Consider the following 72,089-nt stretch of genomic DNA (forward strand, 5'->3'; position numbering starts at 1 on the left):
CAAATGAATTTACCTTAACATCCTCCTTCACCCTCGTGCTAAGCTTCCAATCCTCCACTATAATCTTACTATCCAATGGCTGGTCAAAAACAATAGGGAAGGTTAGAAAAGGAATTCCACAAAAGACACCTTCTTTGTTGAATAATTCTACCCACATGTGACCAAAACCCAACAATAGCATTATGATACAACACTGTCAATTGGTCACACCATGGCACCACTAGTCCCATTTATTTTCCCATAAATTTGGTCCAACCTTGAAGGCTTGAAGCCTCACCACGTCCAAACCAAAGGAAATCTAACACCATTACTTTCACTCATTCCAAATCCAATCTCTTCAATTTGAGCACCTGAAACCGAAAAAGCACTCCCTTGTGAGATTTAAAGTACAGAACCATTCGGTTGGAAATCTAGCCACGCCAAGTGTGTGTGTGGCTATTATAATTGTCCTTGTTTATGTCTTAATGGCTGAAATAAGGTATGGTAGGGCCACTAGTGTAAACTGACAGTGGGAATTCTGCTTTTAGAGCATCAATGGTCTGAGGCTCGAGCCCGTAAATGAAAGTGAACAAAAGGTACTGTACTGTGTGGACCCATTTGACACCTTTCAAGGACAATTCCATTGTTTGGTTGCATCTATGGCTGCCATCGTTTAAAGGAAAATCAGCATGCCATGTGAAGGAAATCCCAGGGATGTAGTCCTTACGTTTGTCACCCTCTTCTGAACTTGCATCTCAATAATATTGCTCTTAATTTTCGTGGAGTTTGTCTTATTTGATTGTTATTCATCGAGTGTATTGATAGATTGCACTACCATGAAGTTGGTCGTTGCTAAAAGTTTATTAAGTCTGATCTCTGGTCAAACAACAAAATTTGGGAGACCCGCATTTGTCTTCATTATGACTCATAATCTCACGTGCAATTGTCTTTACGTGAAATTTTGTTGAAAATTGTTAAATGATTATTTAGTTAAACTTATCAAATCATTTAATAGTTTTTTAACTCTCAACTTCACCTAAAGATAAAAGATAAATGCATGTGAGTTTTTATTTTTCACCTATACCAAATATATTCCGCTTGCCAAGAAGAAGTGAAAGGCAGCACCTATGCTAATTCAACAAGCAGTTCAATGTTGGTTCATATTCGTAACTGTCTAATATAAGCAGTTTTCGTTCTTGATTTAGTTTCTTGCAATTGCTATGGGTGCTACATGTGAGATGTTACCCTGAATGGTTTACAAGTTCATATTGATGTGCAGATACAACTTCTCATTGTCAAATGGAGAGGCCATAAGCACTCCAGAATCGTTTATTGTAAAAATATATACCTATTGATTTATTATAGAAGAGAATTATTTTTGGGTATGTTTTAGTTGAGAAGTCAGAACTTTATGCTAAAATAATTTATTAGGATCTTGGATTTATAAGCTAAATGTATATTTTGATATCCATTCGGTTGACTCTATTTAGTTAAACAGGTTTTTAATTTAAATCAATAAAAAGTAAATATTTCCACACATGCGTAAAAGAAAAAGTTGTTAATTAGGCAGCTAATGTTATTTTGCAATACCTTGATGCGTAAACACAATACAAAGTATTTCGTTATAGATATAGCTCCTGCGAAATGAACCTATTTTTGTGAAACATTGTCTCATTTCACAAGAGGTTGCAAAATGAGTAGAATGTTTGTGTGTCTCAAACTGTAATGAAGGATTGCAAATTAGGGGAGTCTTTGTGTGTGACGCCAAGTGGAGGGTGCGAAATAAGTGGGAATTTTATTATCCACTGGCCTGATTAAGTGATTATACATGAAACAATTCGCAAAGGACTAAGCAAGTTTCATTTTTATCACATTTAGAAGAGTTGAAAAGACTCGAGTGAGAAAGTCCTCAGTAAAAGGGGAGAAAAGAGCAAGAAACAGAAAATAGCATCAAAATTAAGGCAAAAACTAGGCTAAGCAAACCCAATTGGGTAGATGTAGTATCGCATATTTCTGTATTTTTTCATTTCAAAGTTAGAGTAGAAGTTTTACTTTTTAACTAAATAACTTGTACATTTGATATGGTATGATTACTACTTCAAACTTAATCAGGATATGTAGGTACAAGTGCTACTTCACATCAGTATATGCATAAAGTCTAGATATTAGCCTCATTGACACACAGAAATCATAATGCTGTACTATATCTGCAAACTTCAAACTGCTAATGCAGAATGACAAATACAGCTAACAGAATATCCAAGTTCACTTGTGTGGCATTTTACAATGTCAAATACATCCAAATTTGCAATTGGTATAAGAATAGAGTCTCCAATTCAGACCTTAGTTTAACACCATTGCTTTATGTGACTACGGAGGCAGAGATGCATTTTCATTTTTCAATCCACTAATGGCCTTGAAATGTCTCTTAGAAATGCATCTAGGTTCCCATCAGATGATCCACCATTCGCAACTGCTCTGTGACACATACCCTTAAGTTCTCTTGCCCTCTCTCTGATTTTAATTCCCTCTCTGCTCTCAAGATCCATAAACCTCTTAACCAGTTCCTCTATCTTTTCCTTTGCCAACAGCTTATCACTCCCCAAATTTGATGTCTCTACCTTCCACCCATTCTTCCACTCATCTACAATTTGGCTGCTGTTGGGAACTTGATCCAAGAAAAGAGGGAATGTAAGCATCGGCACGCCGGCATACAGGGCTTCTAGTGTGGAATTCCATCCACAATGGCTCCAGAATCCACCTATGGAAGGATGAGTCAACACCTTCAATTGGTCACACCATGGCACCACCATACCCTTTTCTCCACACTTGTCTTTCATCCGAGAAGCTTCTGCCCGAGCCACCCAGAGGTAGCGAATTCCACTGCTGTTTAGCGCTTCGGCGATTTCATCCATTTGGGTACTAGACAATAAGAGGAAACTGCCCAGAGAAATGTATAACACTGATTGAGGTGGTTGAGAATCTAGCCAATTTGCATAGTCAGGGCTATGATCACCAATGTTATAATCTTCTCTTAGCTCCAAATAAGGTATGGCAGGGCCAATAGGATAGACTGGAAAAGAGTATATAGCTTTCAGAGAATCAATTATTTCTGGTTCTAACTCTTGGACTGTGGTGAGTAGAAGGTAATTTGCTATTGGAACCTTTGAGATACACTCCATTGCAAGCTGCATGACTTGGTCATCATTCTGATGTAACACCGTTTCAATGTCTGCCAAATGAGCTGAAGAAATTCCTGGGATGTTCTCAGCTTCTGCATCTTCATGAATCATGAATTGAAACCACACAGATTAGACATACAGCAATCATAAATAGGTGCATGAATATCACATTCCACTTGCACAGTCTTTGAACTATATGTAAGGAGAAAATCTCACGTTGATATAGATCTCCCATTCTTTCTATAATTGGTAATAGATTAGATTGTTGCTAGTAGTCTCCAATAAAATACAGAAGTTTTGCATGATCTAATTTATTAAGGTGTTCTGAGAACGTGTCTAACATCTGTACAGCAAAATATAGGAAGGCAACTTACAATTCATCTAATTTTACCTCGCTCAATATTTCTTGTTTATTTTTTTTCTCAAGGAAAACATTAGCGTTATTCTTTCCATTGGAAAAAAATGAAAGGAGAAAACAAAAATTTCAAAATTGAGAAAATTTTTAAAATACAGTCATTGTACTTCAAAGAAAAAAATACTAAATAACCAGAATTTTTGCTGAAAATTTGATGCTAGAATAAAGTGACAACATCACAAAAACTTGATAAAAAGCGAGCTTCACGATTTCGTCGCTTCTTATCAATTTAATCATCACCATAATTTCTAACGAAAATTCTTATAATCTTTTGATTATATAGCACTACTCAAAATTGCAAGTTTTCTCAATGTTCTAAAAATTATATTCAAGTTCAACCATTAATCATCTAATTTGAATATTCTATAGTTCAGTTGCGATTTAATCCCGATTCAACAGAAAAATCTCACTAGTAAAACAATCAAATCATGAATAAAAATAGCGGCAGTTTAATTTCTGATTCAATATTCCACTTTGTAAAAATATACTAGTCTATTGCGATCATTAATATACCTAGCCCAAAAATTATTAATATAACTAGCGCAAAAAAAAAAAAAATTTAAATTAAGAACGTCTGTAAACCATTCTCATTACCTAGAGAAGTAGCCACCAAATTCTGCTGTCGTGCAAACACATCAAGGTGATGCAGCATCGAGTAAAACGACGCTGACATAGTCCAAAACGCAGCCACCGGAATATTCCTTCGCTTCGCAACGGCTACGGGCCACCGCAGCTCCACACACCCGACGATTGCGCTCACCGGCGGCTCAAGCCGGTCCAGAAGCTCCTCAAATGGCGCTTCCATCTTGGTCATCGTGGCTTCATAGAACGCCGGAAAATCAACGGCTTTCAGGCGCTCCGGCGGCACCACGTTGGGTATGGTGGCGAAGCGAACCGAGTCGGGCTTGGGCTCGCTGGCGATGTATCCGAGCCACTCTTCAGTGACGACGAAGGTGATGAGGATGCTTTTCGGTTGTCGTGATGCTAGGGTTTTGCAGAGGTTCATCATGGGATTGATGTGGCCCCTTCCCGGAAACGGCATCGCCACCACGTGGCACGTGTTCGTTCGGCCATCACCACCGGCTCCGGAGGTGTGCATCGCCGGTTAACCAGAGAAGTAGGTAAGTGAGCGTGTTATTTGTGTAGCCAGTAAAGAGTGCAGCATAGTTTGGTTCAAAGATGGTTTAATGAATGATTGATCTGTTTGGTTTATATTTTAATCTGAGTTGGGAGATTACTTTACTTCCATTTAGAAGAAACAATTATGGTCCGGCTATACATCGAACTGATTTTGTCAAAACCAAGTCCAAGTTGACCGAACTCAAACAACAATATTCATGTTCGTGTGAATCATACATTTTTCTTTTTCGCTTTTTATTTCAGTATTTCACGCACTTTTTTTTTTCTTCCCGTTCTTCTTCAGCATTGTTCTTTTATTGATGTTGTGCTGCTGTATTTTTTTATTTTTTTTCGAGTAATTATTGCAGTAATTTTTATTTTTTTTGGTTTGATTTTTTATTTTATTTTTATTAAAAAAATAAAATAAAAAAATTAATAAAAAACTTAATTTTGATGCATTATTAATGTAAAATCCTTTTATATGTAATAATTATTTTATATTAATTACATGAATGATCATTAAAAAAACAGTTATAATTATATAATTGTATAAAATATTTTATATTATCGTTGTATCGATAAAAATGCAAAACAAAAAAAAGATAAAAAGGAGGAGGAGGGAAATTCTCGTATCATTTTTAATTGTTGTGATAAGGATTATGATGTGAATGTTTAGGGGTGTCTGCGGTGCAGTTTGGTTCGATTTTTCAGAGAAAAGTCATCCAATTCGATCATCTAATTAAATTACGGTTCGGTTTGGTTCGGTTTTTTATCAAGGCTATTCGAATCAAACCAAACCAATTAAAATCGATTTGGTTTGATTCGGTTTGTTCGGTTTTTTCAATCAATTAAAAAAAAATACTACCATACTATTTCACAAAGTCATAACATTGAAATCGACAAACACAAATACACAATAGCTAACAAAGTCTTGATCTAATGAAATTTATCGACAAAAGAAATTCAAATATGACAATTAAAGAAGTTTAATAGTTCAACAGTCAACACAACTGAAAATAAAAAATAAATTGTCATTAAAAGATGGCAAAGTTATGGTGTCTTCTCCAACAAAACAGCTTAACTTCTTAATGCAAACCAACTTGAAATAAAAAAGCAGTTACTTAATAGTTAACAACAACAACAACAACAACAACAACAACAACAACAACAACAATAATAATATAAAGAGAACAATTCATACCATAACAAGATATACTCAATCAGACTCAACACCAGAATCTTTTTCATTAGGATCAGGAGTGGGTGCAACTTCTACAAAATATATAAAACAAGAAACAATCATAACAAATAATATATATTAATAAAACTAGATTAAAATAAAGAAAATTATAAGTCGAAACTTAACCATACCTAATTCCAACTTCTCTAATTCCTCGATGAATTCATCAAGGACAAGTTTTGGAGAATTTCGGAGCCAATTTTGTGTACAAATTAACGCTTCAGTTGTCATCGGAGTTAGAGAACTCCTATAATTATTCAACACCCTCCCTCCAGTACTAAATGCCGATTCTGAAGCAACTGTGGAAACTGGCATGGCTAAGACGTCTCTTGCAATCTACCCAAGAATTGGATATTTAGTGGAATTCACTTTCCACCAATTTAGAATGTCAAATTGCACGCCACTTTTCTCTAATGCCTCCATAAAATATAACTCCACCTCATTCTTGTTAACACTCTCATTGAATTCCATTTCCTTCTCAAATTCCATAGCAAAAGAAGTTTCATGTGCCTCAAGCTCTTGTGTGCCAATTTCAGGAGGATATTGCCGACTAGATCTTTGATAGTTACCACCAAACAGCCTATAGCTATCAAACATCTTGAAAAGCGCATTTTCTCAACCATGCCTGAAAGCACCGTATCTAAGCTTCCCATCCAATGCTTAAGTGTAGACAATATTTTACAAAAGTCATTAAAGTGTTGAAAAGATGTCACAAACGTTGAACCAGAAACTTTATTGCTTACATCATAAAATATTTTTAAAAACTTGACAAAATGTCTTGCATTTTCCCAATCCTCAAACTTAAGGATCCCACCAGCCATCATAGCATATTCAGAATCTCTCTCCCTCAATCGTTTAAACGATTTTTGAAACTTCAAGCACTTTCAAGCATTAAAAAGGTATAGTTTCACTTGGTAGGAACATCTAAATGGATAGTGCCTTTTTCTAGAATTCTAACTTCCTTAATCATAGTTTTAAACCTCTCAGTACGACTTGGTGATGCACGGACATGCCAAACTGCATTTCTAATCTTTAAAATTGACTCATGCATTTCTCTTAACCCATCATTCACAACGAGATTTAAAATATGAGCACAACATCTAACATGTAAAAACTCTCCCCTTCATGGATGTGAGTTCCAATCCTCCATTCTATTTTTCAAGTAAGAAAGTGCAATATCATTTGAACTAGCATTATCAACAGTGATAGAAAAAACCCGAAATATCTCCCAGCTCAACAAATATCTTTCAATCTTCCTACCAATTGTTTCCCCATGTGATTCTTGATAGCACAAAAATTCAAGACTCTTTTTTTGCAGTTTTCAATTAGCATCAATGTAATGAGCAGTAAGGCAAAGATAGTTCAAGTTTTGCACAGATGACCAACAATCAGTTGTCAAACAAACATTTTGATTTGGTTGAGAGAAAACAGACTTAAACTTAATTTTTTCATTCAAATAAAGCTTCCAACAATCCCTAGCAACTGTGAGCCTTCCAGGAATTGGAAACTTGGGTTGCAAACAACTCGTATAATAACGAAAACCCTTCCGTCAACATGCGAAAAAGGCAATTCATCAACAATAATCATTCTAGCAAGCGCTTGTCTACAACGATCAACATCAAATGACACGGCAGAAAGTGAACTACCTATCCCTTTCCTATCATCTTTTATCACATCTTGAAAACAAAGAATCTTTTGGGTAGGATCTAATGCCTCCTTCGGAAATTTTTTGCATTGCGACAACAAGTGATTTTTCATGTTACTAGTGCCATTTTTATGTGTATCAGAAGCATAACTAGCCCCACATCAATTACATTCATCTCTAGGGTACTGTGGATTACTAGTTTCATCTTTAGTAAAGTGATCCCATGTCCAAGACTTGGGTCTACAAGGTTTTCTCTTACCTTCATCGGTCTCAGTTTCAACGGAGTCATCAACGGGAGCTTCTTCAACAGGCCGCCTTTTCCCTCGGCCTCTACTAGCAAGCTTCCTTGTGTTTCTATGAGGAGCTGGCACAGCAGGCAATGCACTCGGAGATCTGATGCTTGTTGATTCATTCAGAAGATGAACTGGCGGCAATCCGGTGTTGCCCATATTCTCACTTGAACTGACGTCAAACTACATAAACAAATACAATAAATCAAGAACAGAAATACAACAACAAATAAATTAAAACCCAGCAATAAACTGAACAATAAATCAATAACCAGCAATACCAAATTACCAACAATAAACTGAACAATAAACTGATCTCAATAAACTGAACAATAAATCAATAACCAGCAATACCAAATTACCAACAATAAACTGAATAATAATATGAAAAATAAACTGAACAATAAACTGATTTCAATAAACTGAACAATAAATCAATAACCAGCAACAATAAAATAATTCAACAATACCAAGTTACCAACATTACCTGACAAACAGCAAGTAGCAACAATGCATCAATAAATAGCAATTGGTAAACATTACCTGAATCGGTGGCTCGGGTTCCATATTGACTTGAATCGGTGGCTGGGTGGGAGACTGGGAGGTGCTGTGTTGAACTGTTGATCGTGGCCAGAACCCAGAAACGTTGCTGGGTGGTGGCGTCTCACTGGCGTGGTGCTGTGCTGGCCTGTTGGGTCAGTGGGTGGTGGCGTGGTGCTGGCCTGATGGGTCAGTGGGTGCTGCGCACCTGTTGTGCGAGCTGGTTGTGGCTACCTGGCTAGGGCTTCGTGTTCGTGGTGCACCGGCGATGGGGATCTCTGCTCTATCTGTGAAGAGGAAGGCTTCGGTGTTGGGACTTGGGAGGAAGACTTCGAGGTTGTGGGAGGAATGTGGGTGCCGCCGGCCTCGAAACTCAAGGACGTGGGTGGATGGGTGCGCATAGGGTGAGATTGTGAGAAGAGAGAGCTAGGTTAGGTTTTGATTAAGGGTTAGGGACGCGTAGTAGTAGCATTCGTTTGGGGATCGGGGGGGGGGGTGGGGGCCTGGGGGGTGGTTGGTATTTTTTAGGGTTTTTTTTCAAATTGGTTTGGTTCGATTCGGTTAGGGTTTTCATGGTCAGAACTGAAAACCGAACCGAACCGTAAAGAAACAACAAAACAAGTTTTTTTTTTTTCGATTTTTTCAGTTTTCGATTTATTCGATTTTTGGTTATTTTGGTTCGGTTCGTCGGTTTAGTTCGGTCCAGATCGATTTTGAATATCCCTATGAATGTCCATTTATTATGGGCGGCTCACACATTCTCAAAAATGAATTATATTAAAGAGATTTAAAAATGTAAACATTTCACTTATATAAATAGTGAAGCATAATTGTACATTAGTACACTACAATAACAAATAAAAATTCTCTCTTTCTATATCTCTCTGAGTCTTAAGTTGAAATATATATATATATATATATATATATATATATATATATATATATATATAATTACTTCTAGTAAATATATTAATTACTTCTATTATTATAGTGAGATAATTATATTAGTAAATATTAATACTAGAGTCTTCTATTTACACTTTTTATATTTATTATATCTTATTTATTTATTTATTTTACAATACGTTATCAGCACGAGACTCTGATCAAATTTTAGGAAGACTCAGGTAATAAATTTTCATTATATCGAAGCTTTCTCATCTTGAATTTAATGTTCTTGATATATCTGGAAACAACTATTTATCATGGATATTAAATGCTAAAATCCATCTTGATTCAATGGATCTTAGAAATATCATTAAAGCTGAAAATAATAGATCCCAGAAGGATAAAGCCAAAGCCATGATCTTTCTTCGTCGTCATCTTGACTTTTGAATTGTCAACACTGTTATATCTGCAATTACGGCCACTGCAAGAGTTTAAATTTTTTATTTATGATTTTGAATGTGTTTTAGAAATATTTTGTGTATCACTTCATAATTTTAAATGTGTTACAATTATTTTTTAATGATTAAATTTAAAGTTTAGATTTATAATTTTAGATGTGTTTCAAAAACATTTTCTGTATAAGTTAATAATTTTAGATGTGTTACAATTGAAAAAGAAATTATGGTCACTCTAAAAAAAAAGCGGAGGACGAGATAGAAGAATAGAAGAAAGAAGAAAATCGTGTTAGAGAGAGAAAAAGAACGTAAAAAAAGGAAACAATAACTAACTATGAAGTGGGTAGAAAATTAGAAAAATTTTAATTTTTAAAATTTAAATTAATCTTAATTATAAATATATATCTAAAAATTAAAAATATATTTTAATTAAAAAATAATTAAATAATATTAAAAGCTGACGAAAAACTGAACAAGTAATATTTTCCTAAACATAAGATATCAGCAAAACCAAACTGTTCTATTATTATACATTTATAGTGTAAGCTTTTCTAGTTTTCTTGTTGGGTTTTGTATTTACAGTATTCATGCTTATTAAATTAACTCAGAAAATATCAAGCCCACCCCGCCCCCCTCTTTTTTTTCTTGTCGATTTCGAAATTAAATATATGCTTTTCATGTAAAATAGGGGGGGGGGGGGGGTGGGGGGAATAAAAATCGGAGGTCAATTCGATTTTCTACATAAGAGCCATGCAATGTGCCCATTTAGCGAACCTTTTGATGTAAAGTCCATCACTAAGTGACAATTTCAGGCCATGCTTTAAAAAATGCACAAAAGGGTAAAGAGACACCAAAAGGAACACAAAATGGAAGTTAATGACGAAACTGGTGGACCTCACCAATACAAAGTCCACCAAACATTAAAATTTCCCCAAACTAAATAATTTTCATTAGTTGAAAAAGGACAACAAAGTATTTGGACCAGAAATTAGGAGCATATATATTTTATATTTTTCTTTTTCCAAATTAATATGAATTGCAAAGAAGATGATAATAATTAGAATGGATAAATACAAGAATATTTCATTTAGAACCAATTAAAATAATTGTACGACTTGTCATCTTAGATATTTATGAAAGATACTTTTGGAGTTGCCAAAGTGGGATCTTCTATGTCAATGTCTCTTCACAAAGCGACCCTACAAACCAAAAATATCAAGAAAAAAAAGAAAAAAAAAAAAACCTGTTCCTCATCAGAAAACAAAAAAGTGCCCAAATTGCAAATTTATAACCAATAGAAGAGAAGCAAATAAATAACATGGGAAAAAAAAATTGAAATTCAAAAAGTGACCTTGATTCTTGGTCTTTTATCTGCGTTTAGTTTCCGAACTTGGTATCTTATCTTCTTGGAGAACAATCTGTTCTGGCGCTTCTCTTTGTACCTTAGAACACTTGCTTCCCTTCTTGTTCTTTCTTCTTCTAATACTGGCACTTCTCCCATCTAAGCACAATATTCATGAGGCTAATACTATCTAATTAACAAAATAATAAGAGTATAATAATTATGAAAATATGTTCTAAGAATTCATTTGCAAGTGAGAATTTAATAATAATAATAATAATAATAATAATAATAATAATAATAATAATTGTATCACTCTTAATTAAAACATTTAGATCAAATAAGTGAATAACAACATCTTAATTGCTAAAATCAAGTGAAACAGCCCAAAATTTTGAAACAACATAAAATGTTTTATCAAAGAAAGAAGATCAAATTAAATTTCAACCAAAAAAGAAACGCTAATAATCATATATCATTAGAGAGTTACAATATAGAAATCTGAACATGAACTATAATAATTATGATTATTTCAGAGAAATACTCACAGTAATTATATTCTAAAGTTATCTTAGGAAAACATCAATAATGACAAGATATGTTTGAACTCAAAATTATGAGTGAATCCAAACATATTCTACACATAAACTTGCAAACATACCTTCACGAAAAAACAGTGAAAAACAAATATGAAGATTAAGGAGAAGCTTAAGGGAGTGAAGAAGATGAGAAGACTAACATAGTAGTAGCCATTGTTGGTGGTTGCCAATGAAAGTGAGTAGTCATCAGCCCAAAGAGAGCCACGGTCAGACCAAGCATCCAAAACCTCTTGATAGTTCAAATTCAAATTCAAAGCCACCATCTTTTCATCTTCCACTTCCCAAAACCCAACATTATTGTTATTACTTTCTTCTTCCCTCTTTACTACCATTTTCTTCACCTCCTCCTCCATTAGGCACTTGTTATTATTGCTTACTACCTTCAATTCATTTTCTGCTTCTGGGAATCGATGATGATCCTCCTCCCATTCCATGAAATCCCAACGAAGCTCTTCATCATCGCCACTACAACTAGTTACCATTCCCTGCTGTGGAGATGGTAACAACTTTTGTTCTTCTTCTTCTTCTTCTTCAACGTCCAAGACTCCTTCAAGTTGCTCCAAGATACTGAATTCTTCATCATCATTATCATGGTATAGTAGTTGGTGGTTATTGGAAAAGGGTAATATGGAGGAGGAGAAAGTAGCTTCTGGCACTTCTTGTTCTTCCTCTTTCTTTGGACTTCTAAGCAGTGAAGTGTATCTCATCTTATCTCTGAAAACGGCTGTTTCTCTTTCTCTATCCTTCCGTGTTTTTGTGTGTCTCCTCTTCAATTTCTATTTGCATAATAATGCATTACACTGATGTTTGTCTATATCTATATCTATATATATATGACTACTATAATTATAAAAACTATCTTTTTAGGGGGGTCAAATGATAACACACTATCTCAATATTTGGCAAATTTATCAATATGCTGTCAGCCAGAGGAATGTTACATTAATAATAATACGAGGAATACTAGGGACCAGCAACTTTTGTGATTTGTAATCATCAAATAGCTATTAATAATAGTTTTAATGGTGTGAGATTTCATCAAATAGCTTATCAAAGTTGCTGGTCCCTAAACTTTTCCTAATAATAATAATAATAATAATAATAATAATAATAATAATAATATAACCTCTAACAAGAAGAATAAACATGGTCAATTAGTGGAGGAAATAGATAATCCACATATGTATATGTATGGAAGGATAAATAGACATATGGAAAAGTATAAACTAACTCTATATATAGCCAACTTAATATAGCAGTTAATTTTTTAAAAAATCCTAATTTTAAAATTTAAAACACCTAAATATGCACCAACTATTCAAAAAGTCCTGATTTTAAAATTTTAAAATCTAAAATACGCTTCTTCTTCACCTTTCTTCTCATAGTCATAGTGGAATGCTTCCCTGCTGTTGTCACTGCAACCTTGGTGGGCCGGTCTTTTCGTAACTCCCATAAATGTGGCGGTCGCTGCGTTTGTGCTTCCCCAACCATGTTTTGGAGCTTCTTTGTCGCCGAGTTGCGTATTCCTTGATTCCAGATGTGTCGCCTCCACTACTTGTTGTTTCTCATGGATGAGTGGTTAGTGGCAACTCTCCATCAAAATTAGTCACGTTGAACGCAACCCAGAACTCTCCTGTGTTCTCATATGTGGATTTGGATCACAATCAATTTTGCAGCGTCAATAACTTCATCAATTGATGGAGACTCGAAATTAGTCTCTTTGTGAATTATCCTTCTGTTGAAGACAATGTTGATGGCGTTAATCTTATTCTTTGTCAACATAATGATCATGTAAGTTAGTTTAAATGTTTGTATTGTTTGAATTTGAATGTTTTTTTGTCAGGTTTTGTATGTTTATGTAGCGAGTAAGTTGGATTTTTTTCATTATATTTTGGATGTTTCAATATGAATGTGGATATATAGTTATTGGTTGTTAGTTTTCAACATAAATGTAGATAGTTATTAATTGTGGATTTTGTTTTCCAGATCTCATGTTTATTTTGCACGCATTTTGGATGTTTCTTTCTGTAGTATAATGTATGTTTTTATCCTAAATTTGGATATTTATTGGATGTTAGATAGCAGATGCTTCTTTCAAGTCATGTTCATATTTTTTTAAAACATTTTGGTTGTTCTTTTCTTTATTTTTTTTGAGTAAACTACTATTTCTACCAATAAAAGTTCAGAACGCTGACAAATTTATTCATGAATTGATTTTATATCCATGAAAGATGGACTTTTGCAGATAAAATTATCCGAACCCTAAAAAATTAAATATAATTCCCAAATTACCTTCTAATATAACTTAACTCTAACTTCTAATTTAACTTCACGCGCCACTACCCCAATCTCAAACCCTACCACCACTCTCCTCCCCAACTACTGCCATCACCATCACCACCCTTTCTCCTCCCTCCACCTCTTCGACTCTGACCTCAACTGCAAGCTCCGCTTCCCCCTCGCCTTCCTCTCCTTCCAAAACTCCAACTCCGTCGCATCCTCCCCTTCTGTTTCATCCTTCAAAGCACAAATATCCATTCCAAAAATTTCAAATGGAAAAGTAAATAACTAACCCAAAACACACTAGAGTTCCTATCCTCCTCCGAAGCTTCAAAAGCTCAGAACTTGTTTATGGTTTTAGCGTTAAATCAGAAATGGGTAACGAAAAATGAGAGAAGAGTGAAGGGTTTAAAAGGCATCATTGTAAAACCAAGCATTGAAGCCATTGGTGATGGTCCTCATTGAACTCGTCGCCCTCTATTTCTCCGGCAACAACAACCACCAATGGATGAAATTCTCCTCCAATCTTCCCGTGAAACTGTGGAGTTCAGTCCTAATTAGAGACCGTGTCCTCATGCTTTACAAGTTTGACTTGTAGTGGCTAATGGAGGTCGCACGACGGTGCTGATGGTTGGTGGATTGAAGTCGACATTTTTGCTGAACGCGCTGTTCTCAACGATCTTGATTTCATGGTTTGATTTGACGACGATGGAGTGGGAGGAGACAGGGAGGATTCCACCGGAGATATTCCGATGCTTTAGGGAGTCTATCAAGTTCAAGATTTTTGGAGGCGGAGACAGGGTTTCCTTCTTGGCGAACCGGATCGGGAAGAAATTGGTGCTTTGGGACCGGTCCAGGAGCAGTGGAGATGTTGTTGGTGATGGTGATGGCGAAAGTGATGGTGGTAGTTGGAGATGAAAATTGTGGAAGGGTTTGAGAGGGAGTGGTGGTGTAGAATAAAATTAGAAGACAGAGTTAAGTTATATTAGAGAGTAGTTTAAAAATTTTATTTAAATTTTAGGACGGATAATTTTGTCTGCAAAAGTCTATCTTTTGTGGGTATAAAGTCAATTTTATTTTTTTATGGGTAGATTTGTCAGCATTCTGAACTTTCATAGATAGAAATAGTAGTTTACTCAGTTTTTTTTTTCTAGTAGTCTCATGTACTTCGTTTTGTATGATTTGTTAATAAGGTTTTGTATGTTTATATAGTAGGCATGCATTTTGGATTTTTTTTTGTTATATAATGGATATTTTTAGTATGATTTTTACATGTTTATTGGTTAGTTGATTTTGGATTTTTTTGGTTCTTTTTTTGGATGTTCTTTTTCTGTCTTATCTAATGGTTCACATTTCGGTTGGGTTTGGACATTTTTTGTTCCAGTTTTTGTATCTTCATTTTTCAAGCATTTTGGATGTTTCTTTTTGTTATATATTGAATGTTTTAAATATGATATTATATGTTTATTGATGGTTAGATTTCGGATGTTTCTCTTATGTCATGTTCGAAGTTTCTTTTTCAATGTTTTGGTTGTAGTTTTGTTCTTTTTTTTTTCTAGTAGTATATTTCGTATATTTATTTAGCATTCATTTTGGATGTTTATTTTTGTTATATAGTGGATGTTTTTAGTATGATTTTGAATGTTTATTAGTTATTAGATTTCAGATGTTTCTTTTTACTCATCTTTCAAAAGTTGGTTTTTAATGTTTGGGTTATTTTTTCTTTATGTTATCCGAATATATGTTTAGGTTGTGATTACACAAAAAAAAACACTTAAAAATCAGCCTAAAGTCTCATAAGCACTCTTTTTGTGTTTAAATTATTTTACAGGTGCCTGATCACACTGACATTCGTTAAAAGGAAATCCCAACTATAGGAATGTGTTTTGATTTGCTAGAGTGGGAACATGAATTTTATGCGAATTGTGAAAAGAAAGTAGGGTTTGTTATTAAAGTCAAAAACACAAATTTTGACAAGATGAATAAGAAACAAAAGGTACCAATTAACCAATCCATTAGTTGTAGTCGAGAAGGTTATCGCACGTCTCGTGTGAGGGCAGCAGCTCAAGCAAATATAATAACTACTACGAAATACAAAGCAAGGATGTGTGTCATGTTCGATAGGGAAAAATGGAATTAGATGGTGTCGAGGTTAGGCATTCGCATCATTGTTCTTCTAAAAAATCAATTAAATACCATGAATACAGATAGCTTACCATCCATGCAAAGTGTGTCATTGATGATAATGATGAGACTGACATACAACCCAACAAAACCTACCTTGCACTCGCTAATGAAGTGGATGGTTCTTCAAACTTGTGTTTCTCAAAAAAGGATATGAGAAATTACATTATAAGAAAACTCCATTCTACTGATGATAATGTTGACTTGAAAGAAATGTTAAAGTATTTCTTGTGGATGAAAGATATCAATCCAAACTTCTTTATGCAATAGACATTGATGAGAGTTACAAGTTGAAAAGTGCACTCTGGGTAGATGAAAAGTGCAAAGCATCGTATGAATACTTTGGTGATATGGTATCTTTTCATACCATATACAAGAAAAATAAGTATCTGTACTTTTGTTTATATTTTAATTTTATTCATTAACACACTTTGGTTTCTTAAATGTGTTATTTCATTATTGGTGGTTGGCTTTGTTGTAGGCATGCACTACCATTTACATCTTTTGTCGGTGTTAACCACCATGGAAAGTCTACTCTTTTTGGTTGTGCTCTTTTAGGAAATGAGGATATCCCAAGCTTTGAATGGATACCTACGCATTGGGTGAAATGTATGGGAATTGTGCCACAGGGCATCATCACGAACCAATGCAAGGCCATGTTTGGTGCAATTAAAAAAGGTCTTACCATATACTCATCACAGACGGTGCATATGGCACATCATGAAGAAGATACCCCAGAAGCACCTAGGTTACTCTTGCTACAAAGATTTGCATGCTGACATGAGTGATATCATATGGAACTCTGGTTCTGTGGCCTCATTCGAGAGTGAGTGACCCAAATTCATAGAAACCTATGACTTAGGTCACAACAAATGGATTTCAGGTTCATTGCTAGTCACCTTGATTAAACTTATTTGCTAATTACTTCTGGATGTTTCTTTTTGCATATTTTAGATGTTCTTTTTCCTGTATTTTTTGGATGTTTCTGTTTGCACAGTTGACAATGTTTCTTTCAATTATATTTTTGGTGTCTCTTTTATCATTATAGGTGTAGACCTTTATGATAATCGAGGGGTGTGGATTCCAATCTTCTTCCAAGGCGATTTCTAGGCTGGTATAAGGAGTACTCAAAGGAGTGAAAGTATGCACGCATTTTATGGTGGGTTTTTACATGGCAAGAGTAGCTTGATTCAGTTTGTCCATAAGTATGATAATGTTCTTGGAAACAAAGAGCAAAAAAAATTGGAAGACGACGTTGCAGACTCTAAAAGGGTTATTCTTTGTGTATCTAACTCTACCATTGAGCAATAATTTCAACAAGAGTACACCTGCAAAATGATTAGACTCACCAAGTGGAATTTATAAAGAAGGGTGATTGCAGGTTCCGTGTTGTGTTACAAGAGGGTGATGCATTTTGTTTGAAAATGGATGAGCAGAAACTAATTTCTAATGAGGTTGTGTGCAGTACTTACGGAGTTGTGTTTGATTCTCTGACTCATAATATTCGGTATGAATGCAGCAAAAAAGAAGAAAAATGCATCCTTGCCAGGTAGATGACTTACAACGACCTTCAGGTTTGGACTAATCAATCAAGAAAGCCATGGAAAAAAAAGAAGAAAAATGGATCTGTGGTTTGTGTCTACCTTAGTTATTTCAAATGATTCTGTTTTCTACAGTTTTTGAATCTTACTTGATGTAACTTGTGGATGTTCTTTCAATTTTCCATATTTTTTTTCAGGACGCAGTTGACATGGAAGAAAATAACATTCCACAAGCTATTGTAAATGAATGCTTAAGTGGACCTATTGCACTAAATGACCCTAACAATATGGTGGATTCATGTCTTTATTAAAACTCTTTTGGAAATTCTTAGTATATTGTAAGTAGGGGTTGTGCATGTTGTTCTTTGATTTTTTTTTTTCATGTTTAGTTGCATATGATGTATTTAAAATAACAAGTACAGAACATTCGTAATATATGTAGCACTTTTTTGTCATTTCTTTTTGTTTTTTTAATTCCCAACAACAAACATTCAACTTAATGGAAGAAACATTTAAAACCATGAGATGGGCTGAGTTATCGGAGTTGTATGTTATAGTTTGTCTTCAAAATAACACTTGAAATACTTAACATAAGAAATCTAGGTAACCATCACTTTCTTTAGGTAGCATTTGTTTTGAAGTACTGGGACGGTGACTGAGAGACTAGGACTCAGTATCCTGTTTGTTAGCCCAGAGACTGATACTAAAAGTTCAGTCTCTGTCTCTAAAATTTCAGTATTTCAGTACCTCCAAAAAGTAAGGACACTTGAGACTGAGACAAAGACTGAAATTTAACTAATAATTTTTTTTCCAAAAACACCCTCAATCCAATTTTATAATTCCAAATTCACCATCTTCACAAATCTAATTAGGTATCCTTCTCATGTGTTCGTATTATTAAATGCTGGACCACCATCGAAGAGACATTTGTAAAGCCTCTGCCATATCGTTGCCTTCAGGACTACCATTTCCTACTCCTCATCGTAGCCACTGTGATCATGGTTAGTCGCCATCGCATCTTCATCTTCGTAGTCACTGTGTTTGCGTTTGTTCATATTCTCATCTTCTATCCTCTCTTTGCTTGTCTTCTCTTCTTTGTTCGTATTTTTGTCGTGAATGGCTTCTTTTCTCTTGGGTTTTATGGGAGCACTTTCTTCTTATACTCTCTATGTATGAAGCTTGTCTTTTCTGGGTTTTTCTTTTTGTTGCAAAATTCTTTTTACATGAGGTTGCAGACCGTACATAATTTGTTGCAGAATTTATTGTTGCTTTTGTTTTTGAAGAATTTGTTTTACATGAAGCTTATCTTTTCTGGGTTCAATTTTTTGTGATTAATTCTATATTTCAGTGTGATTAATTATTTGTATGAAGGTTGTCTTCTCTGTATTCAATTTTTTGGGATTAATTTTATTCATTGTGAATTTGTTATATCTTCAATTTGTTACCGATTTGTTACTAAAGAGTGAGATGCAGTGATGAATTTATTAGTAAAATCAGAGTACTCATGAAGAAGAAGTTACCTTGATGAATTTCTATCTATTATAATTATGCCTGAATCTTCCTTTAATTTTACATGAATCTTTCTTCAGCTTGTTTTTGTTTTGAATAATTTGTTTTACATGAAGCTTGTCTTCTCTGGGTTCAATTTTTCTGTGATTAATTATATATATGAATGTGATTAATTATTTATATGAAGTTTGTTTTCTCTGTATTAAATTTGTTGAGATTAATTCTAGTGTTTCCAAATTTATTATATCTTTAATTTGTTAGTGATTTGTTAGTTGTTGCTAAAGAGTGAGATGCATTGATGAATTTGTTATTAAAATGAGAGTACTCATGAAGAATAAATTATCTTGATGAATTTCTGCCCTATTAAAACTTGGTCAGTTTGGTGCATCTAGCTTGTTTGCAATAGTTTTAATTGAACTTTTTATTATATATGCATGAATCTTCCTTTAATTTTACATGAATCTTCCTTTAGCTTGTTGTTTTTGTTTTGAAGAATTTGTTTTACATGAAGCTTGTCTTCTCTGAATTCAATTTTTTTGTGATTAATTATTTGTATGAAACTTGTCTTCTCTGTATTCAATTTTTTGAGATTAATTCTAGACTTTCTAAATTTATTATATCTTCAATTTGTTACTGATTTGTTAGTTGTTACTAAAGAGGGAGATGCATTGATAAATTTGTTATTAAAATGAGAGTACTCATGTAGAAGAAGTTATCTTGATGAATTTCTGTCCTATTAAAACTTGGCCAGTTTGGTGCATCTAGCTTATTGGCAATAGTTTTAATTGAACCTTTTATTATATATGCCTGAATCTTCTTCTAATTTTACATGAATCTTTCTTTAGCTTCTTGATTTTTTTTTGAAGAATTTGTTTTACATGAAGCTTGTCTTCTCTGAGTTCAATTTTTTTGTGATTAATTTTATATATGAACGTGATTAATTATTTGTATGAAACTTGTCTTCTCTATATTCAATTTTTTTGAGATTAATTATAGTCTTTCTAAATTTATTATATCTTTAATTTGTTACTAATTTGTTAGTTGTTACTAAAGAGGGAGATGCATTGATCAATTTGTTATTAAAATGAGAGTACTCATGAAGAAGAAGTTATCTTGATGAATTTCTGTCCTATTAAAACTTGGTCAGTTTAGTGCATTTATCTTATTGGCAATAGTTTTACTTGAACCTTTTATTATATATGCTTGAATCTTCTTCTAATTTTACATGAATCTTTCTTTAGCTTCTTATTTTTTTTGAATAATTTGTTTTGCATGAAGCTTGTCATCTTTGGGTTCAATTTTCTTGATTAATTTTATATATGAACATGATTAATTATTTGTATGAAGTTTGTCTTCTCTGTATTTAATTTTTGGAGAGTAATTATATTCTTTCTAAATTTGTTATATCTTTAATTTGTTACTGATTTGTTAGTTGTTACTAAAGAGTGAGACGTATTGATGAATTTGTTATTTGAATGAGTATCTCTAATTTCATTTTTTATTAGATAAAGTTGAATATTTATGCCTTTTTTGAATGAAATGACTTTGCTAGGAGGGAATGGAGTGATCGAAAATTTTTAAGCGATGCGTATCTTTTTATGAAGACATGAGAGGGGAGCATGATAATTTGATGATGTTCTTTGTTCTTACATTGTTTGTGTACTTTAAGGATAGTAGTAGTGGGCAAGTGTCGTTAGGCGGAAGAATGAATAATAAAATTAGACGTGATGCTTTAGAGCGTATTATTGGCAAGGGTGATAGAAATTATATTTGGGAGTTGAGAATGAACACAAATGCCTTTGCTAATTTGTGTGAGTTGCTCCAAGTTCAAGGATGACTTCGAGAGGATGGTCAAGTAAGCTTGTCGAAGCAAGTTGCAACTTTTTTAATTATCTTAGCGCATCACAAAAAAAAATCGTAGTCTACAAGTTAGATTTTGTAGGTTCGGAGAAACAGTTAGTAAGTATTTCAATAATTTTTTAAAGGCTGTTATACGTATCCAAAGCATTTTGTTCGCCAAGGCTTCTCCGGTTGAAGAGGATTGTGTAGACCCCACCCGGAGGAGGTTTAAGGTATAACTACTAGATTATGTATATAATTTCTTGTTCGGCTGGAAGGATTGTGTATCTAAGTATCATAATTTTCTATGGATTATAGGGTTGCTTGGGAGCATTAGATGACACTTATATAGAGACGACAGTCCCTGAGTCTGAAAAGTCAAGATATCGAATAAGAAAGGGTAAAATCTGTACCAACGTCTTAGGAGTGTGTAACCGGGAAATGAGCTTTGTTTATGTACTTAGTGGATGAGAGGGATCGGAATATGATTCAAGAATACTTCGAGATGCAGTTACTCGTCGTAACAGTCTCAGGATACCACACAGTAATTAAGCCACTATTAGATTTAGACATATAGCTTTTGTTTACGGTAGTTAAGCTTACGATGTTTGTATTAATTGTTTATAGGTAATTACTATTTAGTTGATGCTGGTTACACTAATGGTCCTGGGTTTCTAGCACCGTATAGAGGCACTCGCTATCATGTTAGAGAGTGGGCCCAAGGAGCACGTGCACCTCGCAATTATAGGAGTATTTTAATAGGAAACATTCTTCTGCTAGGAATATTATTGAGCGATGCTTTGGGTTGCTCAAGAAGAGATGGTCAATCTTAAGAAATCCTAGCTTTTACCCTCTAAAGACATAAAGTCAGATTATAATTGCTTGTTGTTTGTTGCAAAATTTTATTCGGAAGAATATGGATACGGATTCGGAAGAACAAACTAGACTATTAGATGAATTTTTACCTGATGGAGAGGATACGCCGAATGGTATGATTAATGTTGTTGAAAATACGAATGAATGGACACAATGGCGTGACAACATGGCAATTGAGATGTATGAAGAGTGGCAAGCGAGTTGCATGGAATAGGAGTAGCTTCTAGGCCTAGTTTGCATTCCCGTTGTTTATGTTTGCATCGAATTTATGTTTTAATAGCTTAATTTGTGTTTGAAAGACTTGTTGTGATAGTAGTGTAAGACTTATTAATGGAATTTTAAGAGTTGTTGTGAATCGATACATGGATACTGTAATTGACATTTATTCTGTATTTATAAGAATTTTTGTTGATGGTTATTGTTGACTGTTGTGATAGTATTGGATTGTACAATATCTTCATGTTTACTTTTTCTTAGGTGATGATGGACAAACGCATATGGCGTGATGAAGAAACTGAAGCATTTGTTGGCTTCATGGAGGAGTTTGTTGTTGATGGTCAGAAGGCTGATTATCGTCAACTCAAACCCGAAACTTTTGAAAAACTAGCTTTGAAGATGCTGGAGGCCTTCCCAAATTATACCCTAACCACCAAACATTGCAAGAATAAGCATAAGCGGCTAAAGGAGAAGTATTAGTATGCTTCCGAGATGCTTGCATGCAGTGGATTTGGCTGGAATTCCAAAAAACAATGTGTCGTGGTTGACAGCAAAGATGTCCTTGATGCATGGATGAAGGTCCTGTTTCAATTTAACTCAAGTTGAATGATTTGTCACTGTAGACTGTATATTCAGGACAACCTTTTTTTTGTTGCAGGCACACCCGACCAAATTCTATACTCCTGGGAAGCCATTCCCTTTGTTTCATCAGTTGGAAGGTATATTCGGAAAGGACAGAGCCACGGGGGCAGGTGCAGTCAGTGGTTTTGACGCAGAGGAACAAGTCGATGAAGAAATTGAAGACCAGACTCAAGGATTTTACGACTCTGACATGTCTGCAAATCCAACAATTGACAGAGGGCAAGGACAAGCGTCACACTCTAATGTTGGTGCAGGTCCAGGTAACACAAGGCATTCTAGTAGGAAGAGGAGGCAAACTGATCTCCTAGAGAGGATGGCTGAGCATATCCAGCAATCCAGTGTTACCCAATCACAGAATGCCCAATTAATTGCTGATGCTCTCGTCGGTGTGAATGGGAAGTTTAAGATCGGTGAGAAGCTTGAACAGCTTGGGTTCAGAGAGGATGAGGTGGTGCAGGTCGTATTGAAGTTTTCTGAAAATCCGCATCTATGTGCTCACTTCTGGGGTTTGATAGATTCTCAGAAGAGTGCTCTTGTGCGATCCATTATCTTTTAGGATGAGTACTTATTGTCTGAAGTTGTGATTTCTATAGGAAACTTGTTACGTGGTTTAGTATAATATTTTAGAACTTAGTTAGCATGATTTAGGATTAACAATGTTTTGGTATTAATTAGATAGTCAAAACGGTATTACTTGTCTTTTGAATTGGCAATAAGAATCTATGATGATGACGTACTTTATTTCTCAAAGTCATGCTCCCTGATTCTGTTTCTTAGCAACAAGAATTTACAATTATATCTCAAGTGTTACTCCATCGATTTTATTTGTTAGAAATACAATTTAATGTATCTTGGATGATAAATATATACCAGCAGCATTGTCCTGGATGATAAATATATATTAACTATACAATTTATCCATTCTTAATGAACATATATATTCAGCAACATTGTCATTCACATGATGATGTGTGGATTTTAGATTTACTTTAATTATACAGTTTCAAATTGATAATTTTTTTCAATTTGGGAACTCGATCAATCCACAATATAATTGCCTCTGGGAAATGGAATGACAATAGACTTCTGCTTATTAAAAGGATTAGTATTTTTTGCCTCTTCATTTGACTCAATTCATTGTACAAAATGATTTTTCTTTTTTAAATATATTGAAAGCATGTTTGGTGTTAAATATTCTTTTAGTAATTTCTTGTGCAACCTTTTCTAAAAGTAACTTATAAATGGGAACCGAAGGAAGAATGCTTGATGGTTTTCCAAGATATTTATTCATGTTAAAGAGATTTTTAAAGCATGTGGGTATGTATTTCTAAAGTCTGAAGGCATCTCATATGGTAAAATTGATGAAAGACAATGTCACAGTTCTTTCATTTAGCATAAGCAAATAAGCAAACGGTACGTTATTTTCATTGCCAATAAGTTCCAAAATGCCAGAGATTTCAGATGTAATTGAATGAACACCTAGCACTTTGTAGTACTTGTAAATAAGGTTTTCGACATGTCCACAATAATGTCACATCCAGCCAAACTTGTAAAATAAAACTATACTATCTTACAACTTGCATTGCTAGAGTAGCATAGCAGAAACTCTAACAAATAATTATAATTACTTTAAAAACATGATGCTAACAATAATGTAATTTTACATTTTTACTATTGAGCGTCGATGAGATCAAGGCTTTGTAGCTTTATATGCAACTCTCCACTTTCAAGTGCCCATAGTTTACTAAATAGTAAATACTATCATCTTTCAGCATCTCCCTTCATTCCATTATATTATTCTTTTGTTCACAAGTTCATCAATGCCTCCTTCAAGATCAGATCAACCTTCAGTTTGAGAAATATGTATGCTGGAAGTTTTGCAGCTTCGGTTTCTGGGGCTGGCTATATTGGTTTAAAGGCCAACTCTTCAAATCTTTATACTACTACGTGCAAGAAAAAGAACATAGTCTCCAATGGTTCCAAAACTCACTGCATGAAGGTGAGAAGAATTCATATATATATAATTCGCTCCTTCTTGTTTTTAAATTAAGAACAAACATGGAATCCAATCAACAATAAACATATACATTACCTTTGGGAAGTTTTTGAAATAATGATACAAATATAACACTTGCAAGTAATAACTGTAGCACATCAAAGAGGGAGGCTTCTTCTTCATTCACCTGACAAAATCTCATATAGAGCCACGGAATTTATAAAATTGAACGGTAATGAAAGGAAAAGGTTGGACAATCCTAACTAATTATCTCGGTCAAAATTTTGAATTGACAAATGCTTGTTGCTTAAAACATTTTCTAAAAGGAGGTCAGTTAAAAGAATGAGCTTATCGACATTAACTTGTTGAAAAACATTACATAAATACTAATCAAAGAAATGACAGTCTGAAAGAGAAGCTCACCCAGTCATGACAAGCAACAAGAAAATGGTCTGCTCCCCTAGTTCTATTCCAGAATCGATATCTTCTTGCGATTAAATGCACATACCTCTCTAGGTATTGCTCCATCTGCTTACCATTAAGCTTTTGTTCAGCAAGAGTAATTCTTAGCTTTTGTGAACTGAATGGCAGGTAAAACAAATGAGCTCTGCGAGGATCCTTCACTATGAACCGTTTATTTCCCTCCAGGGCATATATCCCTTTCCAAACACCAACGTAAGCTTTAAAATCAGTTTCAAACCTAGATAATCTTAAGAAAAATTATCAACTTTGATCTTCAGAAAAATTAACTAGCAAACAAGGAAAAATAATAAGATTTTGTACCTACATGAGTATAACGGCGACAATCGAGAGAGAAGGAGAGGAGAGAAGAGACACAGCTCCGAGGAAAGCGTAGAGCAGAACGGCGGCAACGCTGGCGAGGCAGACGTAGAGGTAGAGGCGGGGAACGACACAACAACCTGAGCCTCACCAGTAACTGACGGCGCAATTGACAAGCATCAGAGAAGCTGTGGCGTACCTTACCCGACGGGATCGTTGGCGCTGCTTCCGGCGGCGAGATTGACATGTGATTCCTTCACTTCTCGGTTGGAGCTCAGGAGAAAGGGGATGGAAATTGAAACGGGATTTAGGTTAGGGTTTCATTTTACAATTAGGGGTGTTTTTGTAATTTGGAACACTTTAGTCTCAATTTCTATATCAAACCAAACAGAATACTGAGACATAACTCAGTCCTGTATATTTTTTTACCAAACATAATACTGAGACTTATTTAAATTATTTTAGCCTCTGTCTCTGAGTCTCTGTCTCTCAGTCTCAATCTTTCTATCTCTGTCTCTCAACCAAACGCTACCTTAGTTAACATTTTAAGAAACTAACTAACTTTATAACAAAATGTTGAATGAGAAAAAATATCCAAAATCATTTAAAAAATATCAAAAACTTAACAGAGGTATTGTTTCCTTTCATTTATTTTTTATTGTATATTCCCAAAAAAAATATGAAACCTTTAAATGTCAACATTCAAAATCTAGGTATAAAAAAACATCCGAAGTGATGTGTTCTTTTTTAACCATAATTAAGGGGAATTTTTTCTATTATAAAATCAAAATATTTTTTATTTCCAAATAAAAATTAAACATGTTGAGTTAGAAAAATAATTAACACTTTGATGATGACAAACATGATTAAGTTGGGTTATTAACCCAAATGGTTTTTGATGAATTGGTTCAAGTGTGCAGGCCCATTTGGTTTTTGTTGCAGTCCAAACCAATAAAGCAAAGTGATCCAAGTGAAATCAAAACTAAGTCCAATATCAATCAAGCAAAAGAAAAGCTACCCGAAGCTAAACTTCACAAGTTTAGTTTAGGCAAACACCATAGAGAGATAGCTTCACCTTTGAACTTAAACACTAAAAAAGAAGGAAAGAGAAAGTAAAACAAGAAAGCAATGTCCAATCAAGCAAATCAAAAGCATGTTAAACTAATTCAGAGGTTAAAGGTAATTTGTTTCCGTTTGCATACAAGTTAATTTCTTCACTTCTTCTCCAACTTTCTGCACCACCATTTTGGGTAACAACAAAAAATAAGTGGTGGCTGAGTTTTCTCTACTATAAATCAATGGTTTACATTGTTACTTGGAGCCAAGCACAATTTCAAAGGTTTGTGTTTGGGTTTATCACTTAGAAACAAATTTATGCTACTCTGTCCTCCTCGGTCAAGTAAATAACTAGAGTCAAAATCCCTAATTTTTGGGGTTGATTGAAGAAAGAGAAGAAAAAGATGACATGTGATTCAAAAACCAAGAAGTTGACCTTTGAAGGAACCTTAGCCTTAGTTCATAATAAGGTACAAAAGGGAAAAATGATTCTAATTAGAGAATTAAGGAGAGAGAACCAGAATATGAGTTTGTTTTGAAAGCTTCACTGAGAGAGTTCAACATTTTGGATAGTATTTCTACATCAAAGAAACATTCTGCCAAGATGAAGAGCTTCTTTAGAAAGAGTTGAATCTAGTTTAACTTATAGCACAAAAGCTGTGAATCATCATCTCCTTCATTGTTTACTGTTTGTATTTCTGTTTCAATGTATATCTTTCTTTGTATTCTGTTTGAGATAAAAGGAAAGAAAGAGAGGCATTGAGAAAAAACCATATAGTAAAAAAGGCTGAGAGAAACACTTGAGAGAAAAGGCAAGAGTGATTTCAGATTTCTTTTGGTTGTTTTTCTGTTTTGTATCAAGTTCCTGTGAGGTACCCCTTGCTAAGTTGGGTAATCACTTAGTGTGTCCAGTTTAGATAGTTGCATTACCAAATCAAGTTTACGTTGAAGCTTGATGAGTCTCAGATAAGATTATGTTGAGTCCTAGAGAATTGGTTTATATAATACTTAAATGATAGTGAAAATTCCACCAACGTTGTGGTGGAGACTGGATGTAGGTTGCATTGCATAAGAAAACTGAACTAGGATATATGACTGTGTCACATTCTTCTTCCCTGCTCTATTTTGTTTTTCTGGTTTTATGAGACAAAACAAAATTGTCTCCTGCATTATCCGCTGCGCAGACTGTAACACCCTACCATACAGAGACTTATGCTTAAGTCATAATTCAGAGATGGCAAGGTATTACGACCTCTAAAACAAAAATTTAGTACGTATAGTAGTATGAATGATTGATTATAACTAGGAGCCTTGTAGAAAAAAGGGATAAACAAAAACCGCAACTCGAAAGCGCAACACTCCGATCACTAACACAACGAGCAAAGGATAAGCTAACGCAAGATCATATATATAAAGAGTATCAAAAACAGGAATATCAAGACTCAAAATCCGGCTGCGAAGGTAACCGGTTCGAGCATAGCAATATATACATATAATAAAATAAGGAAAACCCCAAGGAAAACCCAAAGGGACATAAATACCGAAAACCTAATCTCCAAAATCCCCTCTAGAAGGAGTCATCACAGTTTGTATTATTTAATGGAGATAAAAGTATCTAAACAAGATATATAAATCAAGATAGAGTCCCGAGAACAAGAATCTTCGCTAATCCCGAAGTCCCCAGCATGCCTCAACGAGAAGCCTCGCGTCCTGCATCTGAAAACCACAAAATCCGCATGGGTGAGAACCAGAGGTCCCCAGTACGGTAACAGCTTCCACATATATAATACATAATAATAGAGGAAAGCCGAAGGCAATCCTAGAACTTCCTCCAGGAAATATCAAAGCTTATAAACAAGCTAAACCGTAAGCGGCAACTAACTAAAGATCCTTCAGTCTAACTAATACTTCCCTTTCTACTTCCTTCAGACCTCCCAACAACCAGCAGGAGTATAATATAGCAAACACAGTTATATCAGACAAGAGATTTACAAATAGGAACAAATAAGGCATTTAGGCAATTAGCAAGTAATATGCAGTCAAATAGGCAATCTCAAACAATTCATGTAGTATGCTTATGATGCATGCCTGTCCCTAGTGGCTGATGATATCATCTGTCGGTTATAGAGCCAACCCGACAAGTCCTGGTAGCTAGCCATTGGACTGTCCCTCTGTCGTGCATCCCCAACTCGAGTTATACTCATCATAAACTTGATCATAATCATGATCCATATCCATCACCCTCACTGGTGAATATTTATCCATCACCATCACTGGTGAATATTTATGGGGGCGAGCTCATCCGGGCCTTTCACAGTGCCCGGCCACACTTACGACATAGGGTCAAAAGAGCTTCGAGTCTCAACCTGGAGCACATGGTGGCTAGCCATTGCTACTACCCAGGGAAACCCTCATCTCCAATGGTGGAAGTGCAAACCTTCACAATTCAATCAACATCATATATGCATTTATACTTGGCCATAAACATGGCTCCGCCGTAACACGGCAATAATCTAGCCATCCGGCTCACGGTTAAATCCATAACCAGCCAATTCATTAACAATTACGGCCCTTCGGCCCATGGCACAACAAGCACTTCCACCGCCATTATCCGCATCTCACATAATCATCTTTGATCCTCAATGATCATTCATTTTTCCCTTGCTTCACTCGCAAGTTACCACATTCACTAGCCCTTTTTCTCATGCTAGGCATATCATAATGATTTAAGACATAAGTGGTGAGATCGGAGGCTTAGAAGTATGAAATTTGGCTTTTAAAACTCAAAAATCAACTTTGGGATGAAAACAGGTCCACGCGTACGCGCACTCCACGCGCACGCGTGGATGGCGCTTTCTCGAAGAACGGCGCGTACGCACCAAGTGCGCCTACGCGCGAGGGGTCATTCTGCTAAAAATTTTCTAAGTTAAAAGCTGCAGAATTTACAGATTCAAACCCCAATCTTCCGACGGACATAACTTCCTCATTTTAAATCGTTTTTCACTCGTTCTTCGAACGGCATGGACATCCCGGATCCAATTTCATTTCTAAACAGATTTGGCACAAATCAAAGATCCGTAGTCCAAGTTATGTCCCGTCAAAGTATGCCCAAAAACCATGTTTTTATACAAAACCACAAGGTGCCATTTTCAAAACAAGCCACTTTCAACTCTTTTCAAAATCAATCAAACATGCCAATTTCAATCCTTCTCTTTGAAATCATTCAAAATGTACCAAAATCAACAACAAGCCATCCTCAACTCACACATTGACACTTTACCAAGGTTTCCAAAACCACATCCAACCATTTTAACACTTCTCAATCAAATGGCTAAAGGACAAACACAATATCATGTCATACATCCTTCCTCATCCCAATTTCCAATAATACCATTTCCAATTAACCATCATTATACATAATCAACATCATACTCACCATCAACATGGTACCACCCATCAATTCAACCTCAATCATCCATCAAGCATATATCACAACATGCATTTCTCATATTTCACACAATCAAGGCATCAATATTCATAATCACATATATGAACACATCATATATTTCAACCATTCAACAACACCAACAATTCAATGCCTATCTTAGGGCCTCTAGCCTAAGTATTTCCTACCACATTACATATTAGATACGGGAAACTAAAACCATACCTTAGCCGATTCCCCAAGCTCAACCGGAGCACTTCCAAACCACTTGTCCACAAGCTCTCAAGGTATCAACACCTCCAAGAACAGATTTTATCACACAAAACCCTCTTCCAAGCTTTCCAAAATCACCGATCAAGCTCCAATATTCACATATACACAACCTAAGCCGCAATCATCATACCCATACACCATCTCAATACCCAAACATCATAGAACAACAAATTATACTAGGGTTGAGAATCTTACCACACCCAAGGTCCAAGGAGACAAGATTAACCTTCTCCTTCAAGAGAGTTGGGTCCTATAACATCAAAGAACCCAAAATCTCAACATTTTTGCTCATGAAACTCGAAATCAAGGGCTGGAATTTCGAACAGTAAAACGTGGCTTACCTCAAGATTGATTGTATGGGTTTTGTAGAGCTCTCCGCGGTGAACGCGTGGCCGTAAACGGAGCGGCAATCGGAGCTCTAGATCAAAAGTTATGGTGGTTTGAAGATCAAGTGAGAGAAGGAAGTTGAGAGAGTGTTCTTCCCCCTTCCATCTCAATTTTCAGCGTGTTTTGGTGTTGTGTGAGGAGAGAGAGTGCTGAAAACTAGGGTTTTGGTTTAGTTATGTTGGGCCAAGGGCCCACTTTGGGTCCGGTTGGTCCGGTTTGGCCCGTTCGGTCCAATCTTGGTCCGATTTCTATAAAATTGGTACCGAAATTCTCGTCTCAATTTCCTCTATCACATTTAGCCATAAAAATAATATTTTTGGCTTTCTAGAATAAATTCTCATTTATGGGTTAATTAGCCATTAATTAACCGGGTCTTACATTCTACCCACCTAATTGGAAATTTTGCCCACAAAATTCAAATTCAATTACCTGAGAATAAGTGCGGGTAATCCGTTCGTATCTCCGACTCAAGTTCCCAAGTGTGTTCTTCAACACCGCCTCGACTCCAAGCCACTTTGACTAATGAAACCTCTTTTCCACGCAATCGTTTGATACTAGTATCGTCAATTCTAACTGGAGCCACTGGAAGCGTCAAATCTTCTCTTAACTGAACTGATTCAGTTTCTAACACATGGCTAGCATCAGGAGTGTACTTCCGAAGCTGTGACACGTGAAACACATCGTGCAGGTTCGAAAGATGAGGTGGTAGAGCCACCCGATACGCCACCGGCCCAATCCTCTCCAGGATCTGAAATGGACCAATGTATCGAGGATTCAACTTCTTTGCTTTAATCGCTCTACCTACTCCTGTGGTCGGAGTAACCTTCAGGAAAACATGATCTCCTTCCTCAAATTCCAAGGGCTTCCGCCTCTGATCGGCGTAACTCTTTTGGCGACTCTGCGCCGTAAGCATCCTGTCTCGGATTTTCTTGACTTGTTCAGTGGTTTCAGCTATCATTTCTGGCCCCAACAAGCCTTTCTCTCCAGCTTCATACCAACATAGTGGAGATTGACATTTCCTCCCATACAATGCCTCATACGGAGCCATTCCGATGCTCGCATGGTAACTATTATTGTATGCAAACTCCACTAACGGCATATACCGATCCCAACTCGTCGGTTGGTCCAAAACACAAGCTCTCAACATATCCTCTAGTGTTTGGATCGTCCTCTCAGATTGACCATCTGTTTGAGGATGGTAAGCTGTACTCAAGCTTAATCGGGTTCCAAAAGCTTTCTGAAATGCACCCCAGAACCTCGAAGTGAAACGAGGATCTTTATCAGAGATTATAGTAGCAGGTACACCATGGAGTCTCACAATCTCCTTTATGTATAACCGAGCTAGCTCCTCAAGGGTGTAAGCCATCCGAATGGGCAAAAAGTGAGCTGACTTCGTCAGTCGGTCCACAATCACCCAGATAGCATCAAAACCAGTCCTAGTCCTTGGCAATCCCGACACAAAGTCCATTGCAATACTTTCCCACTTCCATTGCGGAACCTCTAAAGGTTGCAACATCCCGGAAGGTCTTTGATGTTCAATCTTTACCTTTTGACAAGTTAAGCACTTTGAAACATATTCCGCCACATCATTCTTCATACCCGGCCACCAAAACATCACCTTTAAATCATGGTACATCTTAGTACTTCCCGGGTGAATGGAGAATCCACTTTTGTGTGCCTCCCTTAAGATATCTTGTCTCAAAGTACCAACATCCGGCACAATGATCCTACCCTTGAATCTCCATAACCCATCTTTTTCTTCCGACACTCTCCACTGTTTTCCTTGCTCGATAGCCGGTAACACCTTCCATAATGCTTCATCATTTTCATGAGCCTTTAGGAGTTCGGACTTAAAGTCACTTGAGATTTCTAATCGGCTCAAACACAAGTTTCCAGATACTTCTCGAGCACCAATTTTTAGACTCTCGAATCCCTTGAGCAACTTCTCCTCTTGAAGCATCATCCAAGACGCATATAACGACTTCCGACTTAACGCATCCGCCACTATATTCGCTTTTCCCGGATGGTAATTCAACTCAAAGTCGTAGTCCTTCAATAATTCCATCCACCTCCTTTGCCTCATATTAAGCTCTTTCTGATCAAAGAGGTATTTCAAACTCTTGTGATCGGAAAAGACTTGGAACTTAACCCCATAGAGATAATGCCTCCACACCTTCAAGGCAAATACGACCGCAGCGAGTTCCAGATCGTGCGTAGGGTAACTAACTTCATGAGGTCTCAACTGTCGTGAGGCATACGCCACCACATTATGATGCTGCATCAGCACGCACCCTAGACCCTTCAACGATGCATCACAGTACACCTCAAAAGACTCGTTCGGCTCAGGTAACACTAACACAGGTGCAGTGGTCAACTTTTTCTTCAATGCCTGAAAGCTCTCCTCACACTCAGGAGTCCAAACAAACAGAGTGTCTTTGCGAGTTAACTTTGTCAACGGCAAAGCTAATTGCGAAAAGCCTTTGATGAACCTTCGGTAATAGCCAGCTAAACCCAGAAAACTCCTTATCTCAGTTACTGTGGTTGGTTGCTTCCATTCCATCACAGCCTCCACCTTAGTTGGATCTACGGCTATTCCCCTCTTACTCACCACGTGACCCAAAAACTTTACCTCATCCTTCCAAAACTCACACTTAGACAATTTCGCATAGAGTTTCTTCTCCTTTAAAATTTGCAACACGGTCCGCAAGTGTTCCGCATGCTCTTCTTCGGTCTTGGAGTAAATTAGTATGTCGTCAATGAAGACAACAACGAATTTATCCAGAAACGGACGGAACACTCTATTCATGTAATCCATAAACACTGCAGGAGCGTTCGTCAACCCAAAAGACATTACAGTATACTCGAAATGACCATAACGAGTCCTGAAAGCAGTCTTAGGGATATCCTCACCCCTCACCCTTATCTGGTGATAACCGGATCGCAAATCGATCTTGGAGAAAACCCCAGCTCCTTGTAATTGATCCATGAGATCATCAATCCTCGGCAATGGGTATTTATTCTTTATGGTGACCTTGTTCAGCTGCCTGTAATCCACACAGAGCCGCATACTTCCATCTTTCTTCTTTACCAGTAATACTGGAGCACCCCACGGGGAAACACTTGGTCGGATAAAGTTCTTACCCAACAATTCCTCTAACTGAGACTTTAGCTCGGCCATCTCTAACGGTGACATCCTATAAGGAGCACTTGAGATTGGTCCCGCCCCAGGCACCAACTCAATAGCAAACTCGACCTCTCGGTTAGGTGGAAATTCCTCAATATCATCGGGAAACACTTCCGGAAACTCACACACTACCGGAATCTGATCCAACTTTTGATCATCACCCGAAACACCAGCGGTTAACAACAGGATACCCTGACATTCGATTCCAGAACAGTTCACCATCATCGAATTCAAGTAATAATTATTCACCACGACCGGCCCTTCTGTATCTTCCGGCATAAAGTACACCGACTTTGTAGAACAATCAAGCAGGACATGGTTCTCAGATAACCAGTCCAATCCCAAGATAAGATCAAGACCGATCATCGGCAAGCAGATTAAATTATGGACAAAATCACGCTGCTTGAACCTGAACAAAACTTTCGGGCATCCTAGCCTAGTTACCATGGCTTCATGGGTAGCATTATGTACCTTTAGGTCATAACCTAAGGTTACGATCTTCAATCCTAACTCATGGGCTTTCTCAAATGCAATAAATGAATGCGATGCTCCCGAATCAAATAAAGCATTTAAAGTTTGACCAGCCATTTCACAATTACCTCGAATGAGTGTCTCAGATCCTTCTGCACCCACAGCTGAGGTGGTGAACACCCGACCAGTCTGTTGTGCTTTCCTAGCACCTTGCTTTTGCTTCTCTGGACAACTTGCGGCTTTATGCCCCGCCTTTCCACAATTGTAGCACAAACCCCATCCGGCCTTGCATGGTACTCCCGGATGGTGACTCCCACACCTAGTACAAGCTTGATCATTCTGAGGCTGCTTCCCAAACCTTTTCCCTTGGGAGTAGTTGTTGTTGGGCCTCCTAAAAGAACCTCCCCTCTTGAAAGACAGACCTCTAGGTGCAAAGCTCTTCCCTCGGTTCTGTGGAAATGATCCTTTGTGACTTCCTTTCTCAGCGGCTGCCCTCTTCACACACTCTTCAGCAACCCTACACTTGTTCGCCAATTCGGAGAAAGTCCTAATCTCCATTGGCCCCACCGAACCGAAAATATCACTCCGGAGTCCTCCCTCGTACTTAACACACTTCCATTCCTCATATTCCACCGGAGTCCCTTGACACATACGAGAGAATCTGAACAACTCCTCAAACTTGTCAGTATACTCAGATACGGACATAGTACCCTGCTTCAGCTGCAACAATTCAAGCTCCTTGGCCGTCCTAGCAGAAGTCGGAAAGTACTTCTTATAGAACTTCTCTTGGAAGACATCCCAGGTGATATAATCATCACCCTGCTGCAGAAGACGACGGATACCTTGCCACCAATGCGACGCTTCACCTGTGAGCATATAGGTAGCGAACTCGACACGCTGTCCTTCAGGTACCACTTGTGCTTGCAGTGCTCGCTCTATAGCCTGAAACCCTGTATCGGCCTCAGTCGGGCTAGTAGTTCCCTTGAACTTAGGTGGATTAACCTTCAAAAAGTTCGCCAGTGTCATCGGGCCTTGAACTCCACCTCCGTCATTACCATGGTTGTTCATCTGTTGACCAAGAGCCTCAGCAGTGGCTTGCATAGCAGCAGCCATATTCTCCAACGCAGTCATAAAGTTCAACGGGTCATTAGGGTTAGTGTCCGGCGCACGAGCATTAGTACGACCTCTCCCACGGCCTCTACCGCGTCCACGAGGCGCCATCTGGTTCCTATACACACCAAACAATCGATATTAAGTTGATCAGTCTCAATATCGGAAGTTTAGTACTTTAAAGTCCCAAATGCATGCTCATGAACGTTTATGCCAACTATATCAAGTAGATATACTAACAGCACATAACACACATACAGAGAATGCACAGAAGCATAGTCAGTCCATTCCTCAGGCTCTACAGGAACGAACTGCTCTGATACCATAATGTAACACCCTACCATACAGAGACTTATGCTTAAGTCATAATTCAGAGATGGCAAGGTATTACGACCTCTAAAACAAAAATTTAGTACGTATAGTAGTATGAATGATTGATTATAACTAGGAGCCTTGTAGAAAAAAGGGATAAACAAAAACCGCAACTCGAAAGCGCAACACTCCGATCACTAACACAACGAGCAAAGGATAAGCTAACGCAAGATCATATATATAAAGAGTATCAAAAACAGGAATATCAAGACTCAAAATCCGGCTGCGAAGGTAACCGGTTCGAGCATAGCAATATATACATATAATAAAATAAGGAAAACCCCAAGGAAAACCCAAAGGGACATAAATACCGAAAACCTAATCTCCAAAATCCCCTCTAGAAGGAGTCATCACAGTTTGTATTATTTAATGGAGATAAAAGTATCTAAACAAGATATATAAATCAAGATAGAGTCCCGAGAACAAGAATCTTCGCTAATCCCGAAGTCCCCAGCATGCCTCAACGAGAAGCCTCGCGTCCTGCATCTGAAAACCACAAAATCCGCATGGGTGAGAACCAGAGGTCCCCAGTACGGTAACAGCTTCCACATATATAATACATAATAATAGAGGAAAGCCGAAGGCAATCCTAGAACTTCCTCCAGGAAATATCAAAGCTTATAAACAAGCTAAACCGTAAGCGGCAACTAACTAAAGATCCTTCAGTCTAACTAATACTTCCCTTTCTACTTCCTTCAGACCTCCCAACAACCAGCAGGAGTATAATATAGCAAACACAGTTATATCAGACAAGAGATTTACAAATAGGAACAAATAAGGCATTTAGGCAATTAGCAAGTAATATGCAGTCAAATAGGCAATCTCAAACAATTCATGTAGTATGCTTATGATGCATGCCTGTCCCTAGTGGCTGATGATATCATCTGTCGGTTATAGAGCCAACCCGACAAGTCCTGGTAGCTAGCCATTGGACTGTCCCTCTGTCGTGCATCCCCAACTCGAGTTATACTCATCATAAACTTGATCATAATCATGATCCATATCCATCACCCTCACTGGTGAATATTTATCCATCACCATCACTGGTGAATATTTATGGGGGCGAGCTCATCCGGGCCTTTCACAGTACCCGGCCACACTTACGACATAGGGTCAAAAGAGCTTCGAGTCTCAACCTGGAGCACATGGTGGCTAGCCATTGCTACTACCCAGGGAAACCCTCATCTCCAATGGTGGAAGTGCAAACCTTCACAATTCAATCAACATCATATATGCATTTATACTTGGCCATAAACATGGCTCCGCCGTAACACGGCAATAATCTAGCCATCCGGCTCACGGTTAAATCCATAACCAGTCAATTCATTAACAATTACGGCCCTTCGGCCCATGGCACAACAAGCACTTCCACCGCCATTATCCGCATCTCACATAATCATCTTTGATCCTCAATGATCATTCATTTTTCCCTTGCTTCACTCGCAAGTTACCACATTCACTAGCCCTTTTTCTCATGCTAGGCATATCATAATGATTTAAGACATAAGTGGTGAGATCGGAGGCTTAGAAGTATGAAATTTGGCTTTTAAAACTCAAAAATCAACTTTGGGATGAAAACAGGTCCACGCGTACGCGCACTCCACGCGCACGCGTGGATGGCGCTTTCTCGAAGAACGGCGCGTACGCACCAAGTGCGCCTACGCGCGAGGGGTCATTCTGCTAAAAATTTTCTAAGTTAAAAGCTGCAAAATTTACAGATTCAAACCCCAATCTTCCGACGGACATAACTTCCTCATTTTAAATCGTTTTTCACTCGTTCTTCGAACGGCATGGACATCCCGGATCCAATTTCATTTCTAAACAGATTTGGCACAAATCAAAGATCCGTAGTCCAAGTTATGTCCCGTCAAAGTATGCCCAAAAACCATGTTTTTATACAAAACCACAAGGTGCCATTTTCAAAACAAGCCACTTTCAACTCTTTTCAAAATCAATCAAACATGCCAATTTCAATCCTTCTCTTTGAAATCATTCAAAATGTACCAAAATCAACAACAAGCCATCCTCAACTCACACATTGACACTTTACCAAGGTTTCCAAAACCACATCCAACCATTTTAACACTTCTCAATCAAATGGCTAAAGGACAAACACAATATCATGTCATACATCCTTCCTCATCCCAATTTCCAATAATACCATTTCCAATTAACCATCATTATACATAATCAACATCATACTCACCATCAACATGGTACCACCCATCAATTCAACCTCAATCATCCATCAAGCATATATCACAACATGCATTTCTCATATTTCACACAATCAAGGCATCAATATTCATAATCACATATATGAACACATCATATATTTCAACCATTCAACAACACCAACAATTCAATGCCTATCTTAGGGCCTCTAGCCTAAGTATTTCCTACCACATTACATATTAGATACGGGAAACTAAAACCATACCTTAGCCGATTCCCCAAGCTCAACCGGAGCACTTCCAAACCACTTGTCCACAAGCTCTCAAGGTATCAACACCTCCAAGAACAGATTTTATCACACAAAACCCTCTTCCAAGCTTTCCAAAATCACCGATCAAGCTCCAATATTCACATATACACAACCTAAGCCACAATCATCATACCCATACACCATCTCAATACCCAAACATCATAGAACAACAAATTATACTAGGGTTGAGAATCTTACCACACCCAAGGTCTAAGGAGACAAGATTAACCTTCTCCTTCAAGAGAGTTGGGTCCTATAACATCAAAGAACCCAAAATCTCAACATTTTTGCTCATGAAACTCGAAATCAAGGGCTGGAATTTCGAACAGTAAAACGTGGCTTACCTCAAGATTGATTGTATGGGTTTTGTAGAGCTCTCCGCGGTGAACGCGTGGCCGCAAACGGAGCGGCAATCGGAGCTCTAGATCAAAAGTTATGGTGGTTTGAAGATCAAGTGAGAGAAGGAAGTTGAGAGAGTGTTCTTCCCCCTTCCATCTCAATTTTCAGCGTGTTTTGGTGTTGTGTGAGGAGAGAGAGTGCTGAAAACTAGGGTTTTGGTTTAGTTATGTTGGGCCAAGGGCCCACTTTGGATCCGGTTGGTCCGGTTTGGCCCGTTCGGTCCAATCTTGGTCCGATTTCTATAAAATTGGTACCGAAATTCTCGTCTCAATTTCCTCTATCACATTTAGCCATAAAAATAATATTTTTGGCTTTCTAGAATAAATTCTCATTTATGGGTTAATTAGCCATTAATTAACCGGGTCTTACACAGACAAATCAGAAGCCAAGTTATAATTTTTGGTTTTAAGGGTAAATTAGTCAAAGTTAAAGAAGGGCATAGATTCAACCCCTCATTCTCTAAGCATTCTAGAACCTTTAAAACAAACTTTAATTTCAAAGATCCAATTTTTTTTGGCATCTGGCCCAAGTTTGCTGCACCCCTCAGCAGACCATATTATTTTCACAAGGTTCGCCGCCCCCTTGGGCGAACTTCAAGGTGCATCCTCAATAAAATCCCATTGAGGCTGGTTGGTCACCAAAATCACTACTAGTAACTCATCCATTTCCTTTTATTTTATTTTCTGTTTACTCTATACAATGTCTGAAATTCCATGGTTATCCATTTATTATGATGGTGAAATAGTATATGATCAAGAAAAATCTATCGTGTTTAGTTCTGCTCAACTAGTATTTGCATATATGCCACCTGAAGTCGAATGTCTAACAACATTGAAGAATTTGATGATGTATGCCATTGGTCAATAACACACGAAAAGAGTAAAAAAAAAATCTACTACAGATATCTGTCCAAAGTTGATAACAACTTGTTTTACAAAAGGTATATCATATATTACAATTGTTTATTATTATTTTATTATTTTGTTATTTGATGATGGTTTTGATAAGGTTTTATATTTTTGTGAATTAGGTATCAGTTACGTGATGACGAGGACATACGTCTTATTAGGGTCTGGCACAACCGTTGGACAAATGTTCATCTGTTGGAATTATTTGTTTTTCTAGTCGACATGGGTGGAGAAACTTCTGCGGATACTATTGATGATACCCATTTAAGTGGGGGCAATTAGAACAAATATTAGAAGGATGATGGTTGACCTAAATATACCACCCGAAGGTAGTCAAGAGGGGTCAAATGTCGAGGATTCTAATGATAGTATGATACAAGTTGATGTTGAAAGTCATGAAAATTCTGTTAATAGAGACCAAACGATGGATTCCTAACAAGTTAATCCTAATGGCGATGTAGATGCTGACGCTAAACCAACGAAAATTTTGGATGTGGAAGAGGAAGAGATGAACTACTTCAGTGACACACAAATCGCGCTGACATAGCTTTCCATTTCCCAACCATATGATCGGCCGGATCACTTTTCAACATTGAATCTCGAGGAAATGACTTCAGATTGTTTATTTTGTCAAGGAGGCCCCGAGGAAATGAGTTTGAAATTGGTCAATAGTATAAAAATAAGGAGGAAGTTATGATAGCAATTAAGATGAATAGTATTAGGAGGGATGTGGAATATAAGATATTAGAGAGTGACCACTAGAAGTACCATATTAAATATGACTGTGATGGGCGCAAGTCAAACGCATGGTGTATATGGAGTCCATGGTTGCTCGAGTTTCCCACATCTTATACTAACCCCCCCAAGAAGTCAGGGTACCACTTGCCCCTGCCGAATCTCCCATCGTGCCCATTCATCTCGTCGATGCTCAGTGGCCTGGTTGGAATGTGCTGGTGGAGGCCACCAAACTGTCGTACCACGTGGTCTACCTGGTGCCACTTGATGATGGCAAAGCACAACAGCAGGCATACTACTGTAGTAGAGGCTTCAGCCTTAGCGGTCTTATGTGAAACTATATCCTGGATGAGTGGGTCAGAATATGGCGCTCAGTCAACCTGTTGACAAATACCAAAAAATATGATATACACAATTAACTTATTTATGATTCAACTAAGTCTTACATATTTATTACTTACATTGTAAATACTGATCCCATTGAAGACATACCTCCACTATTGAAGCCTCATCTTAGCTCTATCATTAAGTGGCTCCAAGCCCACCCACCTATAACATTAGAAATGACAAAATTATTCCATTCACTTAATAAATAATATGCAAAAATACAAAAATAATAGCAATACCTCTTAATCAGGGAAAACTGACGCTGATCAAATCCCTCTGATCGATACAAAGGTATATGATGATATGCCCAAGAAAGAAGTAATCCACCACATCCACCTAGATTTTGCTGAGGGTAATCCGTGGTGTGACACATCTGGTAGTACAACCACGCCAACACAGCTGACCCCCAGGACAACTGGCCACATCGACCAAGGTCATTCAATTGAGGCAATCATCGCATGTGCACGCGAGAGTCTAAGGCATCCAAAAACAGAATGCTCCTGATGATCTGCATGATGTGTCCTCTGGTGTAACGCAGAAGGAACTCCTTTGTCTGATGATCCTTCAACTGCCTGCAAATATTATTGCAAAACCAAGTAAGATTGATAGTCAACTTACTCTGTGACTGTATATTATAGGGTCCAGAACAACACCCAACAGCTGCTGACAGAGCTCCTTAACAAAGCATCCATCATAGAACTGCTCCCACCCACCGATGTAATCACTGATTGGATCTCCATCAATGTTGAGTCCCAACTAATATGCCATATCTTGCAGGGTGATAGTCATATCCTACAGGATAGGTGAAAAGTATAGGACTCAGGACACCATCTCTCGATCAAAGCAGAGACCAATGCCCAATTATGGTCCCACTCTAGCATATCATGCTAAAATTCTGCTCGTCTAAGGTGTGTTCTGATATGCTCGGGTGGAAATTGTAGTAAATTCCTTCTCGTACACAAGACCCAAGGACCCTACCAAAAAAAACCAATGAGTTAAACAAAACGGAGGCCACAAGTAATAAGACAAATTATAAACATATAAAAGACATAACTTATAAAGTATACCACTTGGCAAAGTCTGCCAACAATATGGTCAATCCGATCTCATCTATAAAGGGTATCCTCGTAGCCTAACATGTTTTGAACCATCAAACTACACCATAATATAATAAATTAGAATAAAATAATTTAAAATTAACAATTTAAATACCTAAACCATAAACTATGATTTTACTTTAAACCATAATCAGTTCAAATGAAACAATAATCTAAATAAAATTTTTCATTATATAACATCTATTAATCTCCTACCATAATTACATGATCTTTTGACATTATCTAAACTAACAATAGATAGTAATCTAAACTAATTATATCATTTAATTATCAAACTTAATAATTATCAAACTAACTAAAACAAACAAGAAAATTTAATATAACTAAATAAACATGTTAAAATTATAAAATAATAAAGCATATATTAAATTCAAAAGGAATATAATATTAGAATTACCTGAAATTGAAAAATTGAAGAGATAAATAGATGGATCAAAAACAGCCAAATACACAGTAACACAAGAGAGAATGAGCTCACTACTAGAAATAGGGCTTTTTCGGACGGATTTTGAGACGAAATTGAAATAAATTTCGAACAAACTAGAGACAATTTTTCTTTCAAACAAAATTAGGATGGATTTTTTTGTCCCAAAAAGCCTTGTTGCTAATTTACATTTTGTCTGAAATTTCGTCCGAATTTTTTTTCAGACGATTTTGTGACATATTTTGAATAGGCATTTATCTGTTAGATTTTTAACTATTATGATGTATTTTAGACGAATTTTAGACAGATTAGCCAACATAAAGACAATGTATTTCAGACAAATTTCAAACGTAAAAATATTTCATTTTAAACAAATTTCAAACAAAAATATACTTTATTTCAGACAAATTTCTAACGAATTTAGTCAAATATAACAAAATTTTTTCGAACAAATTTTAGACAAATCAAATATTTCTTTTCAATTAAATTTCAAATAAATTTAATTTAAAAGAATTTACGTATTAGAAACAAATTTCGTACAAAACAAAAAATTATTTTCGCAAAAATTTTCTACAAATTTAATATAATATTTCAAACAATTTTCATACAAAATAATTTGCTATTTAATATATAAATATTTTAGAAAATAAATTGTATTCGGTCTGCTTTCTATATTAAGACCATCATAATAATTTTTTTTATATTACATCATCAAAATTATAAACACATAATAAAGTCATGAAAAAGTTAATTACCATAAAAGAGTTAAAAAATATTTATTATTAAAATAAGAAAAAAATAAGAAAAAATAAGAAAAAAAATACTTAAACTGAAACAACGAAAGCCTTTAAAAAGGTCAAATATCATGAATAAAATAAAATGTACTAACTAATTCACCTAAAAATTCCTTAATCTAAATTAGAAAAAACATATACTCCAGACATCAATTACTCATGTTATCATCCTCATCATCACTAGAGCCGCGCCTGTCCCTAGCTCATCTTCCGCAGGATCAGACAAGGTTGAAGGAAGTGGGAGATTCAACTTTTTATACAAAGCATGAATTGTCTTTTCAGTAGAACCAATTCTTTTCTGTTGAACTTTTAGTTGACGTCCTTGATCTTTTAACTTGTGCTCAGCATCATTCAACTTAACCTTTTGCTCTTCATTGATCATTTCTTGCTCCTTTGCCTTTTCTTTCCACATGTGAAGTTCTAGCTCAATATTTAGATTGTCTTTGGATGTCTTTGAACAATTTCTGGAATCCAACTTTGAAGAGAGATCTAAACCAAAAGAACCTAAACCAAAAGCAGCTTTCTTTTTTTCCTTTGTCACAACTTCGTTCCAAATAGTATAATCATCTGGTATATCTAGGCCTTCCTTAGATGCCTCAACATCTCCCTCATTATCCAAGGATAAAGCTACTTGAGAAAGTTCTGTCTTTCGCTTTTTGAATTGACCCTACAAAATCAATTCATTTTAATCGTAGCTAAATATTTCATGAACAAATACTAACATATAGTGAAAATTATTTTTGAAAAAGACAAAAGAAGAAGAACAAATTAGCATCACATACACTGACTTTCTCAAATCTTTCATCAATCCAACTTTTGTCATTTTTGGTGTGGCATTTAGTATAAACCTCCTCTAGAGAAGGTTTTACTCCTGTAGCTTTCTCCTATAATATTATAGTTTTAATCCACAGAAAAGAAAAAAGAATAAAAAAATATTGCAAATAATAAGAACAAGACAAAATTAAACTATTTTTATCTTACCATTCTGCGTCACTACAAGAAAAAGGCGTATTTGTAACAAAAAATATTGTTACAAAACGTCGATATTTTGACACAAAAGTTTTTTGTAACAAAAAAAGGGTCAATTGCAGTAAGTCCCGTTACAAAAAGTTTTTGTAACGAAAAATGGAACTGTTACAATTCAATACCATATTTTGTAACAATTTTTTCTGATACAAAAAACCAGAAGCCGTTACAAAACTGGTAACAAATTTTGATCTTGAAGGTATTTTTCGTGACAGTAAATTTTTTTCCTATCAAAAAAATTTGTTACAAAATGTAACATGATTTGGTAACATTTTTTTTTCTTCAGTTACGAAAGCGAATAAGTTATTTTGTAACAACTTTATTTTTATTACAAATTACGTGCATAATTTAGTAAATTAGTTTTTAAATTAACTAATATAATAACGCTTTTAATAAGCTAGTTTACATCTATTTAATATGCAAAAAGTCAAAAACATACATAAGTCAAACAAGATCCTTCTAGCTAAAATTGTCTTGAAACAAAATAACATTAGCTAGTGAGTACATGGATTAGTTCAACCAAAACATAAAAGTTCTAACATAAAAGTTCAACCAAAACATAAAAGTTCTAATATAGATTAGTGTCTCTATGCATCAAAACATTCTTGAGCCCTCAAGGTTGCATATGGTCACCCTTTCAGCACTCCTGTAAATAAGAAAAACCGAAACCAAAAAGTTAGAAACAAGATATAACACTATCTATAATTTTTCCACTAAGTTTTATCCAAACTGTTTATAAAAAATTCGGCAGAACCTCCCCTAAAAATTGGATATTTCCACCGTTCACGGTTCCAACAAACACAACCAATATGCAACTTATGTCTCAGCCATACCCAACCAAATTTATCAAAGCAATCAATAGGACATTTGTCATTTTTCAACCATGACACAAGTAAAATGTGATAAAGAGATCCATATACAAATTAAAGTATACTAATATAAAATGGGAATCATCTACAAAAATATATTAAAAACATAAGCAACTTTAGGAATACCTTTAGGGTCTAGTTTGTTTCATTGTCAAAGCGCGCTATGAGAGAGTTGACAACAGCTTGTTGAGCTTCCAATTGAGCTTTCATTTGAGCTAATTCTTCCTCTTGCCATGTTCGTTGCTCTTCAAGTTTTTCTTTGAGCACATCTATTTCCTTTGTTAGCTCCTCACGGTCTTGCATTGCCTCTTGAAGTTGTGCTTGAATCCTTAACTTAGACTTTGAAGCCTTTATGCCATAACTTGCACCACTTTTGTCACCTCTCACAATTAGAAAAGCTTCATTTGGAGTGAGAGGATTTTCCAAATCATAGGAGTCATCAAGCATAGTGCTAATGTCATCCTACACAATCCAATTTGTAATTTGAAAATGGAGATAATATTTAACTTCCATGCAACAAAAAGAGGAAAAGCTTAAGAATGTTACATCAATTTGTTTAGCTTTTTCATTCACCCATTCTCCATTACTCTTTTGATGAGTAATTTGCCATAATTCTTGAATGTCAGGCTCGACACCAGTTCTAGGATGGCGCTGCAAATTTTTTGGAAGTGTAAAATATAGCATGTAGTTAAGTGCAAACATGATATAGCAAAAAATAGAAGACCAAATTAAAACTTTAAGACTATTTACCCGATCACGTCTAACAAGTTGAAATGTCCTTCGACCAACAATATGGGGTACAACATGATGCTTTCTATTATCTTTGTTTCTTAAACTTTTTTCCTATAGAAGACCAAACTCACAAAAGACAAAAGGAGGTCAGCTATAATAATTTGCATTGACCTAAAATAGCAAAACAACATAAAAAAAACCTCAATGGTTGTCACAATGAAAATTTTAAACCTGAAAAGAAGGACTTCCAAAGTAGGACACCAAAGTCTCCCATGTCTCCGGTAGAACATTGTTTGGTGGATTTTGAAGGCGCTCCTCATCAGTTTGATACAACTCATAGTGCTCACGCAATCTTGAGCGCCAACTTCGATAACATATGTTAGCCTTAGCTAAAATCATATTGCGCATTACTTGCGTATCAGCTATATCAAACTTTTCCTACAAATGATTTGTCAAAGTTAGTTAGCAGAAATAACTTCTATAATAAACTGAATAACAGAAAATATAAATATCTATTACCAAAACGATGTCGCATATTTTTTGCTTGACATCATCTCCAACTTGGCTCCATTTCTCTACATCCAAAGGAGCATTTTGTCTTGTAACGATACCCACTTCAGATGCAAACAGATTAGCATGGATGCCATTAGGAGCTAAGTTCTCCAAAGAGATCGGCAATTCCAATTTCCCATTTGTCTTTGTTTTGATAACCCTATTTGTTGCAATCCCACGCGAAGGTCCCCTTTAACCAATACGCCTATCAACAGGGGCAGTGGGTGGTGCTGAAGTAGTGTCTGCCGGGGCTGGGACAGATGCTGCTGGGGCTGGGGCAGGGGCTGCATGGGCTGCCAGGGCTGGGGCAGGGTCTGCCGGGGCTACAGGGGCTGCCGGGGTTGGGACAGATGCTGCAGGGGCTGCAGGAGCTGGGATAGGTGCTGCAGGGGCTGCCGGGGCTGGGACAGGGGCTGCAGGGGCTGGGATAGGTGCTGTAGGGGCTGCCGGGGCTGGGGCGGGGGCAGGGGCATGCGCTGCAGGGGCCGTGGCAGGTGCTCGTGGTGTATAACCAGATGCAGCAGCCCTTGTCAATCTCCGTGTAGCCATTATGTTACGCAATCTACAATAAAGTTAACAGAGATAAAATTAGAAAAATGAAATAAAAAAATAGCAACATCGTTTAATATACAATTACACAAACAGCATAATCAAATAATCAACCACGTTACACACCAATACTTTCAACCACAACAACATCAGCATAATCAACTAACAATATTTTCAACCACAATAACAGCAGAATCAAGGTTCAATATTTCAGCTAAGATTATCAACTAACAGCATATTTAACAATACTCAAATAAACTGAAGTTACCTTTAGCAGAAACGTAATAGGACCAGACCCGACCAGCAGGAGAAGAAGGACAACCGAATCAGACCAGCAGAGGCAAAGGACAACGCCGGATGAGCAGAGCAGCATAAACTATCCTAGATTAATGCAATGTAAAATACACAAAATTATTAACAGAATTTAAACAATATCTCTATGTTACTAAGGATCAAATAGTTACCTACTTTACTCAATTCACAAACACAAAAGTATAAAAAAAATATTGGAACAGAATAAAAAGAAAGCATAAGCTAATAACACTAATATAGTCAAACAGATATAAAAACTAATATTTTCAGTCACAACATCAGCAGAATCAAGGTTCAATACTACTTTTAACTGGACTTATCTTCAGCAGAGGAGACGAGCAGAGCAGACCGCCAGCAGACCAACGAAACACGGCTGAACCAGAAGAAATTGAAGACTGCAACACAACACCAGAAGAAGACCCTTTTTTAAAAATTCATCATTTCACTATCAAGCTAGAAGACAAACTTTTTAGTGCTAATAGAGGTTTCTTCTGCTTTATTATGTAACTTAGGTTTTCCAACTTTAGTATACAACCCTCAAGAAAGAAAAAAGAACAAACAGAACAACATATTAAATCATTTATTTTTACATAATTAGCATCAATTTTTCTCTTCTAAACCTACAATAAAACAGCAAGAATTACGTCCACAAAATTAATTTACAACAACTACATATTAGAAAAAATCATCACCTCTAGACTGAAGAATGGCAGAAGCAGATCCAAGTTCAGTTCTCAGCGACGGGTTGGGGCCGTTCCACCGTCGAAGACGCAGGCCACCGGCGAGGAGATGTGACCGCACGATCAGAGCTTCGGCAGGAACAGCGCACATCCAGCAGAGGACTCACCCACCAAGACGACCACAGATACGGTGGTAGCAGAAACAGAAGAGGCTAGACGCAGAGGCAGAGAAGGCGGAAGGCAGCGGAGCCAAGACAGCCACGCCGATAGAGACGGAGGTGAGGAGTGGCACCCACGAACCAGATTCGACCAGCGACTTGAGGACCACGACGCAGCCAGAGACGTCTCCGAGGGGCTACGCCGGTGACTCTTTCTCCCGCAAGCTGCTCCTTTTTCCCTCGCAGATAGGGTTTGTTGACGGCGCCATGGGTTGAGAGTTACTGAGTGTGAGGCTTCGAGTGAGGTGAGGGAATGGGGGAACCTTAGGGTTTTTTTACCATTTTACATTCACTAGCTATTAGCCCTTGGTTTTTTTAACATTGCATTTAGTTTTTTACATTTTCTTGGAATATTTTTAACTCTTTGTTATTTATATTTATAAATTAATAAAAAAAATTTAAATTTTACAAATTAGTTTTAAGTTATCTTAAAATTCTGATTATTATAAATTATATACTAATTTTCTAAAGGAATATAAATTAATATTTACATCATTTAAAAATTAATGAATATGTAAAAAATAATCTATACAATATATTTTAAAAGAATTATATAAAAAAAATTTTTTTATTTCTGAAACAAAATAAAATTATTTTAAAAAAATATAAATACAATTTTTTTAATTCTTAAAGTTTTTAACATTTTGAAAAAAAAAATGTATAAATTATACACATATTTTGTGACACAAAATAAAACTTGTTACAAACAATATTAAATTTCGTGACAAATTAATTTTTTGTTACAAATTAATTTAAGTTTTTCAGACAAAAAAAAAATTTTGTTACAAAACATTTGATTTTTTGAAACAAAAAAACTATTTTGTTACAAAATACTACGAATTTTTGCAACTACTTTATGTTTTGTTACAAAACATTTCAATATTTTGTAACAAAACACCGGCGCGTTACAAAAACTACCATCATTTGTAACAAAATAAAATGTATTGTTACAAAATATCTGGATGTTTTGTAACAACTTGTAATGTTGTTACAAAACATACTTTTTTTGTAACAATCAGCAACTATTAATACAAAAAAAAGGGTTTTTTGTAACAATTTTTAATTTGATAGAAAATTTTTGTTACAAATGTTCCATTTTCTTGTAGTGCGTGCATGTTCACCCATAGATATGGAACCACCAGTGTGCATGGAACTTCCAGAATTTGATGCTCGATTCAAAGTATTTGCTGCTGACCAGTTCTTAAAATGCGGGTCTGAAGCTCAATAATGCAATATTTGACGCCAAATTGGTGTAGGAATATATTTTGGTACATAATTAGAGTCTTTTGAATAATTGACTCTCTCTTGTTTCATCAACACTCTTAATCGAGCACTCTCTTTAATCTAAAAAATTTGACAAACTCTTGCATTGTGTTGAGGATCCCACATACAATATTTCTATAAAAGAAAACAAAATATACAATGAATTACCCACTATGTATAATATCAAAATATGCAAAAAAATGATAATAAATACTTACCTTAAATTTAGTAAACCACAAATCTCGCATTTGAATACTGGCATGTCCCCATGCAGGGCAGAATTCTGAAAATTTGCTTTTAATGGCAGTTGTTACATGACGAACAGCAGTACACGGATTAAACTTATAAATAGGTCAAATAATAAGTAATTACACATGCATTCACAATAAAAGCAATATAGAGAGGATGTTAAAACACAAAAGTGATTGTTGTACTTACTCATTTCCAAAAGGCACTATTTTCAAGAGTCCTTCTTGAGTGACAGGTTCGCCTTCTTGAGTAAAAGATTCATCTTGATGATTTTCATCTGATGAGTGAGCATGATATAAATTTTGTTCATTATTAGGAGCATCATCAAATGATTAAGTTTGGATAGGTGAATAGTATGGTGATTCAGTTGGTGATGGTGATGGTGTATGATTGGCATGTGATGATAGCATTCTCTTGAATTTTTGTGGTGGCTGCGAAGAAGAGGGTGGTAATGCTGAAGGCTTTTTAGATACATGTGAAGGAACTGGAGCTTGTGATTTTGTAGGTTTAGGGTGTGAAAGCTTAGTTTTATGTGTACTAATCACCTCCTTATTAACAGATTTTCGCACTTTAATTGACAAGTGTTTTTATTTTTTTAGAATCTGACATCTAAAACAACAAAGATTTATAAGATTAGTAACACATTGCATTTAAAATTCAGTAACATGTACGTCATCGAAAGAACTAAAATATTAACAATGTAAAATAAATCTTAGCTACCAAAATAATTAATTAGGATGTAAAATAAAGTGTTATTGTGCTTTAGTACTAAACTACTAATATATATATATATATATATATACACACACACACACGAGCATTTTGAATCATTCATAGCTAGGATAATACTATATGTGTAAAAGGAGCAGATTGTATGAAAGGTGGAAACAGAAAATACTAGTAAATAATTTATTACTTATGTATGTTACTACTTAGTAGTAGCTAGCTACTAGTTAAAAACATTATTACTATCTCATGTGAATGAATATATGATTATCCGTGACCCTCATTAATATAAAATTATAGATTATTAATTAATTAAGAGTTAAGACCTTTATACTATTAGGTGAGCTTGTCATTAAGGAATTAGTAGCCTACTATATTTTGTACTAATCCTATACTACTACTACTGTGAAGCTAGTTAGCTAGCAGATAACAATCAACTGAAATATATATCTAAAACCAAATCTTCATTTTAAAAAGAAATCATGGCAGCAATAAATAGACTGTATTATATATTCACTAATTAAATAGACTAAGTAAGATAAAATTAAGGATAAGTGATGAAGCAAGTGGAAAGCATTGAATGTTCCCTTCCTAATTTGTACGTTTGTATTGATGAAGAGAAAAACACTGACAAAATTAAATCATTACAGTTGTGGGAGGAGTACTTCAATTTGATTTTAAATATGAATCAATCATGATGCTTGATACAAATATATACACTTTTCAGTTTCCACACGGATAAGAGTTAAAAGGAAAATAATAAAAATGTTTGCAGCAGTAACAAGTGTAATGATTTTCTCACTTTGAAATTAAAATCCTTTATATTACGGTTACCCTTCTCTACTACGGGATCAATGTAGTTACAAAAGAAATCAAGTTTAGGTAAAGATTCTTATCAAACTGTTGTTGAAAAGACTATGTATGCTACATGACTAATCTCACTCCCAATTGATTCCAATTCTTAAATCACGTTCTAATTCAACTCTATGAGGTTTATAAAAGTTTGAAGGAGATTAAATATCATTCTAAGTCAATAATTTCCTCCTAGTTTCTCGTTTACCAATTCTAACAAGAAGGCAATTCATTTACAAGCACTTAATTCAACCAAAGCAACATGTTTCATTTACAAGCACTCAATTTAACCAAAATAGTAATTGCAACACAGACATAATCAAAGTAATTCCAACCATTAAACCATAACACAATAATATCAAAGACAATTATGATTCATAGTCAAAAACCAAACTCAATTACATCAAATAATCACATAATACAACGCTAGGTGTTTTAGTAACAAAATTCCAATCATAAATACCTTTTTACTCTTTTCTTCATAAGAATGCATGATTATGCCGTAGTCTTCACCAAAGTATGTGTGTGTGAAGCTTGTTCCTGACTCCCGCTTTCCTAAAAAGAAGCCATACAAAGGATACAATCAAAAGGTTAACAAACTTAAGCAATTCACAAAGGGGTTCACAACTCTTGAGATTGTATAAGGACCACACGCACCATATGACTAAAAAAAAAAAAAAAAGACCACAGGCACCACTTCTTCAATTCCTATTAATTATTTGTTATTTATTGCCTATAAAAACTTCTAGAAGTAAAGAACACACTAAATCACTGACAATGGAAGGCTTCTAGAGAGAAAGAGCTGTTATAGGTATGAGGCTTCTCCTTATTCTCATTTTGTTAATCAGCTCATGCAATTGTATCTTTATCATTTGAATGTTTCTTTGTAAGAATAATAAACATCAATTTATGGTTGCTTTATAGTTCTCTAAAGCTTGCAAAAAGTACACATAAAAGATAGTTACGGGACAGGGCCTATTTTGCTTTATCTTCCTTTATTATTGGTGTGCTAAATTGCTAATTGATCACATTGTATTCATTATACGTTTATGAAAGCAGTTAAGGAAAGAAGAAAAAAGAGATGAGTATGTGACACGAGGGTTTATACTGGTTCGGAATTCCACAAAATAATCCCGTTGTTAGTATAGTCCAAACCAATAGTCAATCCTCAATTCAAATTAAATTTTAGGTTGTCACAAAGAACAAACCCCGAATAAGAATTAACCAGAGTATTTGGACTCCGGGTCGTCTCACAAGGAATTGCAATGAAGTGAATGATTATTGGCTATGAAGATGCAAAAAGGGGGGTTTGATTTGTAAGAAGGGACAAGGAAGTAAATGGACAAGAATTTAAATGACAAGAAGAGTAAATCAAGCAAGTAACTAAAGAAAGCAAGTAATAAAGAGAGACATTCATGGCAAGGGTTGAGATTATAGGCTTTCTATCCTAGTCATACAATGATTAATTTATCTTATCTAGTCAACTCCAACATTGGAAGAAGGTGTAAGTTATCTTCCATGAGAGAAAGTCAAACAAGACTAATCAATCATATCACAATAATAAACAAGAATTTATCTCATTACGTCATCTCCGAAGATGGAAGAAGGTATCATATTATCTTCACACTCGAAGAAAGTCTAATAAGACTAGCTAATCTCAATCCAAAGGTCCTAATCAACTCACTAAGTGAATTAGCAAGAGATTAGAGTTAATGGAAACAATACTAGCTAACAACTCTAGATCACCAACATAAGTTGGGTTTACATGACTCAAGATTGCCTAATTACTCTTTCCAAGCCAAGAATGCTCAAAATCTACTCTAAAGCCCAACCAAGCATTTTGTCAAACACTTGGTGGGTAATAAAGGAAAGCATGGTAAATATGCAAGAATAATAAAATTTAACAACTACCAAGTGCAATAAAAGTAAATCAATGACTCAAATCAACAATAAAAGAACATCAAACATTAAATTTCATTAAAAGTAAACCAAATCCATCATGAGTGTATGAACGTAAAAGAGGCATACAAGTAAAATTAACACTACAAACCATGAGAATGAAAGAGTAGAAGTAAGAAATCATAAAAGAAACAAGATGAAAACATGTAATTGAACCTAGATATAGAGAGATTAACCTAACCTAACCTAATTCTAGAGAGAAGAGGGAGCTTCTCTCGCTAGAAACTAAACTACATGATGCTAACACTTCAAACAATTGCTCCCCCTTTGCCCAAGCTTGAATTTTGCATGAAATAGCATTAGAAATGAGTTGGGTTGGGCCCAAAGTGCTTCAGAAATCGCTGGGGGCGATTTCACTTTAGTGGGCCACGAGCAGCATCGGCGCGCACGTGTACATAGCGCGTGTGCGCCCCTATACGCGAAGCAACATATGGCAAATTTTATAATATTTTGAAGCCCTAGATGTTAGCTTTCCAATGCAACTGAAACCGCCTCATTTGGATCTCTGTAGCTCAAGTTATGGTCGATTAAGTGCGAAGAGGTCAGGCTTGATAGCTTTGCGGTTCCTTCATTTTTTCATGAGTTCTCCCACTTTGCATGCTTTTCTCCTCACTTCTTCCATCCAATACTTTCCCTATGAACCTGAAATCACTCAACAAACACATCAAGGCATCGAATGGAATTAAAGTGGATTGAATTTAGCTATTTTAAGGCCTAAAAAGCATGTTTTCATATTTAAGTACAAATCAAGGGAGAATTGCAAAACCATGCTATTTCATTGAATAAATGTGGAAAAAGGTGATAAAATCTCCCAAATTAAGCACAAGATAAACCACAAAATTGGGGTTTATCAGTATAAAAGGCACAAGCTGCAGGCTTTAAATCAACGCCAGAAAATGGTAAGTATTTAGAATTTGTAAGATGGTTGCTTTACAAGTAAAACCTCACGGGTCTTATGTTATTGAGATTTGGTGATGAGTGATGACACCGGAAAATACGAGTGGTTTTAAGCCATTATTCTTAGATTTCCACTATTGCAAATTTCAGGAAATTTATTAGTGTCCAAGAGGTACAAAAATAAAGCATACTCAAAGTTGTTAGCTATTTTCATTTTTTTAGTAGTTAACATTCTCTAGGTGAAAGTTCTTTACTTGTAGCAAATAACAAATTAAAGTTGTTAATTAGCTCCTTTTTCAAAATCAAAATCATAAAATCTTGATGGATATAAGATTTATCATACTAAACTTTTTAAACATTATTGAAATTGACATTAAAAACAGGAAAATTATGCATAAATAAAAAGAAAAAAAACAATTCAAGCTGACAGTGGATGCACAAAAATTAGCAAGCAAATTAATAATGAACAAAGTTGAGTAACAATCAAATTAACAATGAAGAAAAGAAATTAACAATGAATAAAGCTGAGTAACAATGTTAGAACCTGGCAGAGCACGCACAAAGAGAAGAAGGAGGCAAGGGCAATCTAGCGAAGCTAGAGGGTGGAGGTCACCTCAGGTGCGGTGTTTGAGGCTAGCGGGGGTGCGGGTTTTGATACTGGTGGAGGCGCCCACATCCAGGAGGCAGAGCGGTTGTTCGCAAGTGAAAGCTGTTACCTGGAGTGCGAGTCACGATGGTGGAGGTGGTCTGAGGTGCGAGATTGGAGGATAGAGTGGTGGATGTATGAGAATAGAGGTTCGAAGATCTGAGAGAGTGGGGTTGTAGCATTGAGTACGAAGCACAAGCGGCAACCACAGACAAGAGGCAGAGCACGTAGAAGGAGGGAGAAGGAGATCAAGAACTAACCCTGAAATCAAAACGCGGTTCTGAAATCCCCTGCAAGGTAACCTAGCGAGCTGTGATACGAGGGAGAAGGCACTCAAAATCTGAAATCCCCTGCAACTAAAAGGCGGTTTTGAACAAAGTTTTAATTTTTGGCGCAAAGTAAATAAGTGGCTTTGAAATAACTACATATAACAAATTTTAAAATTAAAATTGTATCTAATTTTCACTAACAAATTAAAAAAAGGATAAGATTACAACGAAAACATATTCAATAAGAAATGAAATATTGATATCTAAAAGATAGATATTTAAAAAAATTATATCTAATATTAATTTTAAAATATTTAAATTAAATTATGTTTTTAAATCTTTGTTATATATTAAGATTAAAAGATAATTATTTAGTAAAATCAACATTCGAAATTAAATATCTCTTTTATATTAATAGATAAGATGGATAAGATAAGATAACTGCCTCGAATTATATAAAGGGAATCTAGGGACCCCTCAGTTACGTTCCTCATTCCACACACATATACTTCATAAATCTATTCTGACTTGAGCATTGGAGTGTCCTTGCCAGGTACCCATCTCCATTGCTCCAGTCAGATAATCTAACAATTGTTTTGACTCACAAGTCCCCAATTCATCTCACAAACCGTATCAGAGACTTCTAATTAAGTAATTTTTTCTCTAATTTCTTTACAGTGTTTATATAATTCTTGTATGCGTGACACAATTATTTGATCAATAGATAAATTAAGATATGAAGCTACACTTACATATATATATAAAAAATCTTAATGTAGGGACTGCAGTGAATTCTTCTTTTGAGCTACTGTATCTATATTAGTGTGCTAAAGGGGTCTCTTGAAAAAAATTCTACATAGATAAAATCTTTTTTTAATAACTATCATTATGTGGTTTAATGTTCATTACTATAATTTTTCATTATTACAAATTTTATTATTAATTTAAGGTTAGTTCTTTATTTAATTTATCTTGTTTAGTTGGATTTATAATTTTTAAGATGAATTGTTATTTGTGCCTTTTTATGAAGAAAAGAATAAAGAGTCAGTTTGGATTGACTTTTGAAAAAAATATTTATTTTTTTCATATTTTTTAAAATGTTAAAAGGATGAAATACTTTTAATTTTAATAAAAAAATTGAAAAGAAAAAATTTCTAAGTGGCCAACATTTTTTTATTATTTTAATCTTATATATAAACTAATACTATTTACTATCTAATTTTCATATTTTCTATATTAAATAGAAATCTTAATTTCCTAACATTCCCCATTAAATTTATGTCAAATACAAATGTGTCTAAATAAAATTTTATCCCGATAATAAATTGATCAGTTTATGATAATTGAAATTCTATAAATATTAGGCCAACACATTGAATTATTGTTCCTTTCTATGTATTGTAGATAATATTTTTTTAATTGAAAAAAAACTTATTAATTATGCAGTTAAAATCAAGGATAAATTACTATAATAAACCAAATGGCTCCCAAAATTTCCCAAATCCTCTAAAACCAAAAAAATTATCTGAATGTCCCAAGTTACATTTTTATATAAATCAAATTGATTAAATTCGATTTATGCAAAATGGTACTAAATCGAATCCATTAGATTCGAATTTCATGCAAACACAAATTGTCTATAAATCGAAGCTATTTGCTTCGAATTCTATATAAGCACTAAATCGAAATAATGAGATTCAATTTTTATTTGTATGTGAATCGAAGCAATTCAGTTCGATTTAGACACGTGAACAGTAGTCCATGGTAAATTGAAGCCAATTATTTCGATTTAATGGTGTATGAAAATCGAAACTCATAAATTCTATTTACAAGCAACATCTTCCTAAATAATTTTTAATAAGCATAACTAATGATAATTATATTTAATAAATAATTTTTTAATTTTAAAATATTATAATAAATATAAATATATAACTTTTAAATAAATTTATATATTTATTAATATATAAAGTTATATTAAATTTTTTAATTTTAATAAGAATAAATTAATAAATTATTATTATTATTATTATTATCAATTTTTTATTTACTTTGTCAAAAAGGCTCAATAATTCATACATAATAATCTTATTATTAAGAGTACTTAAAAAAAATACTAAAATATATTATTTTATATGTTAATTTTAATTTAATAAATAAATATTAGTTTTAAAAAAGTCTCGTAATTAAATATTTTGTTAGCTTATTTTTTTAATGCATGGAATAAAATAATTTTTTTAATTTTTAAATTATTATTGATTAGAAGAGTATTGTATTTCAAATTTGAGTAAATATATTTTTTAATAAATTTATTTATATTATACCACAAGAAAATATTTTATTCCATTCAAAATAATTTAAAAAAATGACTGAAAAGATGTTAGTACTATAAAAGGCTCAGGTAAATATACCTTTTTGGACAAAGTAAATAAAATATTTAATTACGAGATTTTTTTAAAATTAATATTTATTTATTAAATTAAAAATAACATATTTTAGTACTTTTTTAAGTACTCTGAATAATAAGATTATTATGTATGAATTGTAGACTCTTTTTGGACAAAGTAAATAAAAAATTCATCATAATAATAATAATAATAATAATAATAATAATAATAATAATAATAATAATAATAATAATAATAATAATAATAATAATAATAATAATAATAATAATAATAATAATAATAATAATAATAATAATAATAATAATAATAATAATAATAATAATAATAATAATAATAATAATAATAATAATAATAATAATAATAATAATAATAATAATAAGATATATTTTTATCAATTTTTAGTTTATTTTTCTTGTTCATTGTATAGATATTTTATTTAAAGTTTTTTATATCCATTGATGTATTTTTATCAAAATATAATATTATAATTTTGTAAAATTAAATTGATTCTACTCATAGTTGGTTATCTCATAAAAGTATAATTTAATTAATCAAACTTTTAATATGCTTTATATGTAGATATGGAAATTCCAAAACATCGAAAGTGGATGTACAATAGAAATTTGCCAAACCGAGGAGGATTACGACAGGAATTTATCAATGGTGTTCGACATTTTATTGATACAGTTACAAAATAACCTCAATTTGTACTTGAAGGCGGTGTACTTAGATGTCCTTGCAACAAACATAAAAATAAAGTTTTCTCAACTCCGGATGAGGTTTCACTAGATTTATATAAATATGATTTCATGCCAAGATACTGGTGTTGGAATTCACATGGAAAGAGTCCATTGCATTTGAATGTAGATCATAATAATCAAGAAGGCACATGTTCTTCTCCGCATGCAAGTGTGCCAATAAGAAATTCGTATGAATCTATGGTGATTGATGCTGTTAGACCAGAATTGATGAGTCAATTTGAAGAACACATGGAGGAGCCTCCGAATGCAGAAGCTAGAAAATTTTATGATTTATTATAGTCTGCTCAGCACCCATTATTTGAGGGATGTGTTGGTCATTCAGAATTATCAATGGCAGTTAAAATGTTGAGTATAAAAGCTAAAGGGAATATATCTCAACAAATCTTTGATGATTTCGTGAAATCTATGAAGGAACTGATGCCTTAGGATAACTTACTTGTCTCCAATTTTTATGAAGCAAAGAAGCTAGTATCGAAACTTGGCATGAAAAGCAATAAAATTGATTGTTGCATTAATGGTTGTATGCTGTATTACAAGGAGGATGATATACTAAGAAAGGAATGTAAATTTTGTCATTCTCCAAGGTACAAGATAGGTAAAAAGGGTAAAGAAGTGCCTTTGAAACGAATACACTATTTACCGCTTATACCTCATTTAAGAAGACTTTATGCTTCAATGCACACAGCACCTCACATGCGATGGCATTTTGATCACGAGTTTAAAGGAGTTCTTGAGCATCCATCGGATTCAAAAGCATGGAAGTATTTTGATAGAAAACATCCACAATTTTCTCAAGAACCACGCAATGTCAGACTAGGATTATGTGCTGATGAATTCACCCCTTTTGGTCAATCTGGTAAACAATATTCATGTTGGCCAATAATTGTCACTCCTTATAATCTACCTCCTTCTATTTGCATGAAAACTCCTTACATGTTTTTATCCATGATTATCCCTAGTCTTCGTAATCCCAAAAATAGGATTGATGTATACCTGTAGCCCTTGATTGATGAGCTAAAAGTACTTTGGGAAGATGGCATTTTAACTTTTGATATTCATTCCATGTCAAATTTTGTAATGCGAGCTGCATTGTTGTGGACTATTAATGATTTTCCTGCATATGAAATTTTGTCTGGATGGATGACAGCATGCAGGCTAGCATGCCCATACTATATGGAACGAACCAAGGCATTCCAATTAAAAAATGGGAGAAAGCCATCGTGGTTTGATTGCCACAGACAATTTTTGCCAGATAATCACTGATGGTAGGCGGAAATCAGCCAATTAAGAAATCAATATAGAAATACGTTGCGAGTATAGTTCTTAACCAGCAAAAATTTGCTCATCAATTTAGAAAGGTTGTCACAAAATTAGAATAAAAGATACTGGGAGTATGAATCCTAGGTCGTCTCCCAACGAGTTGACAAAAGGGTGCTATCTTATTAATCAGGAGTTTTCCGAGAAATTTGAGAGTTGAATGACAGAAAATAAATAATTATAAATTAAAAAAGAATTATATATTCAGAATAAAAAAAGCCTTGACTGGGGGAATGATTAATTGAAAGTTATATCCTTGTTGGAATTCTCTCAAGTGTAGTATAAAGAGGTTGTTATTTTTACTTAGTTAACCCTTACTAAATAAAGGAAAGTCAAGTGATTGAACTAACTCTTATTCGTAAATCCTAGTCCTCTCCCTTGGGAAGGTCTAGCGTTAGTAAATAGAGAATTAGCCAACAACTTCCAATTTAACTAATCACTTGAGCATTCCAACTCAAGTGTCTCCTTTTAATCAACCCCCATGTCAAGTTGGGATCTACTCCATTGACATGAAAATTACTTGCACAGAATTAAAAAGGGAATAGAAAGAAGACATGATAGACAATAACTACAAATTAATTAAAAGTAAAAGTAATCCTTTGCTTTAATAAATTCTAAAAACAATCCAATTGTAACTCTAAACAAAGATTAAGGATATGGAAGAGTAAGGGAATAAGAAAACAAACTAGAATAATAACTTCAACGGAGGCAATGACTCTTCTCAATATCCCAAGCAAAAGCATAAAACTAAAAATATGTGAATGTAAAGAAAACCTAGAGGAGGAGTAATTTCTCTCTAAGATTCCAAACTAAAACTAAAACTACGCTAATGAGAATCTCTCCTGAGTCTCTGCTCGTTTCCTGGCTCTAGTCTGTGTTTCTAGGCCGAAAACTGGGTCCAAACTCGGCCCAAAATTGCCTCCAGCATTTTCTGTTATTTTTGCAGATCGCGCATGTCACGCGTACGCGTCAGTCAAGCATACGCGTCGTTGGTCATCTTCGCGTGTCACGCGTATGCGTCAAGCACGCGCACGTGTCATCTAGCAGAACTCCAATCCACGCGTACGCATCAGGTACGCGCACGCGTCACTGTAAAAATCTCCAGATCACGCGCACGCGTGAGCTATGCATGCGCGTCGATGCTCGCTGGTTGTCTCCTTTATTTCTTATGCTCCTTCCATTTCTGCAAGCTTCCTCTCTATCCTCTAAGCTATTCCTGCCTTACAAAGCCTGAAACACTGAACACACAGATCACGGCACTGAATGATATAAAGGAGAATTAAAATATACAAATTAAAGACTTAGGAAACAAGTTTTCAATCATAGAACAGAACTAGGAAGGAATTGTAAAATCATGCAAATCATATGAATAAGTGGGCAAGGACTTGATAAAACCACTCAATTGAGCACAAGATAAACCATAAAATAGTGGTTTATCAACCTCCCCACACTTAAACATTAGCATGTCCTCATGCTTAGCTCAAGGAGATCAAAAGAATAGATATGGAAAAATAAGACTCATGAAATGCAACCTATGTATGAATGCAACTATATGCTAAGATGATTCTGTATACTTGGTTTAAAGTAAATAAGTTCTCCAAAACACACATAAATCAGATATCACTAATTTAAATCATACAGTAAATACAGGTAGACTTGTAAGTAGACAGCTCATGAAAGTAGGGAACATAGAATTAAGCATTGAACCCTCACTGGTAGTGTATGTGCACTCTAATCACTCAAATGTATAGGGTAATCCACTATAGTCTTCTCTAGTCATGCTTTCTAAACTTTGTTCTTCACCTAACCAATCAACAAATATTTAATGTACCAATGTAAACATCATGAGGTCTTTTCAAGGTTGTAATGGGGCTAAGGTAAAGGTGAGGGTATATATATGGCTAAGTGAGCTAAAAATTGAATCCTTGACTAACCTAAGCTTTCACCTATACATACTCTATATTCTTCTTAAATCATGCCTAGCTACCCAACATTTCCATTTTTTGCATCTCACACTCATGCATCAACTTTTCTTTAATTTTATCACATATGCATTGATTTTTCATTAACTTAACATTGGGGTAATTTTGTCCCCTTATTTATTTATTTATTGAATTTTTTTTAATTAAAAGTAAACATAATTTATCAATGCACATGGATTTTTAATTTTTCTGGTCTCACATGAGTAGGTACCCAAATTCCTAATATTTTATTATTTAAACATTGTACACTTTCATTAACCCAAGTTCCCACAATTTTTCCACACTTAGTTAACATACTATCTTAAGCTAACCAAAGATTCAATTGGGTATTTAATTTATTTTTCTGCTTAAGGCTAGTAATGTGGTACAATATAGAACAAATAGGAATTAAAAGGCTCAAAGTGACTAACAAAGGTGATTGAAAGGGTAGGCTATTTGGGATAAGTGAGCTAATAAAATAATAGCCTCAATCATATGCAAGCATGTGAATACACTAAACATTGGACATATAGAGTGGAACAAAGTAAAGATTACAATTATAGAGAAGAAAACACACAAGAATAAAATATCATGGTTAAATAGTGTAACTATACAATTAGGCTCCAAAAATCTCCCTGGGTTGTGTGTCCTTAGCTATCATTTATGTTCCAATTTACAGTCTTCAAACAAGTTTAACACAAATTTTTCAATTTAAATTAGTGAAATATTATAAAATAGAGTCTTGAAAAGAATTTTAGTACTTTAAACCAAGCAAACATACATGCAATAATTATTATCATGCAATCTATTCTATCTAACAAAAGAAAAACTAAAATATTGGTGTTAAGGAAAAGCATTTACCTTCAGAAGTCAGGTACTGACCGACCTCCCCACACTTAAAGCTTAGCACCGTTCCCGGTGCCATCAGTCAGGAACAAAGGGGGGGTTGGTAGCAGCATCTCCACAGTCGGAATTGACATGGCTTCCTGTGCTGGTGGATGAAGTGGAGTCCGGAGTGTCTGGTTCTTCTTTAGGTGGGTGGTTGCCAACAATCAGCTCCTTGAGGTATGTAAATTGGCGCTTGTTACGACACTCCATTCGCTTTGCCTGCCGGTCAAGCCGGTCCAACCTCTGAAGTATTTGTAGGAGCAGCTGATTTGTTGAAGGTGCTTGTGAAGCGGAAGGAGAAGGAATATCTCCGGCCGGGTCTACGGTCTGGCTGATAGTGGCTGCTGAAGGTCTGATGTACTTCCCATTGGGGACAATCTGATCATTCCGCGGAAGTATGGTCTTGGTGTCCCCAGCTCTGTAGGAGACTCCGGCTACCGAGACTAGATCTGAAACCAAGGCGAGAAAGGGTAGGTTGCCCGCAATCTGTACGTGTCCCATGGTATCCGGAGGTGTCTTGGTAGGTTGAGAGGCTGGTCTGTAAGGACACACCAGAGAAGAATAGCCATATCTGTAGTGAAGGAAGACTCGTGAGTGCTCGAAAAGACGTAGTGGAACATAATCTGTGCCCACACTCGAGCCTCCAAGGTGAGTGCTGAAGCCAATATTCCCTTAGGTCGGGATCGATGGTATCCATAGATCCATCTGCTGCCAGGTTGTGCTATAACTCTGAGGACGGCGTCCTAGTCAAATTGGTATGTCTGGCATTTGAAAGAGGCTTCTTGGTATGCGTCCAATCCTTCTGCAGCAGGGGGGAGATCCAAGGCTTGCTGAATGGCCTCTTCAGAAATAGGGACTTATTTCTGACGGACATAGACAGACTGCAGGGTTGGCATGTGGAAATTAGAGTAGAATTCAACTACCCATGAAAGGTTAACCTGCCGTGGATGTCTCCGTAAGAATCCCATTGTCTGCGCTCAATGCGGGGCTCAACAAATTCAACAATGTGGGTAGGAAGGGTGAGTATGTGCTCATTGTTATAGTTCCGCTCAGCCAAGATGGGGAACATCTGTTCACAGTAGCGGTTAGTGAACCGTGCAGTGTCCCTTGCTGGAAAGGCTTTCTCTTTTTCATTGACCTTGATGATCCTCTTGACTCGCTTTGTGGATGGCTTGACTGATGTTGAGGATGGTTCTGCAGCTAGCGCTCTTTTTGTTCCTCTCCTTCCCAGTGATTTGGGAGCAACTTTCTCTTTACCCTTCTTGGTGGCCATCCTGAAAAGTGAAAAGGTAAGTGACATGTAAAGACAAGGGTTAAAGCAAGGAGGAGGACAGTACAAGTGATAACACTGCCACGGTAAAGAAGGATGTCATTAACACATGGTCGCGACTACATGTGATAAGGTCATCAATGGAAATATAGCAAGTGCATGTTATAGTAAGTAAATGCAAGATGTTTATTAGCATGCCGGCAAAGGCATGAGTAGTATAGATCAAGCATCAATAGCTAGAATGTATTATCACTCGTAACAGACTAACAATCACGTTTGTATTGACAATTATATTCAATTAATAAAATATTGAAAGGGTTTTGTGAAAAAAAAAACAGGCATTAGAGTAGAAGGATAAAGTAATTAAAAATGCACAATGCCATACGGGCTTTTTTACAAACACTTAGTATGCATGGTAAAGATATTATTGAAAGTATTAAAGTTGAACATGCAAACAACCCAAAAATAATTAGTGATAATTGTCAAACAACTCCTTAATAATCCACAAGCAATTATAGAAGAAAACAATCACCCAATTAGATTTCTAACACCAAGTAAAATAATACAAAAAATAAATAATGAATAAGAAGAGAAGAAAGAAAATAGAAAGAAAGAACCTTGAGAAGAAGGTGATAAAGAGATGTAATGGAGGGTGTGAGGTGAAGAAAATATGATGGAAGGGGAAAGAGAGAGAAAAGAAAGAGTAAGGGAAGAAGATGGAGAGAAAGAATGGAGAATAAGGAAGATAGAAGAGAAAGAATGAAGAAAGAAGAAAGAAATTAGGATTGGAAAAGAAAAGATAAGAAAAGTGGCGGTGTAGCAATCTGTTGGTGTTGCGCGAGTGACGTACACGCGTACTCCACGCGTACGCGTGGGTCGCGCAAATGGGAGGGTGACGCGTGGGAGTCGGTCACGCATACGCATGACCGTGTTTGTGCTACTCGCGCGAAGGCAGCCTTGCGCGCGCACAACTCTCTGTTTGTCTCGGGATGTGTGCCAAAATATCATACGACTCGTGCGCATCATTGACGCGTACGCGTGAGTGGTCAGAATCTAAAAATGACGCGCACGCGTCAGGGACGCGTATGCGTGAGTGACTTTGTGCCATGGGCACAGTTCCCGCGCCAGGCTAGCATTGTGGCCTGACACCTCTTTACGTCGATTTTCCTAGGTCACGCGTGCGCGTCACGCGTGAAGTGCCAAATGTTCTAAATGACACGCACGCGTCGCGTGGTGATGCTTGTGCGATTGGCACACTTTTTGCATTGCTCCCACGTAACTTTCTGCCACTTCTTTTTTTTTATGCAGAATGCAGATGCAAATGCAGACTATATGCATGAACACTAAAGAAAATAGAATAAAATAAGACTAAGAATAAAACAAAATGAAATAAAACCAAGACTGAAAAAGAACGATCATACCATGGTGGGTTGTCTCCCACCCAACACTTTGCTTTAACGTCCTTAAGTTGTACGGTCCACAAGCTCAATCTGCTTCTGTTGATGGGTCCTCCAAGAGGAAGACCTTTAGCTCTTTGTGTTCCTTCATCTTCTCACCATGATAAAGTTTTAGGCGATGTCCATTGACCTTGATGCAATTGGAACTCGAAGGATGATGCAGGTGGAAGACTCCATATGGCTCTGCCTTCTCCACTCTGTAGGGACCTTCCCATCTGGATCTCAGCTTGCCTAGCATGAGTCTCAGCCTAGAGTTGTAAAGGAGAACCAGATCTCCCGGTCTGAACTCTCTTCTTTTGATATGCTTGTCATGCACGGCCTTCACCTTCTCTTTGTATAATCTGGAGTTATCTTAAGCTTCAAGTCGAAAAGTCTCCAGTTCTGCCAGTTGCAGCTTCCTTTCAGCACCAGCTTTCTCAAATCCCATGTTGCACTCCCTGACAGCCCAGAAAGCCTTGTGTTCCACCTCTACTGAAAGGTGGCAAGCTTTTCCGTACACTAAGTGGAAGGGACTCATCCCAATGGGTGTCTTGTACGCTGTCCGATACGCCCAGAGCGCATCAACAAGTCTGGTGCTCCAGTCCTTCCTATGAGGCTTTACTATCTTCTCCAGAATGCGCTTTATTTCTCTGTTAGATACCTCTGCTTGTCCATTGGTCTAGGGATGGTATGCTGTTGCCACTTTGTAGCCTTGATCACTCACGATTGCTCGTGGTGATCCAAAGCGACAGATAATATGGTTTCTAAGAAAGGAAACAACAGTGTTAGCATCATCAGTACGGGTAGAAATTGCTTCCACCCATTTAGAAACATAATCTACAGCTAATAGTATATAAAGATAACCACTAGAGTTTGGAAATGGACCCATGAAGTCAATGCCCCAAACATAAAAAATTTCACAGAAAAGCATAATCTGTCGGGGCATCTCATCCCTCTTGGATATATTCCCAAACCTTTGGCATGGGGGGGGGGGGACAGGATTTACAAAAGGTAGCAGCATCCTTAAAAATAGTGGGCCACTAGAATCTACAGTCTAAGATTTTTTTAGCTGTTCTTTGAGGGCCAAAATGTCCTCCACTCTCAGAAGAGTGGCAGGCCTCTAAAATGGACTGGAATTCTGATTGAAGCACACATCTTCTAATTACCTGGTCAGCACCATACCTCCATAAATATGGGTCATCCCATATATAATATTTAGACTCGCTTTTCAGCTTGTCCCTTTGATGCTTAGTAAAATTAGGAGGGAAAGTATGGCTAACCAGATAATTGGCTACAGGTGCATACCAAGGAACTACTTCATATACTGCGTGCAAGCTATCAAATGGAAAAGCATCGTTGATAGGAGTGGAGTCATCCTTAATGTGCTCAAGGCGACTCAAGTGGTTTGCCACTAAATTCTGGTTACCACTCCTATCCTTAATTTCTAAATCAAATTCATGCAGCAATAGTATCCAATGTATCAACCTTGGTTTGGACTCTTTTTTAGCTAATAAATATTTTAGAGCTGCATGGTTCGAGTACACTACCACCTTAGTACCAAGTAAATAGGCTCGGAGTTTATCCAGAGCAAAAACAATAGCTAGAAGCTCTTTTTCAGTGGTAGTGTAATTAGACTGAGCAGCGTCTAAGGTCTTAGAGGCATAAGCAATTACGAAAGGATCCTTACCTTCGCGTTGAACCAGTGCCGCTCCTACTGCATGGTTGGAGGCATCACACATAATCTTAAAAGGCTGGCTCCAGTCTGGTCCTCTCACAATCGGAGCTTGAGTCAAGGCGATTTTCAGCTTATCAAATGCTTGCATGCAATCCTCACTGAACTCGAACTCAACATCTTTCTGCAGCAGTCTAGATAAAGGTAATGCTACCTTACTGAAGTCATTGATAAATCTCCGGTAGAAACCTGCATGACCAAGGAACGAACGGACTTCCCTCACGGAGGAGGGGTAAGGTAAACTAGAAATGACATCCACATTTGCTGAATCAACAGAAATACCAGTATTAGAAACAACATGTCCTAGTACAATACCTTGTTTTACCATAAAATGATATTTTTCAAAATTCAATACAAGGTTTGAACTAACACACCTGTCTAATACTCTAGCTAAACTATCCAAGCAAAGGTTAAAGGAATCACCATATACGCTAAAATCATCTATAAAAACTTTCATACAGCTCTCGATAAGATCTGAAAAAATACTCATCATGCATCTTTGAAAAGTAGCCAGTGCATTACATAAGCTAAAAGGCATCCTCTTATATGCATATGTTCCAAAGGGACATGTAAAAGTAGTATTTTCCTGATTTTCAGGAGCTATATGAATTTGAAAATAGCCTGTATAACCATCTAAAAAGCAGTAATGGGATTTACCTGACAGGGGATCAAGCATCTAATCAATAAATGGCAAGGGGTAATGATCCTTGCGAGTAGCTTGGTTGAGATGCCTGTAATCAATGCAAACTCTCCATGAATTTTGCACTCTAGTTGTCAGGAGCTCTCCATGCTCATTCTTTACTGTTGTGACTCCAAACTTCTTGGGCACTACTTGTACTGGGCTGACCTATTCAATGTCTGAGATGGGGTAGATGATGTCTGTTTCAAGTAGCCTGGTCACTTCTTTCTTGACAACTTCTAAGATGGTGGGATTTAGTCTTCTTTGGGGTTGACGGACAGGTCTTGCTCCCTCTTCTAAGAATATTCTGTGCTCACAAACTTGAGGGCTAAAGCCTACTATATCCACGAAGCTCCACCCAATTGCTTTCTTGTGTCTTCTCAGCACACTGAGCAGTTGTCCCTCTTGTTGGGAAGTGAGTTCCCTTGCAATAATAACCGGAAACTTCTGATTATCCTCAAGGTAAGCATACTTGAGGTGGGGTGGAAGGGGCTTTAATTCTAATTTCTGCTCATAGCTAGGCACTTGATCATCTGGAGTCAGTGATAATGGCAAAGTGTCTTCATTGTGTTTAGAGGGTGTCCCCACACTTGGACCTTGCTTCATGTGCCTCTCTTCTACTTCTTCTTGGTGAATCTGCATTTAGCATTGGTTCCCATGTTTTGAACAAGTATAGAAGCCGCTTATTGCCCGATAATGTTGAAGCTGTAATTTGCACTCAAAATTATATATGTAGATTTGATGATTACGGTATAATAATATTTATAACATACCTATTTAAATGATTTTGTTCATTAACATGTATTATCTTTCTGATATATTTATTTACTTTTTTGTAGAGGAAGATTTAGATGAGAAAGATATTGTAAAAGGAGAAGGTTATTCTTCAGGAAATGGTTCAAATGATGGTATTGATCTACAAGAGGATGAATTTGATAATTATATGTTCTATGTTTGATTGATTAGAGACTTAAAGATGTTTAATTATATGTTTTGGATAATTTTGGTTTCATTATTTTGTTTCAAAAAAATTAGTTGTTGATTATCTTTATTAGATATTTAGAATTATAAAGATTTTAATATTTGTGAATTTAGAACTTATAAGTTTATTAAAATAGTTGTGAAATTATTTATATTGTTTAAATATTTAATGGTTTAATAATTAAAAAAGAGAGAATTGGTGGGCTTAGCCCACCAACCCCCCGTTAGGCGGGGCGAATAAAATTTCGGGGCTGCCTTACTAGGCGGGGCGTGGCAGGCTTTTGGTGACGCAGGCTAGCCGGTTTGCCACCTCTACTGTAAATGGTGTCTTCAACTCCTTATATTTATTTCTAGGATTATTGCGACGTACCGGTTGAGCAACATCTTCTAAGACTTCGAAGTTACCCCAAGTGATGCTTTCGAAGGGCTCAGTACGATTTTAAACATTATTTCGCTCCTAAAAGCCTTTAAGGTCTCTTGTAAAATATTTGTTGTTTATTAGAAACATAGAAATAAAAAGAGTCTAATGCATGTGTGCAGAACGAGTTCACAAAATTTTGAAAGATTTGACAATCTCACACAATCCCATTCAATCAAGTTAGAGCCTTCAGTCCACTTTTCCATATATTTGATCACATAAATGCCGTAATCCCAATTGTTAATGAGGTAAAAAGGAATTTTCACATAAGACTGAGTGGGAACTACAAATTCTATGCAAAGAAAGATATGTTTTGCATTGTGTTTAACTTACTTGTTTGGGGACATCTGTTTATGCGCAATGCAAGCCATTTTCAATTTGCTCAAATAATGGAAAAATAGTTTGGCAATGACTTTGATCAATCTTCCTTGGAAAAACAAGCACAAGTGGAATTTTCCCATAAGCAAATATCTAAAGCACTAAAAATAACAGCACGAGAATCGGAATAAGTTTTACCGCATATGCCTCTATGCTTTTCTGTGCAAAATCATTGAGGCTATCTAGTACCAATAGCTTCCTTGATGCCATCTCCAAGGTATATATATACCCACTAATGCTTGAATATGCAGATCAGAAAAAACCACTGCAAGTTAATGCAGACGATTGAGTATTTAAAAAGAAAATCAGATACTGTTGCAAATTAGAACATCCACAACGCAAGTAAGAGAAACATCCGAAATTTATATATATTAACCATTATTCATTCAGGACATGGACTTAGCCATTTCACTTAACTGTCTCTACTTTGTCAAAGTATTTCCTATCAATACTGAATTGTGCACCCAACCCTATATATGTTGGGTTTGTCTCATCCATAAGAGCGGCTAAATTTTTAGGGTGAATCACCATTTACTGTACAAAAAATAGTAAATATGATGTAGAAACACTTACGATGAATAGTGTATGACTTTTATAACATGAATTAAGAACATCCAAAATGATACGAATGTAAATATACCAATATTCTTGCACACACAATAAAATTCATGCTTGATTATTGGCGATGATGAGTCAATGAAGGCGATGCACATCCACTGCATGATCTATATGTTAAAGTTTTCAATGTAAAAACATGTCGTGTTCTTTATACAATATTAAATAAGCGGTTCATAATATCAAATCCATCGTCTTATTTACTTACTTTGTTTAGCCAATTACGGACTTGCAAAGTGCAAAAATTCTCCCAAAGCAAAATCTAATCTGTTTTACCCAAATACCATGCCAAGATTTTGTCTTGTCCTAATGACTTGTTCACAACCCATTGATAGAATCGTTGAAGCTCAAACTTACTAAATTCCCGATCAATTAGAAATGGATGTGCGAGTGTAGCATTATGAACTTTTGCTGATGAAGGAGGAGATGAAGTTGTTGTCTTGGTCACCTATGTGATTTTGAGTGAAAAAGACGACCTTAATGGACAAGGTGTGACACTAGAGGCATTTTGCAGATCCGGCAGTTTAGTGGAACACTTAGTCCATCACGGCCGTCTTTTTCACTCGGAATCACCCAGGTGGCCAAGACAACAACTTAATCTCCTCCTCCATCTGTAGAAGTTCATAATGCTTTACTCGCACATCCATTGCTAAGTGATTGGAAATTTAGTAAGTCTGAGCTTTAACGACTCTATCGATGGGTTGTGAACAAGTCGTGAGAACAAGAAAAGACCTTGGCATAGTATTTGGGTAGAACAGATCTGATTTTGCATAGGGAGGACTTGTGCACTTTGCAAGTTCGTAAGTGGCTGAACAAAAGAGTAAGTAAATAAGACAATGGATTTGATATCATAAACCGCTTATTTTAATATTGTATAAGGAACTTATGACATATTTCTACACTGAAAACTTTAACATGAAGATCGTGTAGTGGATGTGCATCGCCTTCAATGACTCATCACCAATATTCAAGCATGAATTTTATTGCGTGTCCAAGAATATTAGTATATTTACATTCATATCATTTTGGATGTTCTTAATTCACGTTATACAAGTCATACACTATTCTCCATAAGTGTTCTTACATCATATTTACTATTTTTTTTGTACAGGAGACGGAGATTCACCCTAAAAATTTGGCTGCTTTTATGGATAAGACAAACCCAATATATATAGGGTTGGGTGCACAACTCGGTGTTGGTAGAAAATACTTTGACAGAGTAGAGGCAGCTAAGTGAAAATGGCTAAATCCATGTCCCGAATGAACAATGGTTAATGTAAATTAATTTCGGATATTTCTCTTACTTGCATTGTGGATGTTAACGCTTTTTAATTTTGATATTGGGGAGTGTATGGTGTTAGGCGTGTATATGGGGTGAGTGGGTGAGTTACTAGGGTGTGGTGTCAGAAAGGGTTGTATAAAAGGAATCGGACCCAGCGTTTCTTCCCCCACACCAATCGGACCCAGCGTTTCCCCCCCCACACCAATCGGACCCAGCGTTTCCCCCCCCACCCCACACCAATCGGACCAAGCGTTTCCGTATGCAGCAATCGGACGGTCCGATTGCGCCAACTTCCACGTGTCGGACACGAGCTCCTCCCCAGAACGGTGCCCCAGCAGCCAGCATACCCCCCCTTTCCCCCACTCCCTCAGTCCGAAACATCATTTTCAAAAGTGAAACTCCATTTTTTCATCTGAGTTCATCCTCCTCCTCCCTTCTTGTTCAAAAACTCTGCATGCAATAGAATCTGTGAAAATGGCTAAAAGACAGAAAGCTAGAGATGTTGATCGTCCTGAACTTCACATTGTAAATTATTTGTCTAATCCTGATTATGTAAGTTAAATTTTTTAATTTTTTGCAAATTTCTGTATTTTAATTAAATTTTGTAGAAATTTTTTTTGTATTTTATGGTTAAATGTTGCAGTTAGGTAGTTAGATATGTAAATGTTGATTGTTAAAGATTTTGTGAGAATTTTTTGAGAGTAGTATTAGAAATTTTAATTAATTAATAAAATGTGATGATTAATTTTAAAATTATAATGTTAGCAATTTTTTTAATTTTTTGTTATTATGTTTAGATATTGTTAGTTAATTGGAAAATATTTTAAAAATATTTTTGTTAGACGGTTATTTTGATTACTGAATAAATTTTGATGATTAAAGTTATAAATTATGATTGTAAATTGTTTGTTATTATGTATAGATGTTGTTAGTTAGTTGGAGGAAATGTAAGATATTATTTTTCGAATAGATTTAGAAATTATAATTTAGTAAGTTAGTTTTTTTATGATTCATGTTATAAATTATAAGTTTAGGTATTATTTCCACACATTGTTGTTG

General features: G+C 35.8%; 5 protein-coding genes across 7 annotated transcripts; 1 reads left to right on the top strand and 4 right to left on the bottom strand.

Moving 5' to 3' along the window:
* Nucleotides 1-2,153: 2,153 nt before the first annotated feature.
* Nucleotides 2,154-4,992, bottom strand: LOC112765088 (UDP-glycosyltransferase 87A1). Of its 2 annotated transcripts, none has more exons than XM_025810955.3 (2): nt 4,171-4,992; nt 2,154-3,259 (listed from the first exon to the last, which is right to left on the bottom strand). In XM_025810955.3, exons 1-2 carry the CDS (start codon nt 4,673-4,675, stop codon nt 2,379-2,381), a joined length of 1,386 nt encoding a protein of 461 aa, XP_025666740.1. In that variant the 5' UTR covers nt 4,676-4,992; the 3' UTR covers nt 2,154-2,378. The 2 variants fall into 2 exon arrangements, with proteins under 2 accessions (XP_025666740.1, XP_025666741.1); XM_025810956.3 differs by having other exon boundaries at nt 2,154-3,253; nt 4,171-4,986.
* A 2,375-nt stretch (nt 4,993-7,367) lies between these two features.
* On the bottom strand, nt 7,368-8,903 carry LOC140180924 (uncharacterized). Its single transcript, XM_072222613.1, has 2 exons — nt 8,414-8,903; nt 7,368-8,053 (listed from the first exon to the last, which is right to left on the bottom strand). Exons 1-2 carry the CDS (start codon nt 8,435-8,437, stop codon nt 7,742-7,744), a joined length of 336 nt encoding a protein of 111 aa, XP_072078714.1. The 5' UTR covers nt 8,438-8,903; the 3' UTR covers nt 7,368-7,741.
* Nucleotides 8,904-10,728: 1,825 nt separating this feature from the next.
* Nucleotides 10,729-12,604, bottom strand: LOC112765494 (uncharacterized). Its single transcript, XM_025811394.3, has 3 exons — nt 11,835-12,604; nt 11,105-11,254; nt 10,729-10,952 (listed from the first exon to the last, which is right to left on the bottom strand). Exons 1-3 carry the CDS (start codon nt 12,399-12,401, stop codon nt 10,929-10,931), a joined length of 741 nt encoding a protein of 246 aa, XP_025667179.1. The 5' UTR covers nt 12,402-12,604; the 3' UTR covers nt 10,729-10,928.
* A 5,982-nt stretch (nt 12,605-18,586) lies between these two features.
* LOC140180925 (uncharacterized) lies at nt 18,587-23,523 on the top strand. The gene is made up of 3 exons (XM_072222615.1): nt 18,587-18,700; nt 22,401-22,718; nt 22,798-23,523. The coding sequence occupies exons 2-3, from the start codon at nt 22,632-22,634 to the stop codon at nt 23,335-23,337; spliced, it is 627 nt and encodes a 208-aa protein (XP_072078716.1). The 5' UTR covers nt 18,587-18,700; nt 22,401-22,631; the 3' UTR covers nt 23,338-23,523.
* Nucleotides 23,524-24,184: 661 nt separating this feature from the next.
* LOC112765749 (probable glycosyltransferase At5g20260) lies at nt 24,185-25,904 on the bottom strand. 2 transcript variants are annotated; one of them, XR_003183898.3, is made up of 4 exons: nt 25,565-25,904; nt 25,201-25,436; nt 24,874-24,964; nt 24,185-24,770 (listed from the first exon to the last, which is right to left on the bottom strand). XR_003183898.3 is itself a non-coding variant. In XM_025811606.3 (4 exons), exons 1-4 carry the CDS (start codon nt 25,802-25,804, stop codon nt 24,709-24,711), a joined length of 633 nt encoding a protein of 210 aa, XP_025667391.1. In that variant the 5' UTR covers nt 25,805-25,904; the 3' UTR covers nt 24,185-24,708. The 2 variants fall into 2 exon arrangements, 1 of the variants encoding a protein (XP_025667391.1); XM_025811606.3 differs by having other exon boundaries at nt 25,561-25,904.
* Between the last annotated feature and the right edge of the window lie 46,185 nt (nt 25,905-72,089).

The sequence above is a fragment of the Arachis hypogaea genome, chromosome 17 (genome assembly GCF_003086295.3).
Source record: "Arachis hypogaea cultivar Tifrunner chromosome 17, arahy.Tifrunner.gnm2.J5K5, whole genome shotgun sequence".
Classification (NCBI taxonomy): domain Eukaryota; kingdom Viridiplantae; phylum Streptophyta; class Magnoliopsida; order Fabales; family Fabaceae; genus Arachis; species Arachis hypogaea.

Coding starts and splice junctions, on each gene's coding strand:
- LOC140180924 (XM_072222613.1), bottom strand. CDS start 8,437: ATGGAACCCGAGCCACCGATTCAG. Junction 8,054..8,413: donor AACCCGAGCCACCGATTCAG/GTAATGTTTACC, acceptor TTGTTTATGTAG/TTTGACGTCAGTTCAAGTGA.
- LOC140180925 (XM_072222615.1), top strand. CDS start 22,632: ATGCTTGCATGCAGTGGATTTGGCTGGAATTCCAAAAAACAATGTGTC. Junction 22,719..22,797: donor TCCTTGATGCATGGATGAAG/GTCCTGTTTCAA, acceptor TTTTTGTTGCAG/GCACACCCGACCAAATTCTA.
- LOC112765088 (XM_025810955.3), bottom strand. CDS start 4,675: ATGCACACCTCCGGAGCCGGTGGTGATGGCCGAACGAACACGTGCCAC. Junction 3,260..4,170: donor TTTGGTGGCTACTTCTCTAG/GTAATGAGAATG, acceptor TGATTCATGAAG/ATGCAGAAGCTGAGAACATC.
- LOC112765749 (XM_025811606.3), bottom strand. CDS start 25,804: ATGTCAATCTCGCCGCCGGAAGCAGCGCCAACGATCCCGTCGGGTAAG. Junction 25,437..25,560: donor TCGCCGTTATACTCATGTAG/GTACAAAATCTT, acceptor GTGTTTGGAAAG/GGATATATGCCCTGGAGGGA. Junction 24,771..24,873: donor ATTTCAAAAACTTCCCAAAG/GTAATGTATATG, acceptor ACCTTCATGCAG/TGAGTTTTGGAACCATTGGA.
- LOC112765494 (XM_025811394.3), bottom strand. CDS start 12,401: ATGAGATACACTTCACTGCTTAGAAGTCCAAAGAAAGAGGAAGAACAA. Junction 11,255..11,834: donor CCAACAATGGCTACTACTAT/GTTAGTCTTCTC, acceptor TATTGTGCTTAG/ATGGGAGAAGTGCCAGTATT. Junction 10,953..11,104: donor ATAAAAGACCAAGAATCAAG/GTCACTTTTTGA, acceptor TTTGGTTTGTAG/GGTCGCTTTGTGAAGAGACA.